Consider the following 72,089-nt stretch of genomic DNA (forward strand, 5'->3'; position numbering starts at 1 on the left):
TGATGGATGAGCCCTGAGAGCACTAATGATCCTTAATGCTCATGACTAGCCTAACTTGTGGCATCCACTCACACATCTTCCCATGGACCCAAGAGCCCCATTTTAACTCAAGCCTGGCCCTCTTTTTTTGTTTGAGCTGTGTTGTAGGTAGAGTAGAATGGAAGAGTAGTGATGGAAGTGACATAGAATGGTCACTGATTCCAACTACCTGACCACTTCAGGGCTGACCAAAAGTCAAAACATTCTATTAGGGGCACTGTCCAAATGCATTTTAAACACTGACAGGCTCAGGGCATCAACCATCTCTCTAGAAAGGATGTTCCAGGGTTTGACCATCCTCTTGGTAAGTAACTGCTTCATAATGTCAAGTCCAAACCTGCCCTGATGCAGCTTTATTACATTCCCACATGTCCTGTCCCTAGATCCCAGGGAGGAGAGCTCAGCACCTCCAACTACACTTCCCCTCCTCAGGAAGCTGTAGGGAGCAGTGAGGTTGCCCCTCAAACTCCTTCTCTCAAAACTAGTCAAGCACAAAGTCCTCAGCCACTCCTCACAGGATATGCCTTTCAGCCCCTTCTCCAGCTTTGGTGCCTCTTCTGGGCACATTCAAGGACCTTCACGTCACCTTTACCTGTCTTAAATTGTGGGGCTCAGAACTGCACACAGTGCTCAAGGTGAGGCCACACCAATGCTAAATACAGTAGGAAACAAATAGGTGTTCCCGTGTCTAACGCTGACCCTGGAGCTTTCTCAGACCTATGTGGACCTCAGACCTGTGCTGTAGGTGTCTTGTTTTCTGGATGGCTCTCTCATACCATAAAAGATTATTTGGTTTTTTTTTTTTTCACTCCTATCTTTGCTCCTGTCTACTTTGAACCTGATGGGTTGTTATGACCAAAGTGCAGTACGCGGCACTGTCCTTGTTGAACCTCATAAAATTGGCCTTAGCCTGTTAATCCAGCTTGGCCAGATCCCTGCTTAGAGTTAAAATCTCACACAGCACCTCACCATCACAGCTGCTGTGGGGGTCAGTGGTGGTATTTCTCAGGGCAAAAGATTTGCTAAAGGGGGCAGGCAGGCTCCAGGGAACTGGTTGTTCCTGTTCATCAGCAATGGGTTTTGAGCTTTAATTGTCGGAAAATGCTGAGAAGCAGGGTGTCTGCTATAAGAAATAGTGATCTCAGGAAAAGGGAAAAGGCTTCTTAAATTCCAAGCCTTAACATCTGCAGAGGAAAGGAGACCCCATAGAGTCACAAGAAGAGGGCATTGGCTCTGCAGAGGGTTATGAAGGCTTTTGATGATTTACTTGGAGAGTTTTATTGATGGTGTTGTTTGATAGTGAGGCCACTGTGCAAGCTTTTTCTCTTAAATACTTTTGATTCTAAAGTGAATCTATCATCCTGGAGGTGTGTGGATTTGAGTAGGTTTTTCAGGCATGAGCTGTCTTAGCAGTGCTTTTAAGGCCTGGAGCAGAAGGATTGCAGAGGCATCTCTTCAAGGGAGGAGCAGTCAGAAAAAGAATCTTCACATACAAACTATTCTGTGATCCTGGAGTTCGAAACACTTTGACGATCAGACACAGTCCCAGCTGCCTTGGGAATATGTGAGATTCCTATTCAGACCAATTCCACTGACAAATAAGACCAAAGAGTCTATGCAAAAATTTATGGTGGTTATAAATGTGTAGAACTCGTGTATTTTGGAAGAATGTCACAAGATGGAAAAGATATTCTGTAGCTCGAAACCAGGTATTTCTGATGGAAGGGATGCAAGAAGAAAATACAGAATCCAAGTTCTTGGAATATTTTGTTTGAATATTTTGTATTTTTATTTTTCCTTTCCACCTTCATAACAGAAGGTGACCTGTGCAAATTGCCTCCAAAGTGTCCAGTGATTGGCCTACAAAGGGGTGCAATGGTTAGAAAAGTAGGTCCTTGAAAGCTGCTTCATTTCTGTGGCTACTTAAGTAACAAGTCCAGCAGGACTCTGCTGAGGACGGATGCTTGTCGAAGTGACATCACTCTGATCAGTCTGGGGAACTGCAGCACAGCACTAACAGGTTGGAATCTTTTGATTAAAGCTCAAAAATCCAGGTCTTGGGATGAAGTGCAGAAGCTGAAGCCTCCTAGCCAGTTGACTGCTCATACAAGATACTCTTTGTATGTTCATAGCGATAGTCAGAGGACAGCCAGATAAGAGGTAAAATTCAGTTCTGTTATTTGACATTTTCAGTATCCGACACTAGTGAGCACATTTCTTTCTGTTGTGAAGGGTAAAATGAAACTTCTCTTTGATGGGTGTCTCAGCTCACCCTTTACAAGTTGGTTAAAAAGGCTGATTGTAGGACCTGATATATTTCCATTGCATGTGTTACGCAGATTTCCTTAAAAAGGAATCTTCTGCTTTAGCTAGGAAGATAAATAATGAGAAAACATCTGCTCTTTAAGCTCTGGAGTGACCTATAAATCTTAATGACGTATGCAATCCCAGAAGCAGAAATGATCTACAGATTGCAAAATTCTCTCATTTTGGTTATTTTATTCTGTTTATTTGGTGGGGGGGGGGGGGGGGGGCTGGGAGGGGTTGGTCGAGGGTTTTTTTTGTTTGTTTGTTTGTTGTTTTTTTAAGCAATTTTATTGTTGTTCCTCTAATTCCTGGTTATTTAGAAGCCTGAGTGTGGGGTTTTTCCCCTCATTGTGTCATTAGAGCTGATAGGAGCTGGTGAGAGGAGGGCATGGCAACCATAATAACACAAGAGGGGTGGAACAGGCAGTCCTTACAAGGAGCTGACAGGCAGAGAATAATGACAGACTAGAGCATGGATAACTAATAGTTTGGTGATTTACTCCTGAGAAGCTCTGGAGGGTGGGATGCTTCTTTGCCTGTTTATTTCAACCTCTCATGCTGAAGAAATGAGTTTGCTTAGCTACTTTAATATTTTGCTGCATTTTCTCCTGCCAGGGAATGGGAACCTGCTTCTCTCTTCAGTACTTCCCTGTGGCCTGCCTCACAAAGATAACATTGCTGTTAATAATGAAAAGAGGTTCCTATCTCCTTTTGCCTCTAGAGCTGCAACAGCGGCAAGCATTTAAAATAATGTCAATTATTTGGTCATCAGTGATGACCAAAAAATTAAAGAGGCTAGAATTCAAACTGCTGTGGAGAATGTCAGGTTCAGTCCAGAGAAGGATATTCGTGTGGGGTATGGCTCACCTGCAGCATGAGCTAAGATAAAGAAACTCCTGACTCGACAATCTTTTTGGGTCTCTTTCAACTCAGTAAATTCCATTATTCTGATCTTGAATTGCCCTGAGATGCTGCTAAGAAGTAGAGAGTCTCTTATGTAGCGAGTCATTCTGATACCTCCTTCCTTACTGCAAGGTCAGGCTAATTTTATTCTCCATTTCATGTTGCTTTAATCTAAACATTGGAAGAGATGATGTTAGGGTAAAAGTCTCAGGAGACTGTGAGCAGCATATGGACCATTTCTCTTGATAAATCATAGAACCATCTGCATGCAAGTGGGCAGGGATGGAGTAATTCTTCTCCTGAAGCTGTTAATACATGCTTACTTCTCATGAGTCAGTATCGTTGGTCTGTTTTGAGGGTAAGATGCCTACAGAAATCATTCACTTACCTGTCCCAGATTGGGACAGGTGGGACAAGTAAGGTGGGCTGGAAACTCAACCATCTTCTGGAAATGGTGCTCTCAGGGTGGAAATCACCCTATTCTGAATTGCACTAGAGAGTCATGACTTCAATTCTGGAATGGCAAGGCACACAAGCACACTAAAAGTAAGATAGTGTCTTATAGCTCGAACAGCAATTCAGGGAGCAAGAGCTAAAATTAAACACATGGCAATGCTCTGTTTTGTTGCTTCCTGTGCCCTGAATACCATCTGCTTGAAAATCAGGTGAATCAAAGTGTTATTCTGAAGGGCTGTTCTTATTAGATTAGATTGTTCTTATTAGATTGATATTTTCTTTAGGTGGAGCAAAGAATCTTGTATAAAAGAGGACATATTTAGGACCCTAATCAGTAAATGCAGAAGAGACTGCAAACTGATCAGTGATCAGAGGAGGGGGAATGGGTTTGACTGACATCTGGAGTAAAGCAGTGCTGTGCTCTTTCAATTACAAGTTTAAGACTGCCACAATTGACAGATTAAAGGTGCTCACCCTAATCCAAAATTATACTTTCCTCAGTCAAATTGACCATTGTGTCAGCTTCAATTTGTTCAGATACGTCACCCACAGTGAGTGATTGGACTGATTCACTTGCACACTCTTTGACAAGGTCCCTGTTTTGTGTTCACTCCTTACTCGTGCTATTTCCCTTGTCAGACAGATACTCCAGAGGCATTTCCATTATCTTCTATGCAGCTGTACCTCAGAAATGTACTGGACTGGAAAGAAAAATCCTCAGGCCAATTATTCTGACATAAACTCTACTTATCAGAAAGCACTAGAATATAAAGCATAAGTTAAAATAGCTCAAAAATAGGACACATCCATACACACATATACACCCCAGGCAGACACCTAAGTAATGCTGTGCTCAGTCTCTGTTGTGACTGAGTATGGATGAGCACTTTTAAACAAGAAACAACAAAAACGTTGCCTCAATATCCAGATCGAAACAATCTCTGTGAGAATGGAAGTGCTTTAATTTAAAATAGAAGCAAATAATTGTTTGCAGGGACCTGCTCTGGATTTTTTTTTCTTTTAGAAGCAGAAGTGGCCTAATGCTTGGAGAACAGTTACCCTGTAATCTTCCAGACTCTTTGAAAAAGGAAGAAAAACAATGTGTACAAATTTCTGAGAACCTTGCTGATGCTGATTCTCCTTGGGTGAGGAAACAGGTAAGAAGAGATGAGTTGCATTTCTTTCCTCCAAGCTGGAGGAAAAAGAGGTACTCATCTCATAAGCACAGAGATGTGAAGTGGCATTCAGTTCATGAGTTTTAACTTTAGCCAGATTCATCAGGTGGGCTCTCCCTTCCTAGCCAGATACATGTCACATCCTCCTGCAGAAGTTTCACATGGGGAGCTTTTGGAAAGGTCTCAGTGGTGCAACTCACTTGAGTCTTATTTTGAGGTGAGGTAGATGCTTGTATAAATAATGTCATTGTCCTCTCATACTCTTTTGCATCTCTGCTAGTGTTTTGCTTTTGTTGGTTGGGGCCAGGGTGTTGTGGGTTTGGGGGGTTGTTTGGCTGGGGAGGGGTGGGGAGTTGCTGTTATTTTACTTCTCAAAGTATCTATGGATATAAAAATAAAATATTTTTTATCAGGTGACAAGTACATAAAACTGTCTAGTATAATCAATCTCTATAATCCATCTGTCAGAGTTTCACACACACACACACTCACACACACGCACACACACAGAGCCATTAAGTAGAGTTTCCAGGCACAGCAAAATGTAACCTTTAAAAGAGATACTACAGCCAAAACAAACATTACTTGCCTGTCCACCAAGGAAGTCTTTGCACTAAAGCTGAAGGAAGTTTTTCCCCCTCAGCTTGCTACAGCAATGCTGAGAGAGATGCATGCACAGGTTTTGTGTAGCTCGCAGGACAGTGGCACACTACAGAGGCTTGTGAAGGAGGATACTAAGGACTGACTATGGTACCACTTGTTATCACTGCTGGAGAATCCTTTGCTTTCCATTCTGGAGATTCCCATAATTAAAATACTTTAATTCTATTGGGCATTTGCAGAATGTTCATAATGCTGTTGACATTTTATCCAAATTATTACACATTTCCTGAAGGACCCAGGGTGAAGTTGCTGAATTTTGTTTTGTAATGAAGGTTTGAATTTAGAAAATGGGGCGGAGGGGGGTGGGGGAAGAGGGGACACTGCACTCTTTCTGTTATGTTTCTTAGGCAGTTTTAACACCTTAGAGAATTGGTGTAGCTCTTTGAACTTTGGCATATACATTATCCCCAGCCACAGTCATGACTTTGGGTTTTCTGCATAGTTAAAGTTATCAAGAGAGATATGAAATGCAAAATATAAGAGCACAGCAGTGCCTAGTACTATTTATCCAATAGTTTTACCTATCTCTATGAGATCCTAATCACGTGCCCTCATACATAACCCTCAGTATTTGTGCAAAAGCAGAATTTCTTTTTAATTGCTGATTTTCGAGCTTTCCATAGCCATGGCTCACATTACATGGCAGTAAGGAAGGCGGGAATCATTCCTACTATCTCTCTGGATGTGCTTTCCGCCCTCATGCATAAGAAAGCTGAGCAGATACTTTTTCTTAAGAGATATGTCCACAGGGGAAGCAAACCATGAGGGGAAGTCTTGGAGCAGATATGGGCTCTTGTGTGTTTATTGACTTCACAGTCAACACAACAGAACTTCACAAACAAACGGTACCACTGGAACCATCTATGCAACTCAGGGGTCAGTTTTAACACAGATGAGCTGTTGCTGTCACTCCCATTTTAAGACAGAGGTGAGAGATATTTGATAAGCAAGAAGGCAGAAACAAAGAGGGACCGCAGAGGTGAGCTTGTTAGGTCAGTAATAGTGCTGGTTGGAAGCAGAGAAATAAAACCATCAGAGATTCAGCAGGGGAAAAAAGCAGAAAACCATCACTGACTTGTCAAGATCCGAAAACCTTATGAGAGGAGGCAGAGAAGAGGCAGGCAGTGCATCAACAGGACTAAGCATCTGCATGTTGTAAGGAGAAACAAAGGTTGACACTTCTCTGCTTGATTGACAGCGCCTTGGCCAGCAGAGATTCACAAGGTGGCTGCCCCATGAATACTGAGCATATGAATGCTTAGCCTAATAATGTTAGTCCTGGCCCATTGCTGTATGTGTTAGCAATAAATAAGACTATTTTTATAAATGGACAGTCCTGCTTTTGGGCCTCTATGCCAGTAAAAGATGTTCAAAACATCAAGGGTTACATTTAATGTGATCTGCTTTATTGTGCAGACTGCACTACTGGCCTCAATTAATTCCTCCTTGAATTAGTGCATATCTGTTTGGAAAACAAAAATCCAGCCTCATTCTCTTTTGATTGAAAAGTTTTCCAGTGATGTATACTCTATTGTAGCCCTCGGGAAATAATTCCATTTTCATTATCCTGAATGTTAAAAATATGCATGTCAGTTTTATTCTGATTTTGACTGGTTTCAACTTCCAGCCACAGAATGTTGTTACATATCTGCTAAATTGAAAAGACCACATATTATCAGGTTTCTGCACCCTGTTTGAATGGTGATTAAATAAGTCTTTCGCCTTCTTCTTGACATGCTAACCACACTGTGCCCTTCAGTCTGTACCCTAGCCATGTGCCCCAAGTCCATCATTATCTTGAATGGATACTTTCTGAATGCTCATCAGTGCTTCAACACCCAGAAAGACAGTATTGCAGAGATCATGCCACTACAAAACACAGGGAAGATGCATGAGTGGCAGGAGAAACAGTGATTCCTGTCCACAGAGTCATAGAATCATTAAGGTTGGAAAAGACCTATGGGATCATCAAGTCCAACTGTTAGCCCAGCATCAGCACCAAGTTCACTATTAAACCATGTCCTCAAATGCCCTATATGCTTGCTTTTTTTACACTTTCAGGGATGGTGACTACAACCACTTACCTGGGCAGCCTGTTCCAAGGCTTGATGACTTTTTCCACAAAAAAAATAAATTCCTAATATCTAAACTGAACATCCCCTAGCACAACTTAAGGCCATTTCATCCTGCCACTTTCTACCTGTGAGAAGAGACTGACCCCCAGCCCACTACAGTCTCCTTTCAGGAAGTTGTAGAGACTGATAAGGTCGCCCCTGAGCCTCCTTTTCTCCAGACTTTCTCAGCTGCTCCTCATAAACACCCCCAGCTTTCTCAGCTGCTCCTCATAGGGTTTGTGTTTCAGACCCTTCCCCAGGTCCGTTGCCCTTCTGTTGACATGCTCCAGCCCCTCAATGTCTTTCTTGTGGTGAGAGGCCCAAAACTGAACACAGCATTTGAGGTGTAGCCTCACCAGTGCCAAGAACAGAGGGACAATCACTGCCCTGGTCCTGCTGGCCACACTATTGCTGATACAGGCCAGGATGACATTAGCTTTTGGCCACCCAGGCACACGCTGGCTCATGTTCAGCCAGGTGTCGACCAGAACATCCAGGTCCTTTTCCACTGGGCAGCTTTCCAGCCACTCTGTCCCCAGGCCTGTAGTGTTTTATCATCATAGAGTTCTTTTCCAAGTGTAATAACTCCATGATTCCGTGACAGTCTGTGATGCAGTTATGTTTCCATCCATGTTATTGATAAAAGTGTTTGATAGCAAAGTGACAAAAATTAATTTTTAGGGGTAGCTCAGCCCAAGTCTCACCTCCTTGACAGGTGTCACTCTGCTTTGACTTTTCTGAACAGATTCTCATAGTAGGCAGAGCTCTGCTTACCTTGACACCAATTGAAGCAAACCTGGAGCCATGAGACGCAGGCAGTGCAATCACTGCACTGCAAGCCAGGTGATATCCTGCCCACCTCTCAGACCAGCCCAGCCCATCTGGATCTGGCTCTTCTTACTCTTTTGATGTTCCTCCTCAAACCCTTAGACTGAAATAGGGCCAAGAACTGATCCTTGGTGACTGGCACTCAAAACTTAGTGACTCCTGCTGCTCTTATGTTTGCTGGTGCCAACAGGTTCACTTTAAGGTTGCTAACTTACGTTTATGGGCAAATGGTGACTTTAATGTTTCCTGACTTCCTACTGCTTGTTCTTGCAACCTCCATGTTGTTATGGCAGCTGTCATAAAACCAGAATGATAGATAAATGTGAAAATCAGTCCTGTAAAGCAGCAAGCAACGTAGAAGATAGTGAAGTGCAGGGGATTACATGCATCTCATATGGGGAATATGTTTTATTAATTAAATACAAACATACGTTTTCCCCTGTTTTGTCTTTTGGAATGAGAATGAGGGGGACAAATCAACAGAACAGGGATACCCCAGTGAAACTTCGCTGAAGTCAGTACGGTTGCACACCAGGGATGCATTTGGCTGATTCTTTTGCTAACGGCTGTATGAAAGCCTTAATATAGAGTTTCTGCATGTGTGAAGTGTATGCCAAGACAAACGCAATGTGCTAAATGGAACCTCTTGATTTATTTAAATAAAAAATATGTTACAAAAAAACACTGGATAATTGTAGTGGAATGGATCCAGACTGGAATCATCTGTCTCATGTCTCCAGAGTGTCTGAGGGAGAGCCTGTAAGGAATATCTTGCTTGTATACCTAAGCAATGTAGGATATGCAGATAGCAGATAATTTTTTTGAAACTGCTAAGATCCACAAGGGACTCAGAGCTCTCTAGAAGACAAAGGTTATAATCAGATGTAAACCAGCTCTTTTGGCTGCAGCTGATATGAACTAAGAGATTATCAAACACAGCCCATTTTCATCAGTTATCTTCTTTATAGGCACTTGCTTCCCTCTCCCCTTGAGTTCAGATCTGCTGCCGGTATGATCATCGCCCCCTGCCTAGCCAGAATGATCAAATTACAAAAAAAAAAAAAAAAAAAAAAAAAACAATTACTATAAAAAATGTCAAGGACAAACAAGCACAGTTTGCCTTAACTGGGTCGGACTATAATCCTGGAGATGTACTGTGGGCATGGTAGCCAACATTCATGCCTCGGGTGCGCTAGAAGAGGCAGCGTCTTGGTGTGGGTCAGCAGCAGCCTAAACAGCATACCTGAGCAGAGTCTTATTACAATGTTGGAACACCATGGACTTTCTCCTTACAATGCCTGATTGCCTTCTGACTGTGGAGGAAGCTACAGCCCTGCACTGGCCTCCCTTCTGCCTGTGCTGACCTACAAAACCCTTTAAACCAGGTAACTGTTGAGCTGTTAATCAGAAACCCACCTCACATCAGAGATTTGGTGGGTTTCTCAAGCTCTGGGTTTCCCCTATGTTTAATAGCTGGTATTAAAGCCCAGCCAAGCAGGGGCTCCCAGAGCACACCTAAATTCCACTTGAGGGCTAGTGCTGGTAAGAGGGAAGGGGAGAAGAGACTGTGTACCCGATACCTTCAGATATGAGACCCAGTTTTGAAGGAATGCCAGAACCTAATGCTCCCATGTGCACTGTTGGAAATGGTGCAACGAAGCTTCCTCGAGACATGAAGCTGTTCTACTTAGCATGAAATAATTATGCAAATGCCTCTAGGACAAGGTCAGGGCAATTGTAAAAGCTAATGCCCCTATTAACAATACATCAGGTACACAGAGTGAGTGCAGCTCCCAAGAAGGAGCACAATGGAATAGAAACCCTCAGCAAAGTTCTCAGCCAAGATGGGTCACTGTTAGGGATAATAAGGCAGCTTCATGTCTACATATGCACTCACAGACAGTGGCAGACTATTTTAGCTTTAAGGGACTGTCTGTGTTAGGAGGCAACCAGCAAGAGGAGAGTGGGAAACTAGATAGGAGCTAAAGCACTCCAGGAAATTCCATTGAATCCCTGGATAGAAGTTGTCTCACATGTTGAGAAGTGTGATGGTGCTGTACTGGAGGAGTTATCTTGGTTACATGAGTATTTCAGTATTGCTATCTTTGGTGAATATACCTGTTAGAAGAGCAAGATGGAGTGACAGTGCTTGCATAAATGTATTGGGATGGAAAAATACTAAAATATGGTTCAGAGAAAGAATTAAAGGTGAGATTTTCAAAACTAGTTTTAGAAAGTTGGCACTCAAGTCTCTCTCATTTCTAGTGGGAAAAGGATATCCTAATTGGACAATGAAAATGCTTCCTTTTTTTCAAAGGGACGTAAATTCATTTAAATTAGTTTGTATTCTTCAGCTGTTTAAGCACTTCAGAAAATGTCACCATGAGTCAACAAAGATGTGCTAATCAATTACATCAGTGAATTTAATATTAGCATCCCAGTATTAAATTATCATTCAACATTTATTATATGGTTTCTAAAAGAAGTTGTCTCCTATAAGACTGGATTATATGAAAAATAGTGCTACCAAATCCAAATGCCATGAGGCAGTGTAAATGTCCTAACTTTGACTTCCTGAAGTTTAAATACTGACATGTGAAATCATAATATTCTTTCACAGCCTCATCCAGGGTCCACAGAAGTCAGACAGAAAATTTCTGATGACCCATTTAGGTCTTGTCTCAGGCTTTTAATATGGCCTTTTCCACCCTATTTAATGCCTGACCTCATACAGCTTTGTTCCTGTAACAAAAATCCTGTCTGGTACCTGATTTGTGCCTGATTTCTTAGAAATGTCAAGGTATTTTGCTAGCATGGTTGAACTAAGAACAAAGCCTAAAGGATGGTAAATACTGAGATTCTTTAAAAAAATACACTTTTAAACAATAAAGTTTTTTAGATTATGCCATACATTAGGTTTTGGCTAATACTAAGCAACTCTGGTGAGAGAGTGAGAGCTTTCTCTTCCAGTTAAAGTTTGTGAGATATAAGCGTCATACACATCTTAAAACACTAAGTAAGCATGATGCAGACTGGGGCCTATAATAACTTTTGATGTTGGGAGCCCATCCTGCAACAGGAGGGGACAGCACTGCAGTTCAGCAGTCAAAGTGCTGGACTGGGACTTTGGATCTGCATACTTCACTCCTGGCCCAAAAACCACATTGTATGAATTACTACAACTCTGCCAGCCTGAATTTCCCTCTGTTTAAAGGGAGAAAACGCTAATTTTGTTTCTCAAAGCTCTATGGTAGGTGATTGTTTTGCTTGATTAGGACCAGCTCGCTAATTATTACTCAGACAGCAAGAAAAATTCAAAGAAGCAAGAATTTTTTAGACAGTGCCATTAATTTTGTTTATGGCATGTTTTGCATTGGTAGTGTAACAAATTGAAAAACCACAGCTCTCTTTGAACCTCACTTTCTTCCTTCACACAGAGTTTTTCAATTTCACAGCACACAACTGATTCTGGAGGGGGGTGGGCAGAGGGGAGAAGAGAAGTGATGATTTTGGCAGCGACACCGTTATGATTTGCTAAAATAGCAGCTTGGCAAATCTGGTTTCTCAAATATCTCATGTTTTGTTAATTACTGACAGCTTTGTTTTTAACTGAACGTGAAACAATGTGGAGAAATGGGCAAGCATGGCCCCTGACTCACCACTGCCCGGCTAAGCTCGGCAGGTGGGAGCAAGCTGTCTCCAAGAAGGGGCCTGAGCAGTAATTGCTCCCTCAGTTCATGAGGTTCAGCAGAGAGTTGGGGAGAGTTCCTGGAACCCAGCTATGAGGTGCCCAAAAGGAACTTTTCCCATCCCACGCTCACTGGGCCAGTAAGAGATTAGAAATCTTGCCAAAAAAGAATGTGAAGCAGGATGGAGAAGTACCCCCTTCCCCAGACACAGTTTGATCCGGGTAACAATGAGGCATGGGATGACATGGGGGAACTGTTGGCCTCGGTTCTGTCCCATGTGGAGAAATGGGAGGGCTCTAGCTGCTCTAGACCACCAGGGGCTGGAAGCATCCCTGCAGGAGCCAGGGGTTTACCTGGAAATGCATCTTCAGGGGTAGGTGGAGCCCAGTCACTTTACCTATGTTTGCTTCAGACTAGGGACCATATCCCATGAAAAGCAGCAAAGTGTGAGACTTCAGGATGTCTGAAGTAAGTATGGGCAAAATGGGCCAGAGTAGACACTCCTGTTGCAGTTCATCTGTCAGCATGTCCTGGCCACCTGGAAGTTCATGTGGAGTATATCTCCACATACATTTATCTCCACAAAACCTGAATGATGCTCAGTCTTCCTGCAGCACAGGGCATGCACAGAGCATGGACCCACTGGAGATGCTTGGGAGATGCACTTTGGACTGAGATCTCTCGGGCAGAAATATGGGAGCTTTGTATGAGCAGGAGCTTGTTCTGCAGGTCCTGCCCTCCCTGCTCCTATCCCAGTGAGCATGATGGATTCTGGTACCAGGACATGGGGAAGTTCAAAGATATAGAAAACTGAAAAATTCAAATCTAATGCAAGACAGATTATTTCTTCTGCCTGCATACACATAATGAATATCTTCCCTGCTCCAGGAAATCTCAGGGGCCAAGAACATAGCAGAATTTTTTTCAAGGAACTGAAACTTTATGATATAACAAAAATATCCAGCCAGGTTAATAAATTTTAGAAAAGTAGAAAAAACACTTCATCTTCAAGGTTTATACCCATTTCTAATGAGTGGAGACTTATTATGGGGAACAATGATTCCTAAAGATGCTTGTGTGATGACAAGATGCTGCAGCAGCAAGACTGCTGGCCATGCAAAGCTATTCATGCATAACTGTGCTCCTAACGATCCTGTGGCAATTTATTTTTTGACCTATGTTTATTGTATTGGGTAAATGTCACATCCGCTTTTTGTTTCTTTATTAGCACAGCTCATCAGGCGCTCTGTGTGTGTGTGTGTGTGTGCGTGTATTTGTATATGCACAACACATACACATAATTACACGTAAGTCCTTCAGTGTCACTTTTCCCAGAGCACAGTAACACTTTGCATATTAAATGAATTTTTATAGAAATAATGCTACAGAGGTAATTTTTTCTGACCATTTTTTCCTCTTTACTAATACATAAGAGAAATGGAAATAGTGAGTCAGAACATATCAGTAATCACATGGCATGAAGAGAAATTCAATTTCCAAAGTGCTGAGCTTTGTGTCTCGCTGCAGAAGGAAGTCTGTAAACTTGGGCTGTACAATGCACATCACAGATCTGGTATTCATGACTGATAAACTGTTTTGAGAAGCAGCAGCATCTCAGCTGTGTGTAGACAAAGACATTTTGCAACTGTCCTCTCATTGCAGTTAGTTGGAGCTCAGGAAATGATCTGGGAAATCGAGTTTGTACAGTGAAAGCATAGTGCTGGGAATACAGGCTGAAAACTTTGGCTCTTTCACAAACTTGTTGCTTGACCTTCAGCACAACAGAAGAAGGACAGGACTCCAAAAGTGACCTGGGGCTGCTTTTCCATCCTTGGGCTGTCCTTTAAGTAGCACTTGTTTTTCTTGCTATGGATCAGAATCTCATTTCCTCAGCCAAAAATAAAAAGACAGGGGAAAAAAATGTCCTATAAAGGGATCCTGAATGATGAAGCCCAAGCCCCAGACCCAGAAGATCTCACTGACAGGTTTCTCCCTTTTATACAATGCAGAGGAGGAAGTATTACTCAGTGAACTATGATTTCACTGGATGAAGGACTGGATAATGTTTCAGTCTGACTTCTCATCCTGCACAATCCTTGGTGCGCCCCTGACACTGCCTAGAGAAGAAAAGCAGCCCTCCTGCCCCACAGGTGGGGAAATTTCCTTGTCCCACCACCCAGTGCTCCTCCAGGATGCTGCCACAGCTGTCCCCAGCTCCTCCACAGCATCACAGGCAGAGGCGCCTGCCACGCTTCCCTCTGGCAGGTCACTGCCTTGACCTCTAAACAATGAAACTTTATGCAAAGAATAGAGGGACAAAAAAAGGAAAAAAAAAGAAAAAAAAAAAAAAAAGAAGAAGAAAAATAAAAGAAAAAACTACATGATGGCTGGTATTGAAGCAAAGAAAAAAATTACAGGCGTGCTAAGGGGGTTAAAAAAAGGAAAGAGAAAAAGAGATGGGAGACTTGAATAGCATTGAATATTTGAATTTCTTTTGTTTGAGAGGGGTTTTTTTTAAGGCTGCTTGGAAATGTAAAAGGCTTTCTTTTTTTTATACACGTGTTCTCTATACATTTTTCCAATTAGAAGAATCTCCTTTATATATTTAGCACTATTTAGAGAGGACTGGGAAGATAAGGCTGGTGAGGAATGCTGCAGGCTAAAGCTAGGTTCTCCAAACTGGCTTTTGTTGCACCAATGTGAATCACTTAATAATTCATATTTCAGAATACATTAATGCAAATGATAATTTTAGCTTGCTTTTGAATTTTTAAATATGCACTACAAGCAATTTATATTTCTGTTCATTTTGCCAGGTAAAACTGTTTAGACATTTTCAACATATGCTTGGTTTCATTCATCATATATCATTCCATTGTTTTAATTTGGGGTAATTAAAAATGAGGAACATCACAAATAATACATGGAGCCCTGTGCTCACAGAAAAATAACATGGAAATTATGCTCAATCTTGCAATTTGAATGAAAGACATTTTTCAGTGATGCTGCAGAAAAAAATATCAGTGTCCTGTGTTTCTGAAGATAATCTATATCTAAATAATAATTACTGTGATTAATTGGTACCCCTTTTCCTTTAAATCATTAGTGGTTTTTTACTGGAATTTTTTTTGTTTAGATTTGGTGTAGGAAGGACAAACATGTTGTTCCTCTCCTACTGAGCTGGCTAGATAATTAGAAGACTTAAAATCAGAGGTTATTGAAGATTCACTTTCTCTTTTTTGTTTCTAGAAACCAATTGTCAGCTTTGACCCCACATTTCAGAGGCACAGTGGGAGCTCAAGTGGCATACAAGCTGTGAGACCCAGAATGTCCAAGCTGGGTTTTGCCCAGGGAAAGATAAGCAGCCCTGGGACTCTTGCATTTGTCCCTCATCCCTCCAAGGTCCCCAGGGAAGCAAGTCCTGCCTGCCCAAGTGACCATGCCCAGCAATGTGCCACTTGGTAGAGGTATATTTAAAGCAGCAGTTGGGGACAGGGGATGCAGAATCCTGCAGCATCTTGCTCTGCCTCTGTGACTTGTTGCAGAGAAATAAAACATCTGTAGAGAGGGCCAAGGAATGAGACGACAACCTGAGGCCCTGCTGTGCCTTCTCTCTTCCTCACATTTCTGACTGTGGCTCTCCAGCTCCACCATGTCTTGGGAGGGTGTTAACTTTGCTCTTGCCATTTTCAAGGGGTTGTGTAACTTCTCTCCCATTCAACCATGCCTGTAACAAAGGACAAGAAGGAGACTTATATGTCCCCTTCTACACCTCTGGGGAAGATGCACCACCACCTCACCTTCCCACTTAATCCTGCTGGGAAAAGGAAATAAAAATTGCTGCCCTTCATCCCTTTTCAGGACAGCAAATCCATCTTTTTCTGCCAACAGTGCCAGACTGCATTCCACAAACACCTACTCACTCCCAGCTTTCCTTTGGCCACCACGAGTGCTCAGCTATGATAAGGTGGTAGCATTTCCTAGGTATGAGATCTACAGACAGATATGACCCACCTAAGAGTGGGACATATCCCAGAGCTCTCATATGCAAATCTCATACTGTACTTAATCAAATATCATCCATCTGGGGAGGCAAGGAAAAGAAAAAAATGGAAGTGCTATTAGAAAAGAAACGGTAATGGGAAGAAAAGAGATATCAAGGAATGAAAACAATTTGTTATAAATTAATATTACAACCTGGGGATATAAATATGTCTGGTTATTGGAACACACACTCTCCCCCTTAAACCATTGCTTGAAGCATAAAACTTCCCACGACATGCTGTATTGGTCAATGTATCTCTGTAAGAAGGTGCTTTGTATCTCAGAGGTAGCATAAGAACCATTAGATGTGGGTGTTGCTATGGTAACTGCTCTTTTTTTTTTTAATTGAATAGCATAGTAAGTAGTCTTGTAAAACCCACCAACCCGTAACTTGCTGGTGCCCTGAGGCAGCATTAATGCAAGCACCTTTTCTTTGTCTTATTTCCTTCCTAGGGAGACACAGGTACCTCAGCATAAGCTGCATCCTTACAAGGGTAGTAACTGTGCCAGGAGAATATGTTCCCATGCCTTTTATTAAGGGGATGGTAAACAGAAGGTCAGGTAAGGTATACCAGTTTTATTCCAGGTCACTTTATACATCATGGGGTATGGTAGACAGGAGACCCTCCCCTTCTTTTCCAGCTGAGATGGAAAAGCCAAAATCTTTTGCTAATGTGTCATCATTCACTTCTTTCACACGCTGCACGCACCCCACCCCCACCCCAAGCCATGGTGTTGTATTGCAGCTAGTCAGTGAAGCATCCAGATGAAGCCTTCCAGTACGCCAGCCATTTGGATGAAAGGAATTTTGTTTGGTGTAATATTTACTGGTTTTCTCTTTCTGTTGACATGTGTCAAGTGTGTCAGGTGTGACTCTTTCTGAATCTCTCAGACCTTCTTCTTTTATAGTACTTTTCAGAAGATCAGTTTCAATGCTGAGCAAACCTGCCTGGATTTTGGATCTTCCCTGTTCTAGCCTCTTTTCATGTTTTAAGTCAGTAGCAGAGTATTTTTTTACGCACATGAATACCAGGCCTTCTCCAAGCAGGGAAACTGTCTCTCTGGTTGAATACTTGTTTAATTTGGTCAAACATACCAACTTTTCAGCTTCAGCTCCAGAGCTCCCCTTGCCACTGCTGATAAGCATGCCTTGTCACAGTTTTGCTGTGGGATTCTCTGCATGGGGCTGTACCTCCAGTTTCAATGTCCTGGTCACATGAAGTGTGCTCATACACCCTCACCCTTTCCCTCCCAGCCCAGTTCTTTGGCCTCAGTACTGTTGTGACATTGTAGATGGTTGGCAAGCAGGCCCTGCCTCTGGCTGACCAGAAAAGCTTCCACAAGAACTGGGATTGCTGCCATTTCTTTCTTCTCTGTGTTTTTATAACTTCCCATGACCAATCATCCCTATGCTATTCCGTGCAAGCCCCACTGAAAGGAGCACTTCATGGGGATGAAAAGGAGATCACTGTCTTTAATGCCAAAAGAATAACTAACCTTAAGGCTTCTTTTGTTTGGGATTTTCATTTATATGTTGTCTGGGACAAAGTCCACAGCTGAGATTTTGGTAATCTCCATTCAGGTACTGCCAAACAAGGGTGGCACTGACGCAGATATTTGAGATAAGATTTATTTTTTATCCTAAAGGTTTTACAGTCATCTAAAAGTTCTGCTTTGATTGCTGCACAGTTTCAGTTTTGGCAGGGCTCAAGCTGATCAGATCCAGAACTATGGGTTATTGTACCTAAGTCTTCCAAGAAGCTCTTGAAACTCTTGACACAAGTCCTCATAATCTGCTTTATTTAAAGTGCTGTTGAGGGAGTAGGCACTCTCCCACCTCCACGCTGTATCCCAGGTGGGGCATGGCAACCCCCTAGTTCTCCTAGCACAGTTGTTACACTGTGGGAAAAACAATGCAGGATTTACTGGGTTAGACTTTTCTCCAAGGCTATGTCATTTTTCAATGACATTTTGATGTCAAATAAAAAAAAGATAGCCAGAAAAGCTGCCAAATACAAATCTCAGCTTCAGACAGCTGTAAACCTTGGGTACATTAGAGATTGGAGTTGAGCAGTATTGTCAGAGCCTGTGAAGTATTTATTAACCAAAAGTGAGGGAATTTCTCCCGCTTCAGAGAACTGAAGTGAACTCTGGGTGTCACATAAGCCTGGTGTTGCTCTGCCATTTGGGAAGTTAATTTCCCCCTAGAAGGAAGTTACGGCCTTTAATCAAAGGCTTGTGAAAAGTGACTCATTTTGCTAGGTCAGCAAAGGTTTCTAATTTGTTTTGATATTTTTGGTCCTATCCAGAGAAATGTCTCTTATTGGAAAAGACAGATTAAAGAAATAGATAAAAAAAGAGGAGGAAATGCTTGATGTGCACTTGAGGTGCCCAGATTTGTTGAAATATGAGTTTGGAAAATCTGAGTGATCTTCACATTCAGATCACAACTTCACTGTAAAAGAAAGGTCACTTTTGCTTGTATTCTGGGGCAGCTTTTTCTCTTTTGTCCCCTTGGTACGATCTCTCCTTTTGTATTATTATGGATGTACCTTGGTTTTGAACTTTTCCTTTCTTCTCTTTTTTTTTTATTTTTTTCTTTTTTTCTTCTTTTCTTCTTTTTGGACAGAGAACTGATATTTCATCTTTTAAAAGATTTACAAGAAAAAGAAATAATATATGCACCACAGTGGAAAAGCATGTCTCTGTTCATACCTTTGCATTTTACAGGAAAATATGTCATTCCTTTCAGATCCATGAATTAAGATGCACTATTTTTTGCTGAAGGCTATTTTAAATTAGGCTAATAAATTGCTGCTCTCTGCCTTGCGTGATAATGCATTACATTATCTACTGATGTACACGTATTGTTTGACTCTAATGGTGTGGAAATTAAATGTTAGACATGGGCCAGATGTTCCTATAGATGAATATGAAGTATGACTCTGTCATAGCTGAGTCTCAATGGGACAGAAGGTAGACGGTGAGGTTTTTTGAACAACAGCAACAAAAAAACCTTAAGTGGGTCACTTGCATCCACACCCAAGATCCAGCCCTAACACTGAGCTGTTGAGCAGCATTATCAACCTGAACTCTGCTATTGTTCCTCAACCAGAGCCAGTGCCTTTCTTACTTCTAATGCCCCAATGCTTGTAAAGCCAAAAAGAATGGCTCATAGAAATGGTAAATGCTTGCTGTCCTTGTCAGATAGACAGACACAGCTCAGGGTGCATCCCTGCCTCTTGCCTTAGCTACAAACATTTTGAAACTCTCCCTCTGCTCTTCCTCCTCCCCTTGTGTATTTTCATGCAGTGGCTGAGGGGGCTAACAGATGTATGTTACAGTGAATATTAATGAAGGTCCCCCACTGGCATCTCCTCTTGGAAAAGGCAGGGGGAGAACAGTTTACAATCTCACTCGCAGGGCTAAATTACCCAGTGACTCATAATCTAAGTACCAGCAGAATGCTGCTGAACATGTGTATTTAGGATATTTGATAATGATGGACAGAGGCATTCTCAAAATTAGTAATAAAGCAGCTTTGCTTTGGGAATGCTCTGACTCGCTACAGCTCACTAGCACCTACAAAACAGTAACCCTAACCATGAGATTAACCAAATGTTTGTGTTTGTGTGTGAGGTGGGAAAAAGGATACTTTTTGCATTATCAGTAGAGGTCTGTAAGCAAACCAGAAGGACTTTTGAGAGCACTGAATTGGTAAGGAATGGATTCCTTATCAATGAAAGGGAGAGATGAGCTTTCTCTTCTTTTTTGCCAGCTCTGCTTGCAGGGCTGCTTGCCCTACTTGACCATTGAGTTCAGTGCAACTCCGTACTGAGGATTTCTTCACTCTGCCCCAGCGTACAGATGGCCCCACACAGGAATAACAGGGAGGGTGGTGAACTGCAGGATGACCATGGGAATGATCAGTGGCACGTAGGAGCAGGAAACAGCTTTGCAGCCAGGGAAAGGGCTTGTATAACTGCTTCTGGAAAAAGATGCAACGAGGTAGACTGGAGAGAGATGAAGAAGAGCTAGCCATGGCCACAGCGTCACATTGCTGTTGAATGGGCAGTGGTCCTCAGCTAGGTCCCATAAGGGGATGTAATGGTCAGGCATTTCCAAGGCAGAGGGTACATCTGGCTTGAGAATTCTGAGCTGCTACTGTGTCCTACCTCAGCCTTCTGTCAGGATCATACTTCTGCAAAGATTTTGGGTATAAGTTTGTTTTTTGATGCCCGAGCTCACTAGAGGCCAGGGATTGTAAAGACTTTTGTTATTTTCCCTGCTGAATGTGTCAGTCACATCCAAGAGCATCAGGCCCTGACAGCAAGCTCCTTGCCACCCGCATTCACATCCACCACAGTTCTGTCAGCAATGTGGAGTGGTGGAGAGATGATGAGCACAGGATGTATCCCACTGCAGCCCACAAACATCAGTACCTGTGTCCTGGCTGTCAGAACCATGAACAAGCCCAAATCCCCACCAGGGATGATGCCACAGCACTAGCCCCAGGTGAAAGGCAGCATCAGGTCTTCAGTGTGTTGTTTGTAGGAGGCTAGGATCACTCCCCATTGAGCTGAAGTATTTCTTGGGCCTCTTCAGTGGCACGCACTGTCAGATATACAGAAGAATGTTTTCATCACAGCTAACAGAGGGCTATCCAGATTGCTCGTAACTGTTTTTAGCACAGTAAACATGCAAACCAAGTGCCTGGGGAAAGAAAAAAAAAAAAAAAAAAAAAAAAAAACAACGAAGAAGAAAAAACCTGTCTTTGCAGTAGCTGATCATTTTTAATTAAATCTCAATCTAGTTACTGTGTGAGAGGGAGAGAACCAGCATTGAATGGTTTAGGATGTGGGCGATCTGAGATGCTCTGTGACCCCGTGAAGAAGCCAACATGGCCAAGGCACTCCTGCTGCCAGCACAAGGACAAGGCACAAGGCCAGAATTATCCCACGAGCCTGGCCTCCACCTTGCAGCTCACTGCTCGAGAGAGTCTGTCAGAGCCTGGAGTAGGTTTCTTCAGGTGGTGATGTGGTTCCTCACCTCACTGAGCTTCCATGGAAAGCAGGGTTTATGGCATTTAGGTGTCCTGGATGGTACCATGAGAAGCATGAGTACTTCTGCCCAGCCTACTCCAATGCCTGTTTCCTCTCCAGTTGGATGGAGCTGAGCATGGCACAGGAGAGCTGGGTGCCATGGCAGGTGGGCACCACTGGGATGGTACAGAGCTTGGAGGGCTCCTCCTGGGGACCTTGCACCCTTAGCATCTGCAGTGCCTCTCCTCAGTGGATGGGGATAGAGAGTGGGGAGTGAGTTACCTTTTGGTCTCTGGGCTCAAGGATTCTAATAAAACTGGTCCAGAGTACTTTAAAATGTGAAAGTAGAGAGGGTTCATCTAATGAAATGTGATATTTATTGTCTTCACATCTTTTCTCTCTCACTGTTAGCTGTGCTGTTCATGAATGAAGAATGAAAGAAAGATGTAAAGGCAGTTGCCAGTTTTGATACCAGTTTTGGGTCTTAGAGGAGGCAGAAGGGGGAGGGAATGGCAGGCGTTCATCTGCATTTCAAGAACAATGAGCCTCAAACCTGAAATTATTTCCTATTTGAAAACAGTGATTAGCTAGAGCCAATTTAACTTACTGTATAGCATCCAGCATCTGAGCATCTGAGCTGTGGCCCTCTTTGAGCAAGGTGATCTCCAGAGGTCCTTGCCAATCTCCATCTTTCTGTGATTCTGTGATCTCAGAGATGTTATAAAAGGTGAATAAATGAAGCCTCTGATGCCCTGTTGCAACAGGGAACTGAGGCACAGAGTAACGTACCTAGTAATACATTAGTAACACAGTAGTCTAGTTGTCTGGTGAAAAGCACTAACATGACAACTTAACATGCAGCCCTGTTCCCTCAAACAAGCAGCCACAGATGGTCATACAGCCTTTGGCTGGAACTTGTGGCTCAAAATAAGGGTCGAGGCAGCCCTATCTGATCTATGAGAGTGCCTGCAGTGACCTAGATTTCCCATTGAGGAACCATAGTCCAAAAGAACAAGTTTCTTATCCATCCCATAACACCTCCATTGTTTTTCACATGGAATGTGCCTTACATGTTAATTAATTTTCTTTTAACTTACATTTCAAAGGTCTGTAGCTCCTTAATACGCCTTAAGAAACCATCAGGTTTTCCACACTCAAAAAGTAGCAGGTATTTTGACAACAGCACCTTCCGTGTACTGCAGTGGAAAAAACGTCATCAATTCTTAATTCAGTGGAAGCTACTAAATTAAAAATCCTCAAATTACCTGGACCCAAGGAAATTCAGGGCTTGATTCTGGATCTATCAACTGAATGGGAATATTAATCTGTGGAATCAAGACTACCCCCTGATTAACAGAGCTTTATGCTTAATACAAACAGTATTTAGGGACTGGGGGAGGAGGAGGGAGGAAGCAGCCACCTAAATATTATCTGTTTCTAATGAAGGTGAGCTGTTATCCTTCTGGAAAATTCATTTTGCTATAGGTGTCTACGTGCAACTTGCCCTGAGGGTTATGGGTGGGGTTTTTCTACATATTTGCCTCATAATTCTACATCCTTGCTGGTTGCATAAATGAAAGTGATATGATCACCACACTTCATTATCATGATTTCTTACAGCTCAAAAGAACTCCTGTGGCAGTCAGGCATTTTCTACCTCTTCACCAGAAGGTGCCCAATGATCCTGCACAGGAAGTTCTCTCCTATCTGTGACAGGTTTGTGATGGGCTTGCCTTCTTCTGAATGGCACATTGTCCGCTTTGAATATTTTTCTCCTTCGTGTCTGTACTTTCATGGTTTCTGCAGAAACTTCTATAGAAATTCTTAAAGGAGAGCTTGTCCTTCCTTCCTTTCTGTGGCCAAGGAAAACTGAGCCAAGGTCTCCCAGCTGACAGTCACCACATCAAGCAACAACCGATCAGAACTGCTGCTGTATAAGGCTGAGCACATTTCAGCTGGTGGCCTGACCGACTGACCACTGCTCACATAATCCAGCCAGCCCACCCATTGCTAAACATCTTCTGGTGGAACTATAATTAAAATGCCTTGACCAGTCCCATCAATGTGGGAAGCCAAGACCACAAAGATTTTACAAGAAAAGTCAGTTTGAGTCCAAATGAAAAAACTATTCCTGCTTTTCTCTTTGCTCTCTAATTTTTTCCACTGCAGATTCACGTCCTGGTGAGCCATGACATATGCACAGCACATTTGTTTATGAAATAACTCGCCTCTTCTGCTCTTCCCCCTCCTACAGCTGCTTCCTCAACCCCACACCTCACCCCCACTTGTTCCTAGACCTTGTTCACCAAAAACATTCTAATAGAAAAAGAAAGAAAAAAGAAAAGATTTTTCCAATGGCCATCAGGCTGTTACAACAGTTCAAGGGTTTCACATGGATTTGACTTTCAGCTTCAGCCCAGGACTGTGAGCACAAGCTCTGACTGATGATGTGAGCAATCTCTCTGCCACACTAAGCTAATCACAGCAAGCCAGCTTGAAGTGTCAGTGTATGATGGACAAATGCTAAAAGGCAAAACAGATGGGAAATAATAAGTCTTTATTTTACATTGTAAACCTACCACGTACAGTTTGCTGGTCATGAAACCTCTGCAAATACATCCCTGCAGATAGCTTGAATATGGTCTCAGTTCAGAGCTGCTAAGCAAAATGCTGAACAATGGATTTGCAAACACATTTTTGTTAAAGAAGAAAGTTGAGGTTAAACTGTTCAAGTGTACAAAGTGCTTCAGCTTGGACTCTTGGCCCTAAGTGTTGGAATTTTGTCCCATTGAAAGTGACTTCGGCAAAATGCTTCCAATCACTCTTCTGCACCACAGGGAGGGCAGCATGCTGACACAAATAAATAATGGTTGCATCTGAAGGAGAAAGTTCAGTGAGCTGGTGTAAGAGATGATACCAGAGAGAGCTTTGCTTGTTCTATTAAGCATGAGGGCTTACTTTTGGCCAAGGAAATAAACAGAATTTGCCTGAAAATTTATCTTCCTACAGTGTTAAAATATTTCCCTCCTGTACTTGTGAGTCTCTATATTTTTTACTAAAATCCATGCTTCTGCTGCCTGGTGTTCTCCCTTCTCCAATGATTCTCTTTTCTTCCAACTTCTCTTCTTCACTATAGCCTTCTCTCATTTCTTTTCCATTTGTGAAATATCCCATCACATACCATCAGTGTTTTATCCTCCCTCTACTTTATAGACTCCAGTTAGTACTTCTAAACTCCCCTGAGCAGCTGTCCTGCAGACGTGTTTCCATATCGGCCCTTCCTTCACACTTTGCCCCAAGTCAACTATGGACGTTTGTTTGTTTGCATAAAGTATAGGCATGTACATTTTAAAGATCTTATTCCACAGCTATGTCAAGTTCCTAATGCCATTTCATCATCTAAAATGCTTCATTCTTTACAGCTGAAGTGAGAGACTGCTGCCTGCTTACAGCAACTGATAAAATGGTAACCACAAGAAGTCTAAAATATAAAATTAATCTGTGTGGGCTGGTTCATGACCCTGAAGAAAACATCCATCCATGCAATAATCCTTGTCTTCAGTCTACCACTGATCTAGCCATAAAGAAATTGACAGATTTTTGTTACCTAACAGCACCCTTTTCTGGGAGATATATAAGGAAACTTAAATAACAGGTCTCTCTGGGAAGCATATGGTACAGTAACAGAAAATTGTGACTCTAGCAGTGGGACTCTGCCACAGTAACTTCACTCAACATGAGGAATACTGTGTCTTCTCCTAGTTGGTCTGTGTTTTCAACCTCTTTTAAAGAGACAACAAATTGTTTCAGTGGACAAATCCTCACTGGAGAAAGAGGTCACTTTCCCAGGGCAGGACTGGACTGCATTATGCCTACTGAGGCTCTGCTTAGGTTCCACTCTTCCAGGAGAGCTTGCACTCTTCTCCACTAGAGAACATGGTTCTCTAGTTCATTGCAGGCTCAGAGAAAACCTGCGCTCACTTATTTTTCTTTGTCTGATCCTATTGCTTAAACACAAACTTGGACACATGGCTGGTTTTGCTCATACAGCAGCAGCCAGCAGCTTCTCCTTCACCCTCTGCCATCTTGAGTATTGGCACTTCCATTCTTACAATAAGAACTGGCAGCATGAAGCTCAAGGGAGGCAGAGATGAGAAGAAAGAGGAATTCCTGCCAGACACTGCAGGAATGTTGATTTGTCTATTTGTGTCTATGTCTGCCCACTGCACACATGTCAATCTATGGAGAAGAGCTCACAAATCAACCCTTTCTCAGGTGCTTTGAGCCAACTCTTAAATTTCAGGAAAAGCCACACTTGGATAAGCAATGTAAGATAATGCACCAAGCCATACACATGGGAGTGCCAGGCAAACTGTTCTGGATGGAATGTTGTGAGTGACAGGAAACAGATGTAGGTAAACATTAGTGGACACACAGGTTCAGTTTCCTTCCGTGCCTTACAGAACACACAGATCTCAGTTTCTACCCTAAGTATCTTCCCATTGCAATACTCCGCTCTTATGTTCTCAGAACTTTGCCAGGTTAAGTTGTTTAAACATTTAATTGTTAAATCATTAAACTGAATATTTTTCTTTCCCTGTTGTCCATCCAAAGCTAAAGATTTGGGAGAAACTCAATCAAAATATTTCAGTTTTTTGGGTTTTCTATGAAGTTGAGATTGAAATCAAGGAAAGTTATTTGTTTGGAAAAACAAAAAGCATATAGCCTTCATTCAGATGCCCTAAGACTTTGCTGCTTGAAATGGAGTATCTGCTTTCAGGATGTTACTGTGCATATGCTTGTTTGCCATTTTAGTGGACATTTTTCTCAAATGTGGCAAATTGTATACATATATATACATATATAAAATGAAAATCACCATATGTCTGTGTCTGGAGAAGACTTTTTGAAGCTTAGCAACTGAAGTATCTGAAGAATCACACTTTCAGAACCTTCCAATGAGGATGCTTCATCCTCTCATGCCTAGAGACCAAATTATACGGTCTTGCTATCAGGTGACTTGGCATGTTCCAGCCAGCAATTCAACCTAGTCCTTCCTTACTGTGGATGAAGGATAGTGTGCTACTGTCAATGGAGCAGAAATCTAGGGAGTTTTCTTTTTCAGTTACAATTTCTTAATGCCCAGAGAAAAAGGCATGAATGGGATGAGGTAGAGTTTTAGGCAAAGGTTGAGCGAGGGAGAAAATATTAACCTTAATTTCAATATTTTCTTGTTTGTAACCCATTTTATTCTGTCATCTTTGTATTCTTTCCTTATGATGCAATTATGTGCATTAAAAAATATCCTTATTATTTACAGGCAATCATAATAGTAACATATATGCATTATTTTCTTTGCACTGTAGATGCATAAAAGGTTTATGAAATTATCTATGACAGTTCCTTGACAGGAAAAAAACAGAGATATTACTATAGTAACATTCAAAGGTGATTGCAACAAAAATAAATTAATTCAAACTAAGGCAATATTTGCTCACATAAAGTGAGTCATTTGGATTGTGAATTCCTGACAATGGTGAAGAAGGAAAAAAATCATCAAGGAAGAATGACAATGTGTCCTCACTCCATACTATAGAATCCAAAGACTCTCACTGTCAACCAAGGAAAAAACAATAACACAAAAGTGGAACATATATTCCTGATTAGCAGACTTAAGTTATGCACTAAAAGTGGGCTGAGTTCACTTTCACATATGCTTTGGGCTACCTCTTGATTTCCATGCAAGCACCTGTATATAGGGATGTAGCAGGGATGTATCTGTGCAGAGAGGGACCCAGCGGCCCTTGGATCAGGCTGGGAATATGAAAGACAAGACAAAGATCTTCATCACAGACAAGAAATATGCAGAAAGAATCTGAAAGCAGATTTTGCCCTGCACAAGAGCCTGGCATAAAATGTGGGCATTCCTGTTCTGCTTCCAGAGAAGTATACATAATAACAAAAATAAATGTAAAACCTCTGAGCTCTTAAACCAAGGTGCCAAATTCTGCTCTTCCTGTGCAGCTCCATTGATGTGCCAGTGGTACAGAGTCTGACATTAGGAGATTAGCACAGTGCAGGTAGGATGTGGAACACCACAAAAGGACAAGGTTATGATTTTTCCATACAGAAAGACAGAGGAGGGGCTCCCATTCTGAGCTATTTCACTTTAGATGATAGGTAAAGAAAAAAATAAATAGAAGGCTGTGCATTTCTCTCTAACATGCTACAGCAGTTTGGCTTGATACAATGGCAGCTGTGAGTTTTGGGAGATGCTCCTAGGAACTGTGAAGGCACAGGGAAAATGAAGCCATATGAAACACAGAATTTGCTGTCTCTCTGCCCCTAATATACGCTAGATTTACTCAAGAATGGGCAGAACACACTTCAGATGCCATTAACACCCCAAAATAAATTGTATCTTAGAATAGGTGCCTTGCCTTGTAAATCAAGGAATGGCATTCATATAGAGTGATCTGACCATTCTCAGCCTACCTAAGAGTCAGGAGAGGCAATTCCACAGGCAGTTAGCTGCCTTGGTGCAGGGGAATGCCATGCATCCAAGAGCATGGGGTGGGGAGGTGGAGGAGAAGGACAGGACAGATGCAAGGGAAAGAATTTAGCTTTACCCTCTAAAATCCAACCCTCTCCTTTAAGAAAAAAATGTTTTTTAATCACCTTGTCAGCCAGTGTAGCCAGCTCTGAAGTAGAAAAGTTCAAAGAAATTGTGCTTCTATTGCCTAAATTTTAATTAGTCTGTGGGTAAATGGGAGCTTTGAAGTTGTCTACACTGCAATTTCCATGTGCCCTGTTTTGACTTGAAGAGACCAAAGACTCCAGCAATATTCAAAGCTGCCCTCTGCAGATGTGTAAACGATTTCACAAAGTGCAAATGTGTGCATTTAGGTCTTAGCCTGAGAGATCTTTTTAAGGATGTGCCTACTAATTCCAAAAAGAGACCTTCCACGCAGACCTATAGGTCTCCGAAGGATAGCTGCAAAGTCAGGTTCCTGGAAGTGCCGAGACCTGCAGACCCAGAGCAGACCACTGGGTCATAGCTTAGGCCGAGAAGGTCTGAGCAATAAATTTGTGTAAGTGACAAAATCCTCCAGATTGTAGAAAAATCAGATGGTGTTCATTGCCATGATAATTCATGCTTTGGTTGAGCTACTTTTGACTTATAGTGAGAGATGAATTTGACCTGCTCTCTCTCTCATCTGCTGGGCTGCAGCTGTGCCCTGTAGCACTGGATATGTATTCCAAGCTCATCTAGATGTTGAAACAAAAGCACAAATTAGACGACAATCTTCCATTCTTTCTATGTGCTGCCAATACCTGTTTGTCACGATAATGGTATTAATCATCCTTTATTTATAGCAGAACATTGGAAGCTTCCATTTTTCCCTTTTGATTTATTTGTAGGACAACAGGTGCACAACTTAAGCAGGTGTATGGATGTGTGCATATGTTGTGAGTTTGCAGATAGCCACAAAACATCTTTAGTAAATTATTACTTTTATCAAAGCTGCCATTATTTTTATTTCACGCCTAAATTTAATTCCACAGCTGTTAGCTCCCACACTCCATTAGCTGTTTTGTGTCACAACTGCAGAAATGCAGCTCAGGGGTGCAAGACCTCTTCTCTCACCCTCCACACTAACAAAACATCTCTAAACCATACACTGCTTCCAGTTTCTTCTGAAACTTGGGAGAGGCACGGAAAATGTATCAACAGTTTCCACTGGCAACTGCTGCAGAATAGCATGTTACCGGTTCAACAGCTGACACGAAATGCCTTTCCATATGTAAAGCTCTGCCTTAAACACACAAGGGACACAAAGAAAAAAACTTTGTACTTTCTTTTTCTTTTGTCTAACAGTAAATGGGTAGCGTTGAAGTGCTGGATGCTTAAAAAAATGCAGTTATAATTTTGGATCCAAGCTGTGAGAACACTCATTGGAGACAACTGTTCTCCCATGGGTTAGCCTTGAATAAACAATCACAGCTCTGTGTGATATTAGTTCTTAACCAGATTCTAGCACTGAGCTGTTGCCTCGCCATGGTTACTTGCCTTTTAAACCAATGTTTCTTTTCCTTCTTTTTTGCCAAGATTCTTGCTTGCTTGGCAGTGGCTCGTTCTCATTTGAACTTTTGCCCTATTTTAATCTCCACCAAATTTTTGCTCTAAAAGAACCTTTTCACTGATATCTCTTTGTTGCCCTGAATTTCTTTACTGTGTGTGAGAACTTACTCAGGGACATGGCTTATGGGAAAGAGCCCAAGTGACTGTCTTCTTCTGAGTATCCAGCAGCTGGCAGACATCTGTGAGATTAGAAAACAAAGCCACAACAGCACAAGACAGTAGCCACTCCCAAAACAAAATTAAATAGGAAATAAGGAGACACACAAACTAGCAGGTCATTCATTTGGAGATTTATTTGTGCTTGTCAGCTCCTGAACTTGCCTCACTCCAATTCATCTGAGGATAACATCATTAAAACCCATGTAAGAGCATCACTCTAACACACGGGATTCCAACCCCTCACCAGAATCCCTCACTTGTCCTGTTCCTCTGGAGCTGGCAGAGCACTGGGGTCCCATGGACCATAGTTAAAGCCCTAAGGAAGAGGAACACACCTCTGGTTGTTTTGAGGCAATTCTCCAGGCAACCGAGAAGAAACAAACCAACAGCTTCTATAACAAAATCTAAAATTTCTCCTTCACAAGAAAAATATGTCATCTTGAAATATCTCGACCATTTTTCTTTGTTGTCTTTTGTGGAGATTCTTAAATGAGAAAATTAATGGGAACTTGCTGAAGGCCCTCTCCAGAAATTTCTAGCCACATAGCTGATGAAAATTATTTCCATTGCTGAAAAAGAAAAAAAAAACAAACCCATAGCTTTGTCTTAGTTGCTCATTCAGCTTCTTATTCCTTGGAAAATGTCACTGTGTGGTTGCTTAAAGGAAAGGCAAGTAAGTATATGTGTATAACATACATGTGCTTATGTGGATGCATACATACCAATGTACAAAACCACAACATAAGTATTTAGTACTAACAGTTGGTTTTGGTAAAATCCATTTTCTTACCAGAAGGATAACTTCCAATTTTCCAGTGTTAATAAAACCACTGTTATTATAATTTATTAATCTCTCAGTCTTGGCTGTATCATTTGGGCTGAATTTTTTAGCATAAAGTAAAACACAGCTTAAGCCTGTAGGACAACATACCCCTTTGGTGTGCTGTATGTAAAATGAACCAGAGTAACATCCTGCTGGGATGTGCACTCTGACAGACAAACAAGAGGCCAAGGATTCAGTCATCTGTATTCACAGATTGATAAGGAGTTGTGTACACAGACTTACCTAAGACCAACTTCTCACAATTTAAAATTTTCTAACTTTCATTTAAATGTAGGAAAACCAGCAAGTTACAGCTTTCTTTTAAAATATAATCTTACTAATACTGCATATGTTAGAAGATTTTAAATGCAAGCTACTAAAAGTATATCCTTGTTTGCTTTTATTTATTAACTTTTAGAGGGAAATTTTCTTCACAGTAGCAAAATCAATACTCTGACATAAAATTTCTAACAAGAATTTCCTTTCTCATACAATTTTATTGGCAATTTAATTTTTCATCTCTATTGAAACAGTAAAATGTAAAAACAATGCTCCTTTTTTTTTCTTGTAAAAGGTCTTTATTTACTTTAGAACCCAAGCAGGCGGTACATGTTCAGCTGAGTTCAATCAATTTCTGCATCTTTGATACCTCTTCATTTGCACAGAATCCTGGCTGACAGAAAAATCACTAGCTAATTGACTAGAGTACACTTTACATGCAAGTGTTGGTTACAGTCTGCTTTGCCTTGTATCCAAGTTGGAAGTGGGCAAAAGTGCCTCTGAACACAGCACTCTACTGCGCAGAATCCAGCTGTCACCTTAGGCAATCTACCCCTTAATGCTTAATATACAAATTCCTAGTTGGATCCAGGTGAATTACTGTGCTTTCTTATTGCATATGTACAGCAGCAAATCACTGCACTACTTTGAGCACTGAGGGGAAATTAAACGGCTCAGTGTGTCACTCAGTCTGAGATGGGAACACAGACATGAGAAAGACAAGGGTCCTTTCCAGTCCTTTGCCACAACAGAGCAGGAGACAGAGAAGGAAGGCTGTTCAAAGCCTTGCATACATAGTAATGCCTTGCTTCATTCTAGGCTCTCCCATCTGATGATTCCAAAACTATTTGTATAGCTTGAGTCACTGGAAGATGCCAAGACAGACATAAATATTATGCCAATGTCATGGCAGTGAATGGGTATGCAGCCAAATTAGGTAACTTCAGTCCAAGACTCACACTGAGACGCACATCTAATACAGCTCCGGCTGTGTTTCTTATGCTAGAACAGGTCTTTCTGGTGAATGGAAGCCTCCTTTATAGGAGCAACACCAGAACAACACTGTGCCTTGCAGAAATGCAGATGGGAGCACACACACAGCCACACTCTGTCACCGACTGCGTGGCTCCCACCAGGTAGCAATTAGCACAGAATGTGCACCACAATATGCAGGCGCAATAATCCTTAACTGCTGGCAAGACCCCTCATCCAGCATCTCATGCTGTTCTGGTTTTCAGTCAGACTTGCACAGCCAGGACTGCCTAGGCTTTGGGAAGGGACTTCTCCCCGTACAATGACAACTTTTGTCCCGGTGCAGAGTGTCACTTTCCCACACGGAGCAGTCCCTTGATCTGTGAGTAGTGCCTATGACTTTTTCAGGAACCACTTGCAAAGGAGAGTGCAGCTCAGCAGGCCCTTTGTAAATGTGTGGCCATGACACATTCATTAGTAACAATGACCTCTGTAATCATTTGCAAAGTCTTTGGGCGTCCATATTTAAAAAAAGTGCTGCTATGCCAAGCCAATGGGAGAAAAAATTGTGCCGTGGTTGTGGCTTTAAAACTGGGACTGTGAAGCCTTATTTGTATCAAGGGATGAAATAACAAGTCGGAAGAGTGAGAAAACTTGAAAGGAAATAGGCTTAGGGAAACAGAAGCTGGAAGTAATCAATAAATCATAGAATAAAGTAAAGAGAAAGAACCTTTAAAATGCCCAGCTTAAATGTCAAGAGTATTAGAACAAAAGAGCTCAAAGCAGGAGAATGTGTGACAGGAAAATATGCTGAAAGTCTGGGAGAAAGTATATTCACTTCTGAGCATGAAAAAAGTACAGTGAACGAAGGGCAGCAGAGAAAACAAAGAAATTTGGCAGTTCTGTAAGTTCCTCTTCTTCATATAGTCTGAACACACAGGATCAGTGTTATTGTTTCTGGAAGATTCTGGGGAATAAAACTGGGTTAAAAAAAAAAAAAAAAAAACATCCCAGCAGTGGAAAAGATCAATTTTAAAATTTATAGAATGCTGGGAATGTGTTATCTCCTATGCATGAAGGTATGCCATCAATATTGCAGAGTAATAGGATCTTGCTTACGTCATATTACATCAAAAAAGAAACAGAGCCAGGGTGGAGTTGGTCTTATATTTATCCCTGGACAAATTCATTCAGCTAAAATTTAGGGTTTTTTCTAATGACTCTCTTTCAGTGATGCATTTAATCTTACACAGCTGCAGTCACACATAGGTCTAGGTATATGTGTCTGCCCTACTGAAATCAGTGTATATATCCATATACTTCAAGTTCAGCTGGTACTCAAAATATTTTTCCAAGCTGGAGACTAAGTGCTGATGGATTATCTAGTTAGCTATAAATTGCATTGTTTCTTCTGGTTTTGGCTACTGGCTCAAAAACAGATACCTATTCTGTTTGAAGCAAGCTACAATAACTGTTATTCATGTAATATAATAGATTCTTCTGGTACTACACATGTTGGACTTTGTGAAACGAATTTTTTTTGTTCAAACGGGGTTCGCAGTCAACTGAGCAAAGGGTGCTTATGCTCATCTTAGCTGAAACCTGTATGGAAAGGTTTGCTGTACCTTGAAGGGCAAAATTTGGGAATAGATCCTGTCATAGACACTGCTGGGACATGTGTGTCCAGTGAAAGACAGACAGACAAACTTCTGGCTCTGTGCTTTGGGTGATGGGCTTCCTCAAGCATGGAAGATTTTAGGGCATGTGCAGCTGTTGTGCCACAGATCTGGGCCACAGCTATTCTTAAGTGCCCTGGTGGCTCCAGCCACTGCACAGGGCTTTTGTTTGGGCCAAGGGCCAAATAGATACTCTTTGTAATATGTGTGCAGTCAGGACACAGTTGCAGTAAAAAGTCATTAAAAACCACACATATTTCTTGTTGTGAGACTAAAGCATCACCTTAAAACCATGTGGACCACTCAGGCAATGGCAGAGGAGAAAAAGTACATTGAACTGGTTCTGAAATACTGTCAGTTTAAATCAGGCAGAGGTATTTAATAGGGAGAAGAAAAGCTTCTCTTAGAGAAGCTTAGTCCATTTTAAAAAGTCTTCATTAAACTATCCTGCCCTTCTGCTGCATGCACATAAATGACAGTACTGATGTGTAACAGTAATGTCAGCAGGTAAATTGAGTGTTAATGGTTGTGTTAATGTTTCTGAGCATGCCCCCTATAAAAAGGAGATGTTTCCAAAATCCTGATGTGTCTGACATGAGTAGAGTGCTGAGTCAGGGAAAAAAAACAACTTACTGCAAGCACTCATTTGACAGCAAAGGATTTTGTGGTATGCCTCAACAAGACATTTAAAATTTCACTCATAATTTTATGAAATGTCTCTCATTTAAGCTGTCAAAGCCTGACAGGCTTGTTAACAGCATCAAGGGGTGAATGGTCCTTCATCTTCTTGCTCTTGCTCAACTGAATGATCAATGAACAAACTAAAGCTGACAGCTGCTGCGAAGATTTCCAGAATTAAAGGAGATGCAGAAGATGTGTTCTACTCCTCCCTGTCTAATTCAGCCTAAAGAATTTTATATTCATTTCAAGAAAAAGCTGGAAAAGCAAGAACAACAGTAACTTTAATCCTGTCTTTAAGTCCAGCTTTTCTGCCCACTCCAGCAAGGCCCACTAGACAGGAACAAGGCAGGGCAGTTCATGAGACTGGGGTCCACTAGTTATTTTCTGTTTCCAGGGTCGTCTTCTACCAGGAATCCTGGAGCTGAGACCCCATTAATGGAACAAACATGAAAGGCTATCAGAGTGTCCCCAGGATTTACACAATATCTTGACAAATTTTACTGTAAGAACAGCAAAACAAGTATTTTTCTTAAGTAATTGTCCTTCATTAAAATGCCAGCATTTTTTGGATGACGTTAGCTCTCACGTTAACTTAACGTCTTCAGTCCATGTCTGTTTCCCCAAATTTTCCTGTAAAAAACGTAGTGGCACACATGAAATACAATGATTTTTCACGGCATATCAATACTTGCTGAAAGCCAATTTTGACGTTCAAGATGTACTTGAAACCTCATTCCAAGAATTAATGAGGGAACCAAAGCATGTTACACGAACAAACAGCCAGTCAGATTGGCTGAATTTTGAACATTAGGTCAAGATTACAATAAACCAGGTGAATGACATGCAAACCAAGAGTGACTCCAATCTCAGGATGTGGAATACACTGGGAGGACACACAAAAGGACGTGGGGAACCTCTGCATAGCCTGCTCAGGGACATTTTGTGATCAGGAAGTCAGACATCATTAAATAAATGATTCCTTAGAAGTTATCCAGCTCTCTCCTATCAAGCCAGAAAAGTCTACACTGCAGTTATTACATGCTTGCCAAACTGATAAACTTCAATGATGAGGTGACAGGCCTGGCATATTAGGGGAGAACAAAGGGCTTCATTTCTCTCAAGTTTGGCAGGGCCTTCAGCATTGTCTCCCCTAACACCATTTGCATAACACTCAGCAAACTGATGAACTGCATAGTAAATAAAAGGACAGTGGACTGTCAATTTACATGTGGACTGTAAACTGGCAGAACTACCAGGCTCAAAGGCTTGTGAGGTGGCTGGCATGTCCAGCTGGAGGCCAGTCACTTTTTTACTGTGAAGGTAATTGAATGGTTGAATAAATTCCAGAGAGGATGTGGAGTTTCCCTCTCTGGAGACATTGAAAGCATCAGTGGACACAGCCCAGAGGACTGAGCTCTAGTTTACACTGTTTTGAGAAGGGGAGTTGGAGTAGATGATCTCCAGAGATGATCTCCACTTTAGCCATTCTGTAATTCTGTGTCAGCCCCATCTTAGTCTATACCTTGAAGGTATTGGCATGCCAAATGTTTGTTGCTTTTATTCAAGGAATGGCACCATCAGTCAGTGTTTTTACAGAAAGTGTATCAGTTTATTGTCATTTCCTTGACATGTAAGCTGAATTTGCAACTCTATTCCCATCCTTATTTTTCCCATTTCTTACTTCAACTTTGCAGAGTGCTCTCTAATGAATAAAGCCTATAGAGTATCTTACACAATGAGAAAAGGGAAGAACCGATTACCCTTTATTGAGAGAGAGTCATTTTGAAATCTGCATTTGTTACCTAGTTCTGTTGAGTCAGTACAAAGCTTTTCTTTGTTGCAGAGTGGTTTGTCTGCAGTGTGTACCACAGTGTCGTTTGTAAGCATGCCATATATAAGGTCCGGTATTCCTATCCTAGGGTTAGCAACTCTGCATGGTGCCACAGTCCCAAGAGAAACTCAGACATGGAAAGCCACTTTCAGGAGCTCCATTTTCCTCCTATTTTGTAATGCCATCTATGTCTGGCAATCACCAATGGTGGATATTTCTTTTGTGCCTCTGCCTGCTCCTCCTGTATCTATATATAATGCAAAAGAGTAATTTCCTAATCTACACTGTGCTGTTTTACTACAGACAGATGCAATTTCTAACTGCAGTGGTAGGTCTCAAATCAAAGATATATCTGTTTCCCCTACAGTTTTAGGACTTGGGACAATGCACAGACTGGACTCTTAATGCCTCAGTCCTGATTCAGATGTTCCCCTGAACCAATCGTTTTCTATGTCCCCCAGGGCAGATGCAACACTGCCACAATTGTGACACCTCATGCCAGTTCTGAAAAAAATTGCGTGGCTGCTGCAAAGAGATCTCAGCTAGCCACCAGAAAAATATCTCACTGAACTTCAGATAGAAACAAAATTGACACATGCTTGGGGATAAGAGAGTGGCACATACAGCAGGGGAGAAAGAAGTGCTCGTGAAAGACTTCAGAGTGCAGGGAATTCATTCTTGCTGATGAGAAGGCCTTGAGGAACTCAACCTAAAAATTGCATTGTTGTAAGAATGAGAAAAAAAATCACTCATTACTACAAAAGCATCACAGGGCCATTCAAGCACATTGAAAGCTTTTCTGAAAACATGCCTTCTGGTAAGTTTTTGAGCTACAGGATTTTTTTTTTTTAACTTTACATTTCAATTTTCCCCACCATGTTTCCTGTTATTTAAGTTCATTCTAAATATACATATATAAATGCAAGTATAAATATGTGTATGTATGCATGTGTGTATGCAAGAATATAACCATATGAGCATACATTTATTTATTTGCATCCTGTGTGCATGTGTCCAACTACTATAGCAGAATTCTTCAGATGCAGAAATGTTTTGCAATCCATTAATTTTTGCCTTCCTCCTGCACTTGTTACACCAGCACCAACTAACTTACAGGGACTATTTCTAGTGCAGTGGTTTACAATTGAGGTAGCACCAAGCTCAAAATAATTTTAGGCCAATATTTAGGCAAAGTTGTGAGCTAAATCAAGCACAGGGCATGTGTATTTGTATATGAGGCTCATCCTGCCCTGCACTGCTGCCCAGCTGCTAAGTGAATCGTCAACCATAATCCCAGAGTGAAGAACAATGCTGGGGAGCATGGAGACAGGGTACTCTTCAGCATCTAACAACAAGCAAGCCGTGCTGCTTGCCAGTGCCTGATGCTGATTATAAGCATCTCTGTTGGGAAATGGAGATGTGGCTACATAGAAAAAGTTGGAGCTAAGCCCCTCTGAGCAGGGATGCCCCATCTGTTCCCGAGAACCAACCTGCCCCATCCAAGGCTTCGGGGCAGCACAGGACTGAAACACTCCTGGGAATATCACTGGTGGGCAGGGAATCGAACAGGTCACTGAGTCCTCTTCAACCCACCCAGAGCATGTGCTGAAGTTAGTCACTACCAGTAGCTGCTATATTTATAGAGGGATGTTGTAAGTTTGACGTAAGACACGATTTGTTTTTTCTGTACAGCAGGGCAAAGGTGCCTTTCTCCTCCCCTTCTTCAGTTTTTGGATAAACCCTTACTTGTTTTCACAGGAACATTAGCTCAAATCTGCTGCTACTGTGCGCAGCCGATAAAACTATTGCTTGGAAAGACCATATGTCACAGGGAACTACTCAAGAGGCATAAAGCCCCACTTTTTGCCAATCCTTTAAAGATACAATTTTATGCTCAGTTAAAATGGAAAAGAGCATTATGTTTAAAGATAAACCCATTTATTGTGCAGCCGCTTTGCTAAATTCTGTCACCAAATTACTTGTTAGTAAGACATTTGGACTGTCTTTAAAAAAAAAAAAGTTGTTGCACATCACTTTCTCCTTGTTTATCAGTTGCTATGACAATGCTAATGACAATATCAACACAGACAAGGACTAAAATCTTTTACTAGAGACAAGAAAAGGCCAAATCAATTCTGAAGAGAAAGTTCCCTTTATTAAAATACTTCTTGTTACCCTCCTTGACCCAGATAGTTGACCAATATTCAGGGTCCCTACAGGTTGTTTCTGTTTGGAGAACAAACGGATGAGGGAGTGAATTGAGCTTTTTAATGTGCGCCTGTTTGTTTAGAAAGACTGTACACAATGTCCCGTTACTCTGGGCACAGCGGGAGTCAAAACAATAGTCAGTGTTTTCTCTTTTCACACTTTCAAGCTTCTTTTGAGCCACAACTCAAGTTATCTCTCTCTTAGGTTTCTCTCAAGGTCAGGCTACAAGGGTTTTCCTTGCTGGCTCTGGCGTGTCCTTGCTACTTGCTATGTCTGCTTCTCTGATGTTTCTGCTGTCACTTTCTGAGTTGCTCCATTTCATCATATGCCACCTTGTCCCCAGCCTTTGCAGTTGGATCCTGGAGAAGTGCCTCAGCCCCCACAGTTCAGCACTGTAGGCATGTGTGCCACAGTACGTAGGGTGCGGAATGTTACGGTGCAGCACCTGGAGCCTCAATGAGGATGTCCCAAAAAGAAGGCAGTTCTTTTCCTAGGGAAAAGAAGCTTTCTCACCCACCATCTTCCACAAGGTTTCATGGCTGACTTTCAGCATAACACCGAATTTATTTCCAACAGTGTATTTTTGCTCCCTGTCAGATCACTTTCTCCACAGTAGTGCTATAAGGTGGGGGAGCAGAAAATATGTTACTATTTCCTAACAAAACAGCCTCTGATGCAACTATAATAAAGTTGTGAAAAAGTCCTACAGGAGTTAAACAGATTTGACAGCATTTAATTTTCATAAATTTAGGGCCTGATCCTGCTTTGCTTTTGCTAATGAGTACTAGGGGGAGATAATGCATTATTTTTTTCAGACAAACTAAAGACAGAAATAATGCCCCAGCTCAGCAACAAAAGACAGGTGTGGGATTGAGGTGTTGGGATGTTTTTATGGCCAACAGAGGTAATTTCAGCATTTCTGCTCTGGGTTAGACCCACCTTTGCTGTGACCAACAGATCTCCTGTCCAGGCCCGACTGAGATACACAGACACTGCCTCTGGCAGTAGCTCTGCTGCTGGCCACTGGGGCTCTTTGATTGCAACAAAGGTTGCATACAGCATAATCTCCACTCAGACAGGGAAATATATTTGATTTTGAACAGCAAAAACTCATAATAGCTGCATTTTCTTTTGCTTTTAAGGAAACAGACACCAGCTGTTTTAATTTAGCTCATGTTTATGCCAGGGCTATTAACATGGCCCATTCGACACATAAGGAAACTGCTTCTAGTTGTTCTCAGGCATGACACATCTCTAGTTTTCATATACTTTCTTTTTATCATTTTTTCCATAAACCCAACTTCCCACCTTCATATTTATGTAGATGATGGTCTGTGGTGGGTTCAGTGTAGACTCTGAAAGATCCTCTGGTGTGACCTCACAGACCTATAACTTTGGAAACAACTCCTTCACTACCGCAGATGAACTATAATTTTATGAAGGCCCAGCATCACAAATGATGTCTTTGGCCACATTCACAGCAGCAATATAATACTTTGGCACTGATGAAACTGCCAGAAGTTGTCCTTCTAGACTGTGTTGCCACCCATTAAACTGGGGTGGGCATGGGCCTGGTGAACTTCATGCCATGAAAAAAACTCTGAATTCAATAGAACCTAATTTAAATGGAACGTCATATGCCAGAAGAGAGGGAGATTGCACCTTTAATTAAAAATCTCAGGCTATTCACTCATGCAGCCAGTCCTTAATCCCTAGGAAATGCCCTTTGCTGAGACCATTATTTCTTAATTAATAGACAGTGAACAGTATATATTTGGTTTAGCCTTTGAAACATATATTTTGTATAGCCTTGGTGAAAAGGGGATGAGTTTTCTCCAAGCACTGTAGAGGGTAAACATCTCTTTGCATGAAGCATCCTGTTATGGGTATATTGTATGTAAACTAAAGTGAATGATTCTGCTGAGCTCTCAGCAGAAGATGGAGTTTGGAATAGTCATGTCTTCTGAACACAGGTTTTCTGAACAGTAGGAAAATGGATTTGGATGTCTACAACTACTGTTGTAGAGTATTTGGATTTGGAGGGCAGAGGGGAGGGGGAGTAATTAATTCTCACCTTAGAACTTCGAAGGAAACAGTTCAAAAAGTTCTAGTAAGATTGTCACAATAAGATTGCAAAAAGAGGCATTAGGTATTATCAGGTTAACAGGTTATTAATTTCTTACATTTTCAATAAATTGATAATCACTAGCTCAGAGTCTTAGAAAAAGATCTCCCCTCTCAAGCAAGTATCTTTAACAATCCACTCTACAATAATTATTCTCTGTTATACTCCCAGAACAAGGATTTGAGAACTCGTCACTTAACCCTAAACCTGTGGAACAATCCTAGATTTGTACAAACTGGTACATGTCCCAGTCTGATCCAGGCCAGAGGGGAGCACTCAAACTTATTTCTCTTGAACCTGCCATGTGACTGCTCTTTATGCTGCCTGTATCCTTACACTGACCTTTTGCTGGCTACAAGACAACAGTCAGCATAAAGCTGGGTTTTGAAGAAAACCCATTAAAATTTTTGGAACCAGTGCAAACCCAGTGTCAGCACTTGCAATACAAGTCTAGCTGAGATATATTTTATGGCATAGAGAGAGCACTGGAACTGGACTTAAAGCACTGAGCCACAGCCTCAGAAGCATGCTCTAAATATAAGGCGATTACCTTATGAGGCCATTTTGCCTCAATCTCTCCTTTTGGATATGTTCCACTTTGCTCACAATGCTTTCACATTCACTGAGTCAGAGAGTATGGGACTAACTCTTCAGCACAGAATGAGGCACTTCAGTAAAGTAGAACAGCGTCAACAGGAGCAACAAGCCACCTCCAGCCCCACAGCACTCACTGACCTGCTTAGCCACACATTTTTGGAGGAGGACTTGTAGAGGAGCACCTGAGGAAACAGATATCCCCATCCCCTTACTCTAGCTGAGACCACTGACCATGAGGGAGGATAGTTCAGTCTCATCCTGTCCTTTCCTACCCAGCCTGCCACGTGTTGCATCCTGCTCCTTTCCAGCACAAGCTGTAAGAGCTCTGTGGCTCTGAGCCAGTGCAGCAACCCCACAGTGAGGTTCCAAACAGCTCACTGCACCCTCCTGCCTGTGTCCTGAATCCTGTCTGCATCCTTACTCTGTAACTATTTTGTTCTGTTTATGGCACCTGGCTTAAGGCTGACAGCTACCTTGGCAGGCACTTTCCCCCTATCCTAACCTGACTGGTAGCACTTGACTGACAAAATTCACGTATCAGGTCAGGATCTCCTTTGTGCCACCAGCAAACATGCTGTCAGGGTTAGTTTAAAGCTCCACCGTGTTTAAAGAGGCCAGATAGGTGTTTTATTCCTTCCTTCATCCTTCCACTCTCCTCCCTTTCTATCAGGAATACCGTTTGCAAACCCTAATGTTTGCACCAGTTATTATCAGCACACTGACCTGGGACTTGCCATCATCCCTTGAGAGCAATCCTACCCTCAGCTTTTTTAGGAGTGAACTAGTTCCAGGTTTTTATTCGGTGACATATTCTCAGTTTTGCTCTTGCTGATCATAAGCAGCTTTTTGGTGAAAATCAGCACTCTTGATACTTAGTTAAAGCCACCTCTTGTTTAACCCCACAGGCCAATAGCCTCCTTAATCAAAGGCCTGAACATTAGGATAGACTGAATAGACTGTGTGTAGTCACTAGTTATAGCAATGCCTTTCTTTGGGAGTAAAATATTAACATATCCCTGTGGGAAAAGAAAATTCTGACTTGATGATAGCATTTCACACTTTCTAAACAAAAAGTGAGGTAGAGCAAAATCAGGCCCTTGTTCTTTTGCTTAGCTATTATTCCTGACTAAAAGTGTCTGCTCAAAAACTCACTGCAAAGTCTTTTTACAGTCCCATATGCTTAAAATTATTACTGTTTTGAAAAACTGACATCAGCTGCTTGTGCCCTGCTTTGCTATCTACAATCTTCCAAAGACCATTTAGCTAAAGTCCTGGAAACCCCAGTTGTGTGGTACATGTTTTCTCTCCTCTTTCAGAACAGTTCAATTATGCCACTTTTGAAGGGTTTGATATTTTGTTCCTATACTGATTTAGAAGCATCTGCTAATAAATTGACAGGTTGTGACACCTTCCCATAATTTTAGAGCTTTTTCACCTTAGCTACTGAGTGCTGCTTTTATGGTTTCAGAAGGCTTTTTGTTCACACAGCTTCCATCTTGAGTAGCTCATTGAATGGGGTTGTCAAGACAGCTATGTTTCATGTACGTTTTTCCTGGAACTGAATTCAGTGTTGCCTATAAAATTATAATTCCTCTATCTGCAGCAGGTTTCGTTCTGCAGTGGCTAGCTTTTGATTTCTGTGATTTCTCTCTTGCTAGCATCAAATCTATTTTAAATACTTTCATAAGGAGATTGTTTTTATTGGTTGCACTTGAAATTCATTTTATTCAGTATATTACCCTCTTTTATTATACACCTAACAAATCTAGGCTCATCATTTGCTCTGTGCTGTGCCCAGTGTGTTCACTGGGAATAGAATGTCTGAATATCTGTATCCAGCAAATGGAAAACCAGTTGTCATTAGAGCCTTGTTACTGCTCTTTAACATTTGCATTGTGGCACTACTTGGAGGCCCTGGCGAATGAAGCCCTGTTGAGCTTGGATCTGTGAGTATGTATATGAAAAGTGAGCATGTACTCTAAATAATCACTGGCAGATGAAATAAGTCTTTGCTAAATGTAGCTTGCCAGCAACGTAGTTTTTCTTCGTATAAGATGTGAACCCTTGGATTTTTTCTGTCTCCAGTAATGTGTCATTACAGTGAGGCTTTTTTTTCTACTTTTGGTTGGCAGATTGTTGCTCTATGGCTTAATTCTAAGGGAGGTCAGTGAAAAGTAACTAGACAAGCAAGCCTAATATCAGTCTGTGGGTGTAAACTGGTCACACAAAGATTAATATTTGCTTTAGTCACAATAAAAAATAAAATAAAGAAAAAAAATTTAAAAAAAAGTGTGGAAAACCACTAATTTAAAGACTTGACACACTGTCTTTGTAGGTCATTGTTTTAAACTTTGAAATATTTTTTGTTTTCCCTGTCAAATAACAAAAGACAGAAAGTGATTGAGAGCACTGAACAAGGGTCCAGAGCAAAAACATCAAGTAAAAATGGCAGGCACAGGTAGGGTCTGATTTTCTGGTTGTGCATGACAATGTTTGAACTTGGGCATACAGAAGAGGTAATCAATTAAGAGCAATCCACTGATTCTTTCCTAGGGCTCACTGAGACTTACCTGATGTCCAGAAGTCTGAAATCTGTGCTAGGCATGTGTCTTTTCCTCAGCCTTCTTCCATAAGTGCACCTACAATTATGGAAATGGAAAACTGTTTGCTGGGACAACGGATGAGACACAGCACCCATTCAGCCACTTTTCACCTGGGGACTGCTTAGGAAGGAAGTCTGAAAGTCAGGCAGAACACCCAATCCTTTTGAAAACCAGACATGACAAGAGCTGGGATCTCTTTCTATCAAAGACTGCTGACAATATAGTTCAGAACAGGGAGGGGAGAAATAGTTAATTTTTCACAAAATTTCCTATTTCTAATTGCAAATTCTAGACACATTTTAAAAATCTGAATGTTATTTCAAAAGCTAGTTTAAAATGTTATATTAATGGCCAAGTTTTATACAGATATTTTCACACTATGTCTTCACATATTCATAACTAGTTGGTGCTCTGTGCAATATTATTACTTATGTAGTAATAGGGCAGTTGAAAAATAGTTTAATTTTACTGGCATATCACTAAGCACTCCTGCTATCTGGCACCAAAACAACTGCAATACTTATAAATCTCCTATTTGTTTTGTAGTGAAATAACATTGACAGCCTCAGCATTACAACATAAACAGGAAGCACTCTGTACTAAGAAAGAAGACAGTTATACTAAGTGGATACCATTATCTGTCACTAATTTATCTGTTACAAATTGCTCTTAATAATTTTTTGAAAGAACACTTTTAAAAAATGTAAATAAAAAAGTGAAATTAAAAAAAATCTTTCTCATCTCTGAATTAGACTTTTAAAATTACTATAATTTCTGCTTTTTCCTAAATTAAAAAAAAAAAAAAACCTTAACTATTTTCAGTGAAATATAAAATCAGAACTTCCCCTAGCTACAAAGAAAACAAAGACTTTCAGTAGCATGTTGCTGATTTTGTTACAAATTTTGTGTTTGGAGAATTTTTTGGTGGTACCATAAATAATAGCTTACATTCCAAATACTTCCTTTTTTAATTACATGCCAGGACAAATTCTGATTTTATTATGCATTAAGCACTTATGCTAGCTCACAGGTATTTTGGGGATACTATCCATCATAAAACTGGGGCAGATTTTGCAGTCTCCTATTTCATTCTACCTTCCCTTTTTTTAATGACATATTAAAAGCATCGCCTTAGAAACATCACAATATGATGAACTGTCACTTGATTTTTCACTTTTTTCACACCTAAATTACTGGACAAAGACTTTAACAGTAGACCTCTGGTGAATTCCCTTCCAAAGCACCAATATGGATAAGTTCAATCACACTCCATGCCAGACAATTTGGATAAGTTTTAGAAGAAGCTGAGAAGTTGTTTCTTGTTTTGGTTTCTATTACACTTCTATGCGGTATATAAGTTATTTATGCTATTTATTCTGATGCTTTATTAAATCATTGCACTTTCAGGTTTTTTCTTGGTTGTTTGACCTTGTATGATACTTAGCACTCAAGAGTGGTGTGAGAAGGGACATTTGTATCTTATTTTGTGTTTAGAAGGGGGAATTCTGCTTTGGCTCTGTTGTGACTGTTGACAAACACTGACAAGGGCAGCCCTGGCCGGTTAACCTTTTGCAAAATTATGCCAAACCAATTACAGAAATCTGATATGAAGCACTCATCTTCAGCTTCCCAGTTGACAATTACACCAGGTTTTTTTCCCCACAGTATCTTCCTAAGCAAGCACATCAGTACAAGATACCTCGCTTGCATATCTTGATATTTTGCACACCTTTTCTGCTAATATTTCCTTCTCTCACCACCTACAACTGTTTCCCCAATGTCAATATATATTTTGTAAGATCTGTAAGATGGCTGAAAACCCCCACAACCTCCAATTGCTATTTGCGATGTGATTAGACAGGTCAAGTTTAATTTCAGCACCATGCATGAATCTGTTATCCAATCATCCTAATGATACACTACTCAAACCAGCAGTGGGGCTGAGGATGAAAAGAAAACCTTGATTATAAGTTGTCTGCCAATGATTGGAGTTTGTTATGAAAGAACACTAACGCAATCATCCTTGGCTGCCTTTGCCAAAGGTAGGGAATGTTCACATCTCTTCATTGTCACTGGACCTGGAGCTGTGTGACAGATGAGTAAAGGTATGCCAGAAAGAATGCAGCATTGCAGGAGGGACTGCTTTTCCTCAGCATTAAGGCAAAGGTATACACTTAATCAAATCAGATTTAGGAATATTTTAAGAAATATTTTATTTTAAGAATACCATCTTTCCAAATATTTTAAGAAAATACCATCTTTCAGATAGAAGATATAGCCCCTCCTCAGCTGAATATTGCTCTCCAGGTTACATAATCCAGCCTACTGAATCAAGAAACAAACAGTGGCAGTCCCAGATAACTTGTTTTGGTTTGCCATTTCATCAGTAGTTGCACGTGTTTGAGGCACTCCCATGTTTAGTGGAAGATGCCTCCTTGCAGGGACATAGCTTCCTGGATGGCATACAAGCCTTGCTGCACACCCTGCCAGGGCCTGAGCATCTCCCAGCAAACAGCCCTCCAGCCAGCAAGATGTGCTCCTTGATAAGGGAGGAATCACTGCCAGATCAAGACAGCAATGGTGAGATGCAGGAACAAGGTGAGTCAGCACAGGCAGATCAAAACATCCGCACAGCTGTCACATCTGCATGCTAAAGTTTCTTGCAGGGAACTGAAATAGCTAGAGAAGGGAACGCTTTGCCTCTAGTTTTCATAATGCCACTCCAGAGCTGCTCTGTATGCATGCTTTGCCTCTTTGAGACTCTTTGGAATGTCTGTTATCCGTGGGAAAAAACCCTTTCCCAATACAGACTATAAGCAGAGGCACCAGAATCAAGCAGGAACATTGGAACACTTGTGCTACAGTGAACTAGAGCCTCTATTTGTAGCTGTCCTGTGACTGCACCTCCCATTCCAATTTTCAGAATACCTCCTTGTCCTTAAATGTGCCAAACACAAAATTTGGCACTATGAGCTGACTTCTGTGAAAACATAAATTGACAGATTACCTTCTTTTTTAAGAAGCCCCACTTATTCCATTTTCCCCAGAGCCAAGCGGTGGTGTGCAGTCATGCAAGAATAAAACACACTCTCTTTTAAATCACTTTTCATTTCTGTGTTGGGGTTGTCCTGGCTATATAACCTCTGAGCTGCTGGCAACATGGTCTTTTGCCCACCCAAGCTCTACCCACAGCAAACCACATGGGCCACATTTATGAGAAAAGCTCAGCCCTCAAATACAGAGGAGAGGAATCAGACTACTGCTGACTCCAGGCAAGGACCTGCCAGGGCTCCTTCCATGACCTTGAGCAAAATCACAGAATTATAGAATTGTAAAGGTTGGAACTCATCTGTTATCACCCCAGGTAAAACAGGCCCCAATACCCTATATCAGACACCTGAGCAAACCTAATCATCTCATAATACTAACTCTGTAGTTTTACTTATTTCATAGAGTCATAGAATGCTTTGGGTTGGAAGGGACCTTAATGATAATCTAGCTCCAACCCCTCTGCCATGGGCAGGGACACCTTTCACTAGACCAGGTTGCTCAGAACCCCATCCAACATGGCCTTTAACATTTCCAGGAATGGGGCACCCACATCTTCTCTGTCCAACCTGTGCCAGGGCCTCCACATCCTCACAGAATACATTTTCTTCCTAATAACCAATCTAAAACCACCATCCTTCAGTTAAAGCCATTCCCATTCCCCCTTGTTCTACCACTATATGCTGTTGTCAAAAGTCCCTATCCAGCTTTCTTGGACGCCCCCATTACGTACTAAAGGTACTATAAAGGTATTATAAAGGAAGATATTGTTAAGTCTCCTTGGAGCCTTCTCCTTCCCAGGCTGAACAACCCCAACTCTCTCAGCCTTTCCTCACAGGAAAAGTGCTCCAGCACTCTGATCACCTTGCTGGTCCCCCTTTGAACTCCTTTGAACAGGTCCATGTCCTTCCTCAGCCTATTCTCAGCACTCCCAGCTACTAATACTTAACAACTTACTCTCCCTACAATATTTACCTACAACGATGTGGCAAAAAACTGACTGGGGAAGAAAAGAAAAAAGAAAAAAAAAAAGAAAAAAAAAGAAAACAGACAAACAAACAAAACCCAACAACCAAAAAAAAAAAAAAAAAAAAAAAAAAAAAAAAACCACAACAAAGACAAAGACGTCCGATGTCTGAGCCTGTAACCTCTTTTCCATGATAGGGCGCGGGGGAGGATAACCCACACCACCTCAGTGCTGGAGAAATGTTCCGCCCATTCCTCAGCCTCATCCTGCCTCCCCCTGACAACAAACACCTCCTCAACACATCAAGATTCCCGCAAAAACACCCCGAATGAGAACTGCTCTGGTGCGTACTTGAAATCGCTGGCAACGAAGGGATGTTGGGCGCAAGAGGGACATTCGGGGCAACGAGGGTGCTTGGGGCAAGGAAGCTGATGCGGAGCTTTCTCCTCAGGCCTTAAGGAAAAGAAAGAGCTTTTTTTAACAGGGAGGGAGGTATTTTTTTTATTAAAGGTAAGGGATGGGTCCTGCCCGTCCTTCTCGGCGCAGCCCCCGCCGCCCCCCGGCCCCTCAGGCGGCGGAGGAGCGGCCGCCGGGCGCCCCCTGGAGGTGGCGGGGGGCGGCGGCGCCGGGAGAGCGGCGGGGCTGGGGCGGCAGGGCTGCGGCCCTCCCTCGTTCGGCAGCTGGAGTAGTAGTAGTAGCACTAATAATAAAAATTAAAACAACGAAGCCGTCGTTGTTGTTGTTGCTGTTGCTGTTGTTGTTGTTGTTGTTAGTTTACTGAATTCACCAGTAATCGTTGCGTGGACAGCCCCCCTTTAAAAGTCAAAAGGCTGCGGAATAGGAGCCAGCCGGACAGGGCCTGTTGTCTCCCGGCATGGCTTTCCCAAGGAAAGCGGATCAATGCCGTCCTCCTGCAGGCAAAGTCGGATCTGCGTGGGCTTTGCGCGCCTGCGAAGCGCAGGATTGCAGGATCGGGGCTCTGTGGCCACGCTGCTTTTGAAGATAATGGACGGGAAAGGCCAATCTTGTGGTGTGTGTACCATGGTGACTCGTCCAGCACTGGAAGCATTGCCACTGGCCCTCCAGGCTCACCTCAGCCTGCACCCTGCAAAGGAGATGTGTGCTGCGACGGAAAAAAGGATCTGCAGTCCCTTGTTCGTGTGTTAAACAGCATCATGGAGTGGCTGACCATAGGAATAGGTCACAGCTAGACACATTGGTGGGTGGTGAAAAGCTAAAAAGAGTCTAGGCTTCATCATATAGAATGTATCTGCAATATAAATAAATAAGGAGGAAAACTTCCATTGTCTGGCACAGGCTAATGATGAGGATTTAGGCTGTCATAAGCCTCTACAGTTTTCTCCAGTCCCACAGAAGTGGGACCTCCAAACATATCTCAGGGATTTCTGATTGATGAATTTCTGGTTATTAGTGAAGTCCTGGCTATCCAGGCTATGAAGAGTGGACACTAGGTCTGGAATTAACATGTGGAGGGAGTCTTAAGAGCAGTGTACCCCCTGCTTTTTCTCTTGCTTTGAAGATGTGCTACCAAATCCTGCTCAGAGCAATGTCTGTGTTGCCTCAGTCTTCAAATCCTATTACAGGTGATTAAAATAATCTAGAGTTAACAAATTCCCAAATCACCCTACCCAAGTCCTTGTATGAAAGAAAGGGCATCATTTCCGACAGACTGGATGTGGAAAAATTAATTTCCTGGCATCCAAACATAAGAACAGCCATGCTGGTTGAGACAAGTCCATCCAGCCCAATAGACTGTCTCAAACATAAACAACAGCTGATGCCTGGGGAACAGCATAAGAGAGGGGTAAGCACACAATGATAGTTCCCTGGCATGCTGTCCCAAACTCCAGCAAGCTGTGGCTCAGGGACTTCCCTGAGACAGATGTGGTATCTTTAAATTTAATAGCCCTTGATGGATTTTTGCTTCCATGAATTTGTGTAATTGCTTTTTGAACTCATATCAATTTTTGACATTGCAGCATCCTGTGACAATTAGTGGCACACTCCAACAAAGCAGGGTTTAAAGAAGAGCCCTTATTTTGTTTGTTTTGAACAGGCCTCCTAATAATTTCATCTGATGCTCCTAGTTCTTGTGGTATGAGAGTCAATTACAATCATTCTCTATTTGCCTTCTCGGTGCCATTCATGATTTTACAGATTTCTCTCATGTCCTCCCTCACATTTTGATTTTTCAGATATGTATTCTTCATCTACTGTGAAATCCCAGTACAGAAACCATGTCACAGCCTGGACCTTCCTCTGGCCCTAGTGTTACTGTTTTGGAGCTAGCAGACTTGAACAGCACCATTTTCAGGTGTAGACACATCAGATGTATTTATATCAGAATGCAGCAGTGTTTATAGCTTTGTTTCTTCCATACTAAAATTTGATTTACTTTGAACACTGCTGAGAATGGATCTGGCATTTTCATAAATATGTCTAGATTTCACAGCTCTTCAAGGATTTCTTCTCTGAGAGCTAACAGTGAGTCCAGCACCCTCAGCTCTGTATGTAAAGTCTGCTTTGCCCACTGTCACTACAGTACACATATCTATGTGTACTATGTGTTGCCTTTTCTCTGTTTTATCACCCAATTACTCAGTATCATGAGATGATGTTTTTGCCATGTGCCATGTTTCTGCTACCATAAATAACGTCGTGTCACCCATAAGTTTGCCACCTTGCTGTTCAACCCCTTTCTAGCGTATGAGTCTGGCAGATGGGTTTGATACTTACTTAAGATCCTGGTGATATTAGAAGGGTGCAGGAGGAGGAAGTAGTGGGCAACTATTTCTCCTCTTTCCATCAGCACAGCTTGCATGTCACCTAGATTCAGATTGAGCCAGCTGCTCCTCAGGGAGGTGCTGGCAGGCTCTTTTTGACCCTGCAGCACATTTGGAGGGATGCTGGTGCAGGCTGTCCATCGTGCACAGGGCCAGCTGTTCAGCTGACACAACCAATTTAACGGCTGGAGACGAGGAGCCAGCCATCACGGGCATGGGGACAGCTGACATGGAGGTGGGGTGGCCTCAGCTGGACACAGTGATGGAGACAGGTGGGGTGGCCAGAACAGAGTCCATGGGGCAGTGCTGGGTTGAGGGTGAACCTGCAGAGGCAGTGCCCATTCTTTGCCCACCTTGTGGTGGTGTCATCGTCATTCCGTCCACACAAGCTGACAGGTATGTTTGTTATTAATAACAAGCAGGACTTTCAGAGGCAGGCCCCTGCTTCCTCGCTGCTTGTCAGTGCCCAGCACGGCCGGTCAGAGCGTGCTGTGAGCGCTGCTCACACAGCCAGAGCTGTCCCCGGTGTGTCCCATTCCAGCGTGTCAGCCAAGCGTTTAAGACACCTGCTTCTTTTCGCTCCTGTGCTGGCCACAGACTAATAGGGACAAACGGGAAGAGGACCTAGCAGAATGCAGAAAATAATCATCCTATGCCAAAAGGGAATGTATGATCAAAACTACAATGGGCAGGCAAGCAGCGAGGCAGTGACCCGAGGCAGTGCAATGTGTCAGGAAGAGAGAGCAGCAGCCCAGGGACAGCAACAGCCCAGAGCCTCAATTTGTAATGACTGTGTGGACCACATGCCAAAAAGTCTCTCCCTACCTCCTTGCTCCAGAGAGCTCTCCTAATGCTCTTAGCCACTTGGACATCACAAGAGAAAGAGCCTGCATGTTTCCAGCACACAACCAAAGGCATTTGCTTAAGCAAAGCACTGCCGAGCTTCAGCACTGCCGAACCTGCCTCTGACTCGGAATGCTCCAAACACCTGTGAGTCAGACGATGGGAAATTCTCCCTGTCTTCACAAGCACAGATGAGTTTGAACCTTCTGGGCATTTTAGCAGTTTACCATCTGCACATATAACCTTTTTTTCTGAGCACACTGAAGTCTTGTAGGAGGATGTTAAATCCAGGAACCAAAATAAGGAAACATGTTTACACCTGCTACATCTGTTCAAGATTTTCCAGCCTCTATTACACTTTTGACTTTCACATTCCCCCTCCTCCTCCTTCCTGTTTGGTCAAATGCCACCATGTTAAAAACAATCCTGTATTTTTTCCCCTAAGTCTCACAGACTTTCTATCAAATCTTGTGAAAACTTACAGCATATGAAAGAAGCTGTGAAATGGTCTAGCAACAGAAGCAAGTGCTGGCTGCAGTCTCTCTTCCTTATCCAGGATTTTCAGATACTGGGATTCACTGTGAACAAAAATGACATTAACTACATGAAATATGGTGATTTTAGTTTTTTTTACTAGAATGAAAAATGAAGAGTCAAACTATTTCTGAAACAGATTAAATCTTCCAGGAAACCAGGTACAATAAAAAAAAAATTAAAATAGATTATAAAAAGTATTATAGCACACCAAAAGGCAGCACAAAGAAGATCTCCATTAGCAGATGCCCCAGTCAATTATAACTGGTTTGCTGTAGAAGAAAAAACATATTAGTATCTCCTGTCAGAGGTGATCTGTTTCACTAAAAGAATTACCTGTATGATTGCACCTACTGCCAAGTCAGACCCATAGATATGAAACATTTATGAAAAAGAAAAAAGATTTCTCACTTGTTGGGGGATGATAGCAAAATAATTCTACTGAGCAGCATTCAAAGTAAATTTATTTTCATAATTTTCACCAAATTTTATGTTAAGGTTTTTACTGGAAACATTATAAAATATTTTTCAGTGAAGCAAGTACTTTGAATAAAATTAATTCAAGAGTGTCCAGCAGCATTTTTAAAACCATTCAAATTAAGGTATTGAAAAAGAGGTTGAAAAATAGAGCAAGAGAAGCAAAAAGTATTGGATAAATTCAGATATTTTTCTCTGAGTAATCTGTTTTTTTTCTAATGACTTTTCTCTTGGAAAAAAGTCATTTACATTGGATTTGTAAATATGTGAGCTGGATTATTAATAATATGGGCAAAGTGGTGGTATTGGGAAAAATCCTCTTCTCCCTGTCATTTCCTAATAAAGCCCAGTTAATGGAAGACAAATGTTTTCACGGGTCAACAGGTAACTAAGGAGAGTGCCGTTTAGTGATTGTGGCATATGATAGGGGCCTCTGTTTTTTTGACTTGCTGTGGGATGCTTGTGTGAAGCATGCTTCCTAAAGCAGTAAGAGAAATTAACAATATTAAGGTCAATATGGGATGAATTTGGGAAGGTTTGAGGCAAGTCCTGTGGTCCTAACTCAGGCAAATTCTCACTGACAGGTTTTGGCCAATACAATCTGCAGGTGTCCACTTTCTTTCAGCATTTAGCCCAGTATTCAACCAGAAGAAAGCAGTTCAGTAATTCATTAGGATATGATCATGCCGGGCTGGTTACTAATTGTTCAAAATACCATTGGAGGCACTCCAGGATGCTGCACAGCACTCCACAGCTGGCAGCCATGGTACACAGACGGGTATGCCACCCAAATAGAGCTGAATAGCATGAGAGCCACAGGAGGAAAGCAAAAATCCCTTGCTTCCAAGCCCATGGGAACCTTCTTGTGTTGTGAGGAGGGAGCTGCAGGTGTGGGGAGCTGTAGGCAGGATGAGTGCAATGCGCAACCCCACTGCCTCATGCCAAAGAGAAATGTTAGCGGCAAAATAATTTTACTCCTGGCTGTCAAATGGGAGCTGCGGGGTTCCTCTCCTAACAATGAAAGGCAGACTACTGTGCATTAACAGCCCTGCCGGTGCACAAAGTGGCCTAGCCTGTTATTAAACTGTACAGCTAAAGCTGTTGTTCTCCACTTAGCTGAAAGTGAGTTACCATATTGCAGGTCCCCCAAGACGTTCCCTACCCTTGACATATCCTCTCCCTCGCATGAGTGGTAATGACTGGGATCAGATCCCTTAGGCTTCTGCCTGCACTATTTTACCTTGCTTTAGAGCAGCTTTTTTGAATAACAGAGATCTGGTCTGTCCCCTCTCCTCTTGTCTGCTCTCCCCCGTCAATTCCCCTCTTTCCCCCAGCCTTTATTCCTGAAACTCTTTAGTGGCCATAAGGATCTTTCTCTACAACAAATACAGCCAAGATAACTCAGCTGTCCTCTAAGAAGGTTGCAGGTGGGGTTTCCCTGCACAGCATAGATTGGATTTTAAATGTATGCAAATAAGCATTTGTGTGCTCGACCCATGACACAGAAGCATCAGGATTTACTTGCTGATAGTTTTTTCTTGCACTTTTGAATTCATGTTTGCAAATTTGGCTCTGAAATTAACAGAACTGCAGTAATAATGTAATTCTGACTTCCTGGGAATTTCACAGCCATACTGAGTAAGAACTTGAGCCTAAAAAGCTGTACAAAGGATACACAGATTTAATTTGTTATACACACATATTTTTTTAGAGGAAAAGATTTGCTTAGTATTAGTCTGACTTCCTCAGAATAGACTGGATGGCCTTTACATACAGCCATACAGCGCCATAGCAGATAAAATCAGTCCTTTCCCTAGCAGCCTGTTTGTGTCACCACCTGGCTTTGCTGGTTGTGTATATGCAGTCTTTATCTGTCACTTTTTCCAAGGCCAGCAAAGTAAACTCACGCTCCTGACTCATAGCTCCAGATGGATTCAAGCTCAAGCATACTGTCCCCCTGGAATTTGGCATATGTAGATTTATATGCCCTAATCAATCAGGCTGATTTCAGTTAATCCTAATCGTCCTATTAGGGTTCCCAGATAGCAACAACAGCAGCTAGAAATCCCCAAGCAGCCTAATTGACTTCATCTAATTACATTCCTTCTTGAGATTTCCATTAAACTACCCCCTGAATTCATTACAGTGGTTGGCTGTAGGTTTTTAGGGCTTCTTAAAAAACATATGCAGCTATTAGGATAGCTCAGTTCTAAGGAGCTGAAGTAGTTACTATATATAAGGGCTTGCCACCTCCACACAGCTATCTGTCAGTTGTCCTGCTCTGGCATATATCAAATGTGCCATCTAATCACTGTGGGGGATACCAGTTTTGACTCCTGGCACTTAGGCTCATTTCTGTCGATGTGCCGGCCGTGGTTCTTTGCTTGTAGCACTGAACGAACTGCATGAGTCAAGAGACTGCCAGCTCCTATTAACCTCTTGCATAAAGGATTTATAGATATGTCTCATTATAAAGTAAGGAGCTGACATTCATCTCAAAAGCAGTTAGCTTGGAAAAGAATGCTCTTTTGTCAGTATTCACCTTCCTCTGCACTCCTTCTGTGGTAGTAAATTGTAAACTGCTCAGTCGAGATGGCATCTGTCATAGTTAGGTTTCTTTGGTTAATTTGATCACTTCTTCCATTAAACTAATGCTTTGGCTTCCCAAATGTAGCTAAGCTGTGAATTCCTGCCTTTTGCAGAATACTACAGTGCAGCCCTGAAAAAAAAAAAAAAAAAAAAAAAAAGGCTATTTCTACCCTCAGCATTTAAAAAGCAGAAATTTCTGGGGTAAGGATGAAATTGTTTGATCCCAGCCTGGTTTCCTCTGTACATGCAACTGAGATCACCTTCCATGAAACCTGGGGAGGCTGGAAGCAAAGGGTCCTTTTCATAGGCAGTTTTGTATACAGTATGCATGCATATCAATGCTTTGACTGGAGTTCACTTAAAAATGAAAACAAAGTACACACTAGACGCTGGGAGATAGGCACTTTGATAGCTGTCATGTTGGAAAATCCCTTATAAGTGAGACAAGCCTTTGTCTTCAGTCTGTTTGGAAACTGATGCCACTGATCACTTTTACGGACAGTTCCTCTAGGTGGGAATGACACAGATATCATTCACACGGAAACTGCCAGATTGATGTCAGTAAGACAGCAGAGTGTTCAGGTTCATTGGAAGGAATACAATACCTTTGATAAAATAAAGTCCTTGACTGCGCAGAGGGAACAGGTCGAAAAGGAACGTACCCCTGCCAAATGTTTACTCTTGCATCTCTGCCTCATGGAGGGTGTGTTCTTTTTCAAGGCAGAGCCAAGGACAGCCAGGAAGTTCTTTGGGAATAACACCTGATAGTTGCAGGGAAACAACTCTGTAATTAAGCCATAAACAATGTTGTGGTGATTTTAACTAAGTTTAGTTAAAATTCTGTGATTTTGCAAATCACAGAATCATAACTTTTTTTTTTTTTTGAGGGGAGATAATATTTTACAAAAATATTAATGTTTAAGCTAGATTAATGGCTGCTTGACTGTAGAGACCACCGGTGAACAGAGTATCTGTCCAAGGTCAGAACTGCAGACACAATAAGTCACTAGAAAGTTTTGTGCAGGAGTTGTCCTAAACAGATATTTCTAAGATCTGGCTAAGGTTGCTAATTACTCCTCAGAATAACTTTGAACTGACATTTTTTGAATCATTTTCATTCCAGAGGGATTAGTAAATTTTTTTAGCAGAAGGAACACACACCAAAACTTACAAAATGAATTTACAAAAAAATTCTGAAATAATTAAATGCCAGTTTTGGACCACTTTTCACCCTTTTCTTGTTCTGTTTTGGCACTAACATGCAAAAGGAAGCTTGGGAGGGGAAGTGTGGGAGGAACACAAAAACCAAGGAGAATACAAACCAGAACCAGAGAGACTTTAAGGGCTTTCTTAGAATTGGAGACGTTGGTGACTTTATAGGAGATGCAGATACTCTGTACTTTGTAGGCACTGGGATAAGCAAAGGCCTAATTCCTCCACACTCAGCAGAGGCATTGGCTGAAAATCCCTCTATTGTTTCAGCAAACACAGGCAGTATTTCTACCAGTGCAGTACATGCTCCAATGCAAATCAACCTTATGTAAATGGCTTGACTCCTTACATTCAATATTATGCTCTCCAGATTATTTATGCAACACACATAGAGGAAGATCTCAGTAATTTTTGAGGTATAAGTTTTAGACTTTTTGGGAAACCACACCTTTCCTGTGCAGCTCACTTTAAAATAGTAAACATTTTTACTTTAGTCCAGAAAAATCTGATCTGACGTGTTTCTCTCAATGATACACAGTGTTCTACACCCCAAACTTCTTATTTGTCATCTAATTATATGATCTAAACAGTTCTTTTGTCCCTTCTTCTAAAATACAGACCCATACAGGGACGTGGAAAATAGGCAAATTAAAAAAAAAAGCTCTTGAAATGATGAGGAGTAGAAATGCACTATGTTCAGCTCACAGTTCTTTTGTAGCAGTCAGACACTGATGTGTTCATACAATGAGTATTTCCACCTCTCTTTGTGGGCATGGACAGGTGTGTGCACAGGCAAAGTGTGCTTTTGCAGTGAGGTTGTCTTAAATAGTGTTGCTAGAGGCACAGAAAGAAGCATAAACAGAGGAAAATTTCTACTTCCTTTTTCTTGGGAAGACATTTCTGAAAAAGCAGGGTTCAGTAGGGCTAAAAGTTTATCACTGTTTCTGTGGGGTTTTTTGGGTTTTTTTAAGTATGTGTTATTTGTGGTCTGCTGGGCATAGCTTTGGGGGCCCAAAGCTACATAAGGCAGAAGTGCCTACATGCTTCAGAAAGCCTCCAGATTACATGTCATCCATAGTACCTCCTGCTGGCACTAGGACAAGTTCTTCACCTGTTTCTGGTTCACCACTCCCAGCTGTGCCTACACTCACAACCACCACATAGCTGCCGACCTATGTGTGGGGAACAGCTGGCTCCCCAGGAAGCCCACAGAAGTCAAGGGGAGGACAACATTAGTGAATGACAGACTATGGGGAGGTCCCCAAAGTGCACTTTTGTTCATCTAGTCAGTCATCAATTTCACCAGCTCAGCGTGTTGGCTGGCAGCTCCTTGAGGTTTGCAGAAAACAGTATGTTTTCTGTTGCAGCAACTGGAACAAGAACTGGATGGGGTGATGTTTCTGGTTTCATGGACACATTACAGCCTTCATTCCCTTACAAACACAGGTGCTGCATTGTTTGCCTCGAGTAATGCAGTGCATGTCATGGTCTGAGGGGGCTAAGGGCTAGGGGAGAAGCCAGTGTGTTTTGGCAGATGGCGGTAAGCAGTAACACCTCATGCAGCTGATGGTGGATGCTCAGTGTGGTCTTGAGATCAGGTGTGGTTCTGCTGAGGGGCCAGATCTGGGGGGGACACAAATCCTCAGTGCTGTTAGATAATGATGCTTTGACCAGCTGACCAAACACCCTCAGGTAAAAAATAATCTTAGCATTTGTTTCCCTGCACTGGGACTGCCTGTACAGCAAATACCCTGTGTGGGTGATAAAGGTGGATCCTACACTGTCACTTCCTTTGCCTGTCATATATTTTCTTTAGTGAGACAAGCAGAATGAAAGAAAAATCTGTTCCTGCAACGTGAGCTCAGGCAAAGCTGATCCCACTCTGAGAAAGTATTAGCTTCTTAATTTGTGCTGTTGAAACTGTTCTGCGGACTTCCATTTGGTTGGGAAAGGAACTCCAAAGTACAACAACTGCCGTGCAGGGGAGGTTGCATATGGCTCAGTAGTAACACACATACTGTACACCTGCACATGTTTGGCACAGAAGGCTTTGAGTGCAGATTTGTGAGCTAGCCAAGGGAAGACAGATTTATTTTTTTGAGGAGGCAGAAAGACCAGATCACCTCCAGGTGCTACCCTGATAAACACTGAGAATAACTCACCAGTCCTCTACAATTTTTCTATGATCAACTTCATCCTTGAGATAGGGATTAGAGAGATAGAAACATTATCTGGGAAGTTGTCCAGATTCATTTCCGAGGGAGTTAAATTCCCAACACAAGCCTGCTATAAGGAAGGTTGTTTGGATTTTTTGGGGATTTTTTCTGCGTGGTTTGTTTAGGGGGAGGGTGGTGTTGATTGTAACAGTGTTGTAGGCAGTTGGGACATTAGGCGCAGTTCAAGCTCCCCCAGTTCTTCCATGGCTTAAAGTTTTTGGGGACCTTTTGAGGAGAGAGGCAAACTTCTCTTGCATTTTGCTTTTTAGTTTTGCTCTTCAAATTAAAATTCAAAGACATTTTGTAAAACAACCCCCTCTATAGCATCCAGAAGAGAAAGATTTTCCTCCAGAAATGTGTCTCAATTAGGGAAGAAGCTCTCAGGGGATTTTCCACTTGCTCCAGAAGGCTTTGAGTTCAGCCTGTGCTACAGGGAATGGCAGCAAGTATCCTCAGTTCCTCCCCATACCCCAACAGTCAGCAGCAGAAAATAGGAGGTGAGCAAGAATGGGGTTAAATGCTCATCCACATTTCCTCATGCCATGTACCTGTAGGATGCCACACAGCCCACAGTCCTACCTAGCTGTGCCTTTTAAGTCAGGTATAACCTGGCTTCCTTAGGTTGGACATATCCCTGCAGGAAGCAGGCATCACGTCATACAGTCCCCAAGCTACTTTGCTTGAAGCAAGTGCTGCTACACTGGGCTATGTTGCAACATCTGCATGTGCCCTTCTTAAAACATCCTTGGATCTCTACCCTATAAAATAGAAAGATCTTGAAAGAAATGCATGCAGAAGGAGAAAGCTAAGAAATGCTCTTTGTTGGTCCGGTTGTTTCAGCTATAGCCCACATGGGTAAAGCAAAGTCCTTTCTTTACAAGGTGGTCACAGCAGTTCAATCTTAGTTCTTTTTTAAACCAGTGATTAAACTGATGTAAAGCACAGTGTGTTCACGCTCAGTTCAGTTTAACATTGGCTGACATTGATGAAACTTGCATTGATTCTTATCTGTCTAATCTAAATTGATATAACCCTGATTTCAAATGAACTAAGCTGTAAGAGTGTTATGCACTTTTTAAGTTCATGAATTTAAAAGAAAAAACTTTGACCAAAAGGCTGCAGGTTTGTCACAAAGGCAAAACTCACAACTCAATACTGATTTTGACAGTTCTCTCATTAACCTTCACTATAGACAGCTGAGGATAGTTATTTGGGAAGCAGAGTGGTTAATATTTTGCCTAAGTAAATATACAGTACAAACAACCTAGAAAGACATGCATATTTTGTGCAGTAAGAATGAGAAATAATGGACCAGACAATTCATCTAGATTACTTTCATCATTCTAAGTAAGCTTCTCCATAGAGAAAATTAACACCAGAGTAAACTTAATGCTACATGAAAAGGCAAAGATGCTACTTCTGTCCACATTTTTTCATGTTCTTAAACACTTCAGTTCTGGCTCTCCTCAGAAGCAGGGCAGGATGGACTATTGATCACACCCAGCACTGCCATACGTCTGGGGCTGTGCACAGGCAGAACTAGAGGAGGGAAGGAGAAAGTAAGCAAAGAGGAAATAGAAACATAGAGAATCAAGAAGGTGAACTGCAGAGAAAGTCTTCTCAAGGGTTTGATTGGTAGCTGGTGTGCTTTGCCTTGGGAGAATTTGGGAAATAACAAGGACCAAAAGCTGTGGTGCACAGAGGTTCACATTCTGTACAGTACTTGTCTGCCAGTGTTCAGGAAGTGCCTGACACAGACTTCTCTGGACAGGGTCTGCCATGTGTCCACTCCTTCCGAGTTTTGGGACAGCCTTAAGCGCGTATTAGCCTAAGGAAGCCAAGTTAAATCTGGCCCAGGAGCAATGTATCCAATTCAGCTTGGGTCTAGTTTTCAATTGTACCTTGCTACGGTGACTCTGTAGTCCTGCAGCCCTCTATGTGATGAAACATTTGCAATTGCAGGCACTGTCCTTCAGCAAAAAAATGTCAACTGTTTCATTTCTTTCTGAAAAGCAGGACTGCTACGTGCATGTGGCTGTGCAGATAGGACAACCAGCCAATTCAAAGTCATGTGTGTATGTTTTTTAAAGGAAAATAACAAAGTTCCCTTCTCTTTACAATTGTTTTTAATATCTCCCCTTCCACATGCTCATCACATGTGTTGGCTCAAGATCACATAATGCAAAAATTGCAAATTCTTTGCAGTGCTCAGCCTTCCATGCACATTTATCAAGCACAGCCTGGTAAAATCCAACAAGAAGCAAGAAAGAAATCTCAGAAACAAGTGTTTTCAGACCTTAAAATTCCACCGTGGAAAAGAAAAAAAAAAACCCTAAAAAGTATAAACAGCAAACCATCACACTCACCACAGCTGTATTCCACCAGGCTGATAGGTTCTACATCTTCAAAAGGGTATCTTAACCTTACAGAGAAAATGGCTACCATTTTCAGGTGCCAAATTACAACCATCCTTGAAGTTTGAAAGCTAGAAGCACAGTGCTTAGTTAAAGCAGACAACTCTGTTCCAGTCTGGCAGAAGTGATAAAATGCATAGTGAAACTTGAGAGAGTGAGATCTTCTCTTTCTCTCCTACTCCCCTTTTTTGCTATATTTTTCCTCTGGTGGGTTGAGGTACCCAGTTGGAGCTCCCAAAATAGAGGAAATCCAGGCAGAAGAGCCTATCCAAGTCTATCAGCAGCCTGCTGTGTTTCACTCCATCAGCCAAACTTTGCCACTGGACTGACATGTAAAAGTTCTTGGGGTTCTCACTCCTTCCCCCTAGTCTTGGCCTGGTTTGTATTTTTCAGGATAAATATGGAATAAAGAGCCTGTCCCTTTAATGCAGATGAAGTGAGAAGGGCAAAATTGTTCCCAGAAAGTCAGTAAAAGTGGTAATGCCTATTAATGATAGCAGCAGAGTGCTTTTCAGTTGCCCTATTAAAGGAGCTCTTTGTCCTAATAAATACCAACGAAAAAGCTTTGTCTCAGAGCACCTTCCCTGTACTTTATTTATAATGAGTCTTCTAATGAGTACATAGTGTTTATGCTTCCTTGAGAGACTCATCACTCCCTCTCTCAGTCTGTTGTTTAACATACAGTACTCCATGAAGGTGTCCCACTCATCCCAAATGCTTCCCCACCCCCGCCCACACAAACGTCCACATACTGCTTGTTTCAAGGGCGTTATGCATCTATGAAGGAAAAGTGAGCGCTGGAAGAGACGCAGACGTCCCAAATGTTGTTCATGACACGTCAGGCAGAGGAGCTGGTCGCTGGAGTTGTCATCATGACAACATGGGCCCATCAAGGGCAGCTCTAAAGCCGTTCCTATGTGTGTCTCAATCAGGAGAGTGTGCTTGCACCACTATTTAAACAGGTCATACAACAGTCTGTTACACCTGGTAAAATACTGAGTAAACCGCAGTAGTTTGACTCTGTTGGCTGTATGTCCCAGCCCTCAGTAGCTACTACTGAGTCACAAGACCAAGAAGCACTCAGCCAGCGAGATTCGTAGGTATCCTCCTGACAGTAATACGAAAAAAGCAAGTCTGTTCATCTTCGATGAGTAGTTTTAGGGAAATTGTTGGGACAAAGAACTCAGTTGTCAAGCAGCATTTTTGCCAAAGCTCCTCATGGCTGTAATTTGCCATGGCACTTTCTATATCTGGCTGTTTCTGGGTGTGACACAAGCTGAATTAATAACTCTGTGAGGCGCTGTGTAGTTTTCCATTGCCGTTTGGAGTCACGCCTTGAGATTGTGGTATCCTACAGGACACATCCCCAGTGTGTTTTTGTGACAGAACAGAAGTAATTTATGTTACTAGGGTGCCTGAGAAAAAAAAAAAAAAAAAGAGCCTATTATAGGGTTGTTCCATTGCCTTAGGCCAGAAGATAGACTCTGAAGACTCTCTTTTATTCTTTGTGTTTTTCCTTTAAGCTTTGAAGCAAGGACTAAAAAGGTTTCTCATCCTTAAGCATATCAATTCCCTATCCTTGTTTTGAGCCTCTATGATGCCTGTTTCCACAAGAAAATTGAAAAGAAAAGAAAAGAAAAGAAAAGAAAAGAAAAGAAAAGAAAAGAAAAGAAAAGAAAAGAAAAGAAAAGAAAAGAAAAGAAAAGAAAAGAAAAGAAAAGAAAAGAAAAGAAAAGAAAAGAAAAGAAAAGAAAAGAAAAGAAAAGAAAAGAAAAGAAAAGAAAAAAGAAAAGATAAGCATAAGAAGATTACATAAGGAGGCTTGGTATCAATGTTCGACATTAAGAAGAGTTGTATATTTGCTGCCCATCATCAACAAACCACCATCAGCATAAAATCACAATATTCTTTGTGGTGCCTAGCACTTTGGCATTTAGAAAGCCAAAATTGCGTTTGGGGTTGAAGAATTCATGGGAATAAAAGGACTTTCTGATCTGCAAGCATAAAAGAAATATGCTTCTCAGATATGCTTCTGTTTTTTCACTGCTTCATGCAGCCAGGCAGATTCATGATTCCCTTGATCTCTCTGGAGGGGGACTCCCAGGCTTCTCACACCTGACCTTCGTCTTTGAAATCTGCTGACCAGGAAAAAGAGAGCTCCTAAAATAAGGTGGTGTATCCTGTGTAGCAAAGGCTTGAACTTCTGTTCTTCTGGAAGCTCTCTGGGAATCAGTAAGGCACAAGTTTGAACTCTTTAGCAAGTGCACAGCCAACTTCTATAACAGCCAAAACTTGCATGCTATGTTCACATTCAGCTTCAGACATGACACAACTCAATAATCCATCCTGGAGCTGACAAAAACCATCTGATCCTTGTCTGGACCATGTTTCCAAGCAAGCTGAAGAGAAAATAAAGTACTTTGAGGAACAGATGATACCTTGCTGAGAAAAGAAAGATATATGTCTGTGAAGCCTCTGCGCTTCCCTGTGTCTGTTCACTCCCTCTCTCTTTTCACTTTTCTCTGCATGAGAAACAGGTTTCAAAAAGAAAAAGAACAGTAGAGATCTCACCTGGAGAGAAGGAAAGATAACCAGATTTATTCATTTCTTGTCACAGAATTGGCCAGCATACCACCAAAAATGGGACCCTCATCTTTCAGGAAGGACTGATAAGGAACATCCACAAGGTTCGACGAGATGTGTGGGAGCAGGCACAACTACAAGGCTCAAAACACAGCCATCCTGAGAGCTCCTGTGGATTTTTCAAATTTGAAACTATGTGCCTCATTCTCATAACTGACAATTACTGCTGACTGATAGATCATGAGGATGAAATTAGAAGTGAGATTCTATTTGATCTTGATGTGGGACCTGTCTTTTCCACTGGAGCATAATACATGCACAGTAAATGTATATAGTTGTAATCATATAGCATGCAAATTATTTATGAGACTAAAAAAAATGGCGGTTTTTTTCCTCAAGAACAAGAAGGGCACATTCATGGCTAAGGTTTTGTTTGGCCATTATAAATGATATTTGATGGCAGGCATGTGCATATACACCTATAAGTTTCTGTGTGTAATGATACATTCTGGATCACTGAAATCACATGGATATATCTCCCACCTCCCAGTTTTTCCACACAGCATGCTCTCACAGTTCCCTGAAACTTGCCAAGTCCTACAATACTTGTATATTAGTTATTCTTTCATTACAAGTACTCTGCTTATGGCTAATGAACCTGTACCTCACTCCCAGAATTGCAAGAAAAGTTATTTTGGTGGGCTGCTTCCATCTGACAACATTTACAGTTTGTACCCAGGAAGATCTAAAGCATTAGTAAAGCTAAATGCCAGAAAGAAGGGAATTTGGATTATCTGCATTGAGCAGATCATGGATTCACAACAGCAGAAGGGGCTGCTTTCTTACATCAGCTTCACCAAATGTCCAGTGAATTTTCTACACAGTAAATAAAGTTTCTTCTTGTAAGAATGGTGCTGGGAGGAATTTATTTTCTCTGGCAATTGCATGTCAACTGTTCAACTTCAAGAGAAAAAAGCTGTCTTAATTTGCTCTATTAGCTTACTGAGGAGGAAAACATCCATTTTAGCACAAAAACATATATGGCTGTTCTTTAGACCAAGAGAGACCTTTGTTGATCTACCTACTTCCAGAGGTTATTTTATTCCCATCAATTTGTTTCTATTTCATCACCTAAGCAAACAACACTCAGTAATCTATTTTTTTTAAGATAAAGGCTTTGGCAGTGCTTTTCATCTTGTCTGCATTTTGTATGAAACAATAATTTCTGAAGTTCTTCTGGAAGGGGAAGAAGGTTGTGGGGAACAGATGGAAAGGACACACCACCACCAATTTGACTTTTCTTCAGCAACATGAAGCACTGGAATTAACTATTCCAGCTGTATCTCTGTTCATTTCTTGATGCTGAGGAGGTTGAGTGATAAGTTCCTGGCTTTTTCCCCTCCTACTCCTAAATCTGACTGAAATATATTATTATATGTAATGGATCCCTTAGTCCTGTCTGCTCTGCAAGCTGATGCTCAAGTGGTTGTTTCTTTATTGTAAAGTTGATAACACAATTTTTAAATGCAGAGCCTTCACAGCAAGCAACTGAATGGCTGGCCAGATGGCTAGGTTGTTATTTGGGAGTCCCTGAACTAGCAGCTCCTTAGTCATCAAGGTTCTCCAATTATTGTCATCTCCCACTTACATGTGTCTCCATTGATTCATATCAGTACCACAAAGGGTCGTTTGTTGACTTAGCCCTAAGGAAAAATGATGGCAAAAATGTATGGGAATAGCTATTCACAGTAGCCAAAATTGGCCCCTACCATTGCAACCAAGGTTTGTTCTTGCTTTTGTCATTGCAGTTCACAGTAAATGGCATTCAGTATCACTAGGGACCAGAAAAAAAAAATCATCAGCAAGGCATTGGTACAGACTTCTAAAAGCAAGAGTGTCAGGGAGCCACTTCTTAATCTCATTTGAATTCAAATGCAGCTTTATATGTGTTGGATGCATATGTTTTTTCACATTAAGATGTAAAGTTTATACAAATCCAAGGTGTGAATGGTTCCCCTGAGTGCTGATGACAAATATTCCAATATCAACACTTAGCTGCTAAGCTTACCTTAAAACTTGCTGGGGTGATAAGCTGCTGGTAATTTCTCTGCCAGCATTAGACAGAAACAGTGGAGCTCCTGTGCACTTCTCACAGTGACTAACTGGAGCACAGGGTATGTATGAACTTTCCTTCTCCTGCTGTTCCAGCTGGCTGGTAATTCATGATTAAAGATGTACAACATGAGAAGTCGCAGCCCAGAATCGTTGAAGGAAGCTGAAAACTGAAGTCTTGAGAGTCCTGGGAGTAGATAGCCATGGTCTTATGCAAAGGAGCCAGAAAAGTCAATTAATCCTTCTTGACTGGGTGTATAGATGCTGATTTTTAAAAAATTATTCACATGTACTCTCAGTAAGAAAAGTTCCAACAAGATTTCTAGAAAGGAAATGGCAAAAGAAGTAAAAGGCAGAAAAAAATATTAACTTATCTCTACTTTTAAATGTCTCCTAGATATCTTGGTATTTCACTGATGGGTGTAGGAGAGATAAGAGAATGCCCAGTTTCCACAGATAACTTTATCTGGTATAGTCTCCACAGTGATCTCAGAGCAGACAAGGAGAATAAACAATTGAACTAACAGGGCTCTTTCCTTTGCAACTTCTTTAACTCTTGATGATCCATAACACTTTAGTGGGGACATAAGGCTTTTATAATAATAAAAATCCAAGGCAGTTTTGCAAATCAAAACCTGGGAGATTTCAGCCAGAATCCCAAGAACCCAAATAATTTCTGTATCAGATTTCATCACGGGAAATCTTAGGGAATTTCCACATGAAAACTGAAGGAATGAGTCTGAGCAAATGTTTAATATCAAAATGTCAGTAGAAGAGGTTTTAAAATACATCATCAAAATTAATAGTAAATTCTTACATTCATGTGGTGATACCCAAACTCCTGAAGAAAGTCAAACATACAAAACTGCTCCTCATATCAGAGGTACAAAAAGGGACAGAAGTGTTGACACTATTGAAAAAAGGCTTTGCAGGGGAGCTTGTCCAGAAAACTACAGGCAAATTGTCTGAGTTCCACACCAACTGTGAGTAAGAAAGTAATCCATTTACATATAGATAAATTCGTTATAATGGTATGGCCAACAAAGCTTTTCAGGAAGGAACTCACATCATCAAAATTTATGAAGGTCTTCAAAGGGTGAACAGGTAGAAAAGGACAATGTCATTGATAAAGTTTACTTGCATATCCAAAAGGTTTTTTATGAAGCCTTACATCAAAAGATAAGATTCTCATGAGGGGTGGTAACTTGGTAAAAGACAGAAAGCAGAGAAATATATGACCAGTTTTCACTGAGTGGAAGGAAGTCTAGTGGAATCACACAGTGATGTGTACTGAAACTATATTCACAAAATAGGATGAAAGCCTCAGTAAATAATGAAGTATGTTGATGTTACTAAATAATTCAAGGCAGCAAAAATGCAATTTGTCTGCAAAGAGTTCAGATATATCTCTTGATATTGAGTGCCTGGAAAATAACAGGGCAAAGTAAATTTCATTTTGACAGTTGTGACATACCATGCATGAAGAAAACAGCATCTATGTGTGCGCACATACACACAGTGTGTTCTGGCTGAACTTGAGCCTCTCAGGAAAAACATGTTGTGTCACGTGGGCAAGGCTCTGAACACATCCCTTCAGTGCCTATCATCTGCTAAAACAGCATGTAGACTGTTAGTAATTAGTAGGAAAGAAACCAAGGGAAAAAAAAAAGAAAAAGAGAAAGCATCAATACATGTATTGTATAAATTGTATAAGTATTTTGTGTCACACCCACCACCATGAAAAGGAATTACTTGAGACAAAGTGCAGAGAAGGCAACTAGGATGACTAGGGTTTAGATAAAGCTTCCATACAGGAAGAATGAGGTCACATCTATGTTAGAAGGTAATTGGGTGCTGAAGGGTGGATTGACATATCAAAGCAATTGCTGCTGAGAGCTCTGCTCCTGGAGGGAAATAATTTCAGACCAGATATAGTTCAATCACCTGGGCTGAATGTCCTTCCCCCACATGGGGGCCAAAGCCAACAGCAGAATCAGTGGTGGATTGGACCCTTCTGTTTCTGGTAAGACTTGGAGCATGTTTACAGCAACCCTGGATCAGAGCTTCTAGTCTGGCACAGCCAGAAGCAACCAACCAATGTACAGTACATGAAAGTAGTTGCTTCAGATCTCACTTTGAGTAAAAATGCTAATGCAGATGCAGAGTGGTTGGATTGTTGTTTGTTTGGGGTTTTGGTCTTTTTTAATTGCATAGGATTTTCTTGTTCAAACCAGAAAAAAAGGTGGTTGGAAAAAGCTATAATAGAGGTCTATAAAATTAAAGATTTCTTAAGAAAGGTAAACGAGGAACAACAATTCCCTCTTTCTTCTATTATAAGAAGTAAAGATATCTAATGAAATTATCAGGCAACAGGCTTAAAGCAAAAGGAAGTACTTTTTTACACACTGGATAATGAAATTGTGGAACACATTACTCAGGATGCTTGCAAGGCCAAAACCATAAATGAGTTCAAAAAGAAATTATACAAATTAATGGAAGAAAGGTCCATGATGGGTTAAACCTGATAATGTACATGCAATTTTTAGGTCAGGAAGAGTCCCAGATTTTCTGAAGCTACAACCACTGTGTACATTCCTTATTCTTGCTCCTCTACCTGCCACAGTCAGAGGCATGATGTGTGCTCTGGCCTAATTTTCTTCTCAGGAACTGTATCTTAAGGTTTCTGTGAGCCTGGACATCCCACTCTGCAAAGTTTAAGCACAAAAATTTCATCAGATTTAACCCCTCACACATTTGTGGTCTTTTGATGGCAATTCAGCTCTCCATTTTGCCACCTTCTTGTTTTAAGCTCTCTCTGATTATCACAGATGCATCACGCAACAACTCCTGTGTGCACATTCATAAGGACTAGCTCAGACTATGTTCACCTTAGCTGGAACACCTTTCAGATAGCTCAGTTCAGTTGAACTTCCTGAGCCTGAGGAGCAGTCTGACAAGAGTGAAAACAGAGAATATGTGGTAACAAGCACTTTGGCTGTTCAGTAGCAAGTTCTGTAGCCAGAAGAACCTCTATAGAGTGGAATTAATGGTGCTGAGGATTCTGTATCTGCACTATATGTCTTTCTGTGGGGTTTAATTTAAACTAGCTTAAGTTTGATCCCAAAGATAGGAATACTGTGGACAGTTGGATCACACACAGTGTACTGCTGGAGCACATGCTACAACTGAGTTTCATCCAAACAGAATCCAGTTTGCACACTCCAAGACCACTCCACAATAAGAACCAAAGCATGGTGTGGGGGCAGCCAGGAGATTTATTGCAGGAATGCATGCCTGATTCAAACTCAAATGCTAATCTGGTATCCCCACTGACTACTACAAGAAGGCTTTGTAAGGGGTTATTGTCAGCGTGCCATAGGGTAAGAGTTTAACTTACTGCAAACAATTACAGTTCTTCACATTATTTCCCTTCTTCTCCTTTCCCCTCCCTACAATTTACTTTCTGATTGTGTCAGCCCATTTATTTAGCAGTCAATTCACTGCTTGTAAGTCAAAAATATGGCTCATTGAGCTTATAGACAATGTCATTTATTTTCCTTTTGTTTTTTAAGCAAGAGTTTGAATATTTTGTCTTCTTTTTAAATGAAGCTTCCTAGACAGCATCAAGAAGTCATATGTGATGGGGGCATATTCATGACATTACGTGCTGCCATGGCCACAACATGTAGCTCTCAACATCCTTTGTGCTAGACCCATAGGGCCCTGGAAGAAAAATGCTTGTATTCTTTGCATTCAAAATGTTGGCACTGTCATGCAAGTTACTATATACATATATTACACAGGAATGTCTGCTTTCCAGAGCTTGGAAGGTGAGGCAAGACAGAGACTGAGCAGCCAGAGTGGGAATTCACATATTCACTTTAGGGCCAGAATGTTTGTACCTGACAGAGTTTGAGCTGGGTTTCTGTGGGTGACACTCTCACTCGTAGCACTCATTACCAACAGCAAACCTTAACAGATGCTGACAAACTGTGGTTCGGGAATCTGCCTTTTCAGGAGAGGCAAGTTAATGACATCAAGTTTTAGCCCCTCTACCAGCAGCATTTTCTCTTTCTTTGCATGCACAGGCTAATACAACAAACACTGCCTCAACCTAGTCTTAGAAACATAAAAATAAACCCCAAAACAAAAATAAACAAACCCCCACAAACAAACAAACAAACAAACAACCCCCCCCCCAACTCCAAATAGTAAAGCAAAATAAATGCCTGACTGACATAATATCTACATTTGCTTATATGGGCAATATAGACCAATTATCTGTGTATTTATTTTTCACTGAAGAAGGCATGAGAAAAGTAGATATCCCTGTAAAGAAAGCATCCATAATGTCTAGGTTTGCAATATTTAATATTTCCTAGAAAGGGTAAGATGTCATACGGTATGCCCGTATGACATAAACAGTGGTGGGAATTATGGCTGTGTAATTCAGTTCAAATGAGCCTAGATAAGTGGCAACTGACAGGCTGATGACCTGCAGTTTACAGGTTAGAAGTCAGAGCAACCAATAGGATTTAATAAAATAATTCCAAAAAAAAGGTCCTTAACCTTGCTATGCCTCCTCTTCATCTGAATGGAAGCACATTCATTTACTGAATTAAACCAATGAGCACATCTCATTGGTAGCGTGCACCATCATTCCTAATAGTTCCTCAGCAGCACACCAGGATATGGAAGCTGAAGGCCAGGAGAGGGAAGTTACTAATGTTAGTGTGCCAGAAGCATGTTGAGTGCATCTTTCCTCCCTCTGAATGCTGAATTTTCTTTTAAGCTGCCAATACATGAATTAAATGACATTGCAACTACATTATTGTGAAAACAACAAAAAAAAAAAGTCTCTTAGCTTAAAAGTCATCTCACTTCTACTAAAACTTTTGCAACAAATATAAAATAATTTTCTGTGTTAGTAATAATTCAAAATTCTGACAGAATCTAATTTGGATTTTCCCTCACAGCTGTGTGGCCAAGCTTCTTATGCTCACATTAGTTCATATTATCACATCAAACTACAAGTTAGTAAGACTAACGTGGTGGATCTCAGGTGCAGCTCATCTTTGCTATTTAAAAAAAAAAAAACAAACTATCAATGATACCCATGGAAAAAAATGTTGTGGTTTAACAAAAGGGTTTATTCTCAAACTACTTCTCAGGAGATGCATTGAGTTCCAGATTGACAACATCTAGGATAATAACTAACATTTAAACTGCCTCATCCAACAGGATTTCAGAGCAAGTAAGAGCATACTCATATCATTCAAGCACTGAGGGTAGCAGCTTTCTCCCAAGATAAAGTGTCTTGCTGTGATTTCACTTGCAGCTGAAGGCTGGATGTTTATTTATGTGGAAGGCAGCAGTTTAAAAGTGCACAGTTCTATGTAGTATTTTTACAGTATGTACAGTATGTTTACAATACTGCACTAATATCTAGGTCACACATATGAGAGTTGTGAAGTTGAAAATGTGAATACTACTGTGATAATACAGTAAGATCCTTAGGATGTTGTGATGTTAAATTTACATCACGAATAAAAGCTGCACTGAGACTAGGTTAGGGCTTATCTGCTTCCACAATTTTCTTTCTCTTTTTTCAGCTCCTCTCCACCCCAAAACTGTACCTTAACTGAAGGTCAGATATTGAATGCCTCCTTTTAGAAGCAAATTCTCTTTTGCATCATCTCTAAGTAGATGACACTATCCTAAATATCTTCAGCTTAGTTAACATTATCTCACTTTTCTTGTTACAGCCTGATCATAAACATTCACAACACTGCACTACAAAAAGGTTGAGTTTTAATGACATTCTGAGGTTATGATATATGATCACTGATCCCACACTATATGTCTTTCTACAAATAGCCTTGCAAATAGCCCTAGTATTAAACATAAACCTTTATATCAGAGCACTGTGTTCAGCAATTCCTCAAGGAAGAAAAGGCCACCAAAAAAATCTTACAGTATTAATGCTACATCCAGGGTCTGATCTGGAGAAAACATCCATTTGTGAGATTTGCTTGATTCCATTTTGCAAGTAATAGGAAGGGATGGTACATACTCTTCTTTCCATTTCTACATGCAAGTGCCCTCATGGGGAAAAGTAAATAAAATGGAGACTTACTGAAAACCAAATTCTTCAAGGACAGTCATCAGTGCTATAGCATACTCGGCTTCCTATGCAGCTAGATATTTATATGTTGTCAAAATGCAACTTTTTTTCTGTAAATCAAATGGATCTTTTGAAAGATTTTTACAAAGAGCAAAGAGATTATTTAATATATTCTTTTTGTACATCTGACCAATTAAACTCTTATTATAAACTAAACTTTTAAATCTCTGAAGCAAAGTAACATCTAAAAAAGGAAACAAACAATTAGACCAAAAAACACCTCATCAGGATTCACATGCAAGCTGAATGGTAGGAAGCTGACAGGACTGAATTTCTAAAACCCAAGTTGTATTCACAACTGTATTCAAAGCTAGCTAGAAAAAAATATTTCTCTGCCTTCTCTAGATCAGCTCATGACAAATCCAAAGAGAAATGAACCTAGCAAGCTTGCTTCCTTTCTCATTTCTTATTTTTCATAATTGACTTCTATTAGATTGGATTATAAAGTGTACTCAAATTACTGACTCACCAATCCCAAGAAGGCAAGTCTTTAAAGTAATGAGATTAACAACTGTTGATCAAAGAAAATTGCCATAGATGCAAGGCTCTGCTTTTGTTGGTAAAATGCACTGTTAGAGATCTGTCTGGACTGATGGGTATTTCTTGCTGGCCACCACGGACAGCTGCACGTGGGAATGATTGCTCCTAGAACAACAGAAAGCCCTGCCCACGGGAGATAACCCCTAGTGGAAGTTCAAAGGCTTCTTCATCTCTCTTTTCAGGGCTACTAGAAAATGTAGTAAAACCAG

The 72,089-nt window shown here is 41.3% G+C and overlaps 1 protein-coding gene across 1 annotated transcript; it reads right to left on the bottom strand.

The window, feature by feature from the left end:
• Nucleotides 1-30,097: 30,097 nt before the first annotated feature.
• LOC128805775 (proline-rich protein 2-like) lies at nt 30,098-48,415 on the bottom strand. Its single transcript, XM_053974714.1, has 4 exons — nt 48,227-48,415; nt 47,724-48,052; nt 43,325-43,393; nt 30,098-30,131 (listed from the first exon to the last, which is right to left on the bottom strand). The coding sequence occupies exons 1-4, from the start codon at nt 48,413-48,415 to the stop codon at nt 30,098-30,100; spliced, it is 621 nt and encodes a 206-aa protein (XP_053830689.1).
• Between the last annotated feature and the right edge of the window lie 23,674 nt (nt 48,416-72,089).

The sequence above is a fragment of the Vidua macroura genome, chromosome 1 (genome assembly GCF_024509145.1).
Source record: "Vidua macroura isolate BioBank_ID:100142 chromosome 1, ASM2450914v1, whole genome shotgun sequence".
Taxonomy (NCBI): Eukaryota; Metazoa; Chordata; class Aves; order Passeriformes; family Viduidae; genus Vidua; species Vidua macroura.

Coding starts and splice junctions, on each gene's coding strand:
- LOC128805775 (XM_053974714.1), bottom strand. CDS start 48,415: ATGGTACACACACCACAAGATTGGCCTTTCCCGTCCATTATCTTCAAA. Junction 48,053..48,226: donor GCCGGGAGACAACAGGCCCT/GTCCGGCTGGCT, acceptor CTACTACTCCAG/CTGCCGAACGAGGGAGGGCC. Junction 30,132..43,324: donor TTCAGACTTCTGGACATCAG/GTAAGTCTCAGT, acceptor TTTCTTTTTCAG/CAATGGAAATAATTTTCATC.